This window comes from Meriones unguiculatus, chromosome 2 (genome assembly GCF_030254825.1).
Source record: "Meriones unguiculatus strain TT.TT164.6M chromosome 2, Bangor_MerUng_6.1, whole genome shotgun sequence".
NCBI lineage: Eukaryota > Metazoa > Chordata > Mammalia > Rodentia > Muridae > Meriones > Meriones unguiculatus.
In genome coordinates this window covers 156,844,640-156,916,728 of record NC_083350.1, presented here as the reverse complement: position 1 = coordinate 156,916,728, position 72,089 = coordinate 156,844,640, and the positions used below count along the sequence as shown (strand labels likewise).

The window sequence follows — 72,089 nt, the reverse complement described above, 5'->3', positions numbered from 1 at the left end:
TGAGCAAATGTCCTTATATGGTAGAGCATCTTTCTGATATAGACGTAGGAGTGATATAGCTGGTCTTGAGGTAGAGCTATTCCTAATATTCTGAAAAGATCCAGATTGATTTCCAATGTGTTTATACAAGTTTGTGCTCCCACAGCTCATGCTGTTACTTCAGGTTTAAGACTTAGCCAGTCTGATGGTGTAAGATGGAATCTCAGAGTTGTTTTGATTTGCACTTCCCTGAAGACTAAGGACATTGACGATTTCTTCAAGTGCACCATTTGATATTCTGTTGAGAATTCTATTTACCTCTGTACCCCATTTTTAAAGGATTATTTGGTTTGTTGGTGTTTAATTTCTTGATTTCTTTATCTGTTTTAGCTATTAGCCCTTTGTCAGATGTAGGGTTGGTCAAGATCTTTCCCCAGTCTGTCGGCTGTCCTTTTGTTCTGTTGTTGGTGTCCTTTGCTTTATAGAAGCTTTTAAGTTTCATGATATCTCATTTACTACTTGTTGATGTTAGAGCCTGAGCTGTTGGTGTTCTGATCAGGAAGTTGTCTCCTGTACCAGTGAGTTCAAGGCTCTTCCACACTTTTTCTGCTAGTAGATTTAGTGTGTCTGGTTTTTTTTTGGTGTTTTTTTTTTTTTTTTATGTTGAGGTCTCTCGTCCACTTGGACTTTAGTCTAGTGCAGGGTGATAAATATAGATTTATTTGCACTGTTCTACATTTAGACATTCTACATTTAGACAACCAGCTGAAGATGCTATCTTTTTTCCATTACATGGGTTAGGCTTTCTTGTCAAAACTCAAGTGTCCATATGTATGTGGGTATTTCTGGGTCGTCAGTTGGAAGTTGATCTGAGGCTTATATTTTGGTGCTAAGTACTGGCCCTCAAGATTTGATTACTGCCTGGATACATCTATCCTTATTGTGTAAACCTACCTTACAGGCTTATTAAATGACCTATACCTGAGCAGGGTAGAATGGGTTAGGTGTGGCTAAGGTACACAGGCTTTTGAGGACAAGAGTATCAGGGAAACAGAGGGATGGCAAGAGAGGAGGCAGTGAGATTCCAGAATGGGTTAGCATGAAGAAAGAACCAGAAAGGTGTGGAAAGGCCCAGATGAAGAATACAAGCAAGTATTTGTGAGATTAAGGGTGGGAGGTAGCCCAGACAGAAACAATTAGAGTGGCACTGGATGGGGTCTGGGAGATGGATGGCAAGGTTACTGAGACATTGTAGGTAGAATATCTGCCAAGCCCAAGGTAAATAAGGCAATTTTAAAATCTAATAGGTCTTATTTGATTGTGAAAGTGGGTTAAATAATACCACCACAATAATTATTAGGCTAATAATAAACATTATATAGATCAACACCCACCATTAAATTTACAACAACAGTTATCAATTTAATTAAATTTATCCACCAGTCTGTTTCTGTGCCAGTACCATGCAGTTTTTCTTACTGTTGCTCTATAGTACAGCTTAAGATCAGGGATGGAGATACCTCCAGAAAATCTTTTATTGTACAGGATTGTTTTAGCTGTTCTGTTGTTTTGCTTTGTTTTTGTTTTTCTACATGAAGTTGAGACTTGTTCTTTCAAGGTATGTAAAGAATTTGGTTGGCATTTTGATGAGAATTGCATTGAATCGGTAGATTGCTTTTGACATTTTCAGTATGTTAATTCTACTGATTCATGAGCATGGGAGATCTTTACATCTTCTGATATCTTTTAAATTTTTTTTTTCTTCAGAGACTTGAAGTTTTTTTCTCATACAAGTCTTTCACTTGCTTGGTTAGAGTTACACCAAGATACCTTATGGTTTTGTGGCTATTGTAAAGGGTCTTATTTCCTTAATTTCTTTCTCAGCCTGTTTGTCTTTTGTATACAGGTGGTTATTGATCATTTTGAGTTAATTTTGTATCCAGCCACTTTGCTAAAGGTGTTTATCAGCTGTAGGAGTTCCCTGGTATAATTTTGGGAGTCACTTATGTATACTATCTATCATTCACTTAGGTACACTATCATATCACATGATACTTTGACTTCTTACTTTCCAATGTGAATTCCCTTGGTCTCCTTTAGTTGTGTTATTGCTCTTGCAAGGATTTCAAGAACTATATTGAAGAACTATGGAGAGAGTGGGCTGCCTTTTCTTGTCCCTTATTTCAGTGGGATTGGTTTAAATTTCTATTTGTTTAGTTTGGTGTTGGCTATAGGCTTGTTGTATATTGCCCTTACTATGTTTAACTATGTGCATACTATCCCTCACCTTTCCAAGACTTCTAACATGAATGGGTGTTGTATTTTGTCAAATGCTTTTTTGGCACCTGAGGAGATGATCATGTAATCTTTTTCTTTCAGTTTGTTTATGTGGTGGATTGCATTGATGTTTTTCCATATATTGAACCACCCCTGGATGCTTGGGATGAAGCCTACCTGATCATGGGAGATGACATTTTCAATGTGTTCTTGGATTCTGTTTGTAAGTATTTTATTGAGTATTTTTGCATAAATGTTCATAGGGAGATTATTCTGAAATTTTCTTTCTTTGTTGGGTCTTTGTGAGATTTAGGTATCAAAGTGTCTGCGGCCTCATCGAATGATTTTGGTAATGTTCCTTCTGTTTCTATTTTGTGGAATAGTTTGAAGTAGCTCTTCTTTGAAGGTCTGGTAGATTTCTGCTCAGAAACCATCTAGCTCTGGGCCTTTTTTTTTTAATTTGGTAGACTTTTGTTAAAAAGTTCTATTTCCTTTGGAGATATAGGACTATTTAATTTGTTTACCTGATCTTTGTTCAAATTTGGTAAGTTAAATCTATCAAGAAAATAGTCCATTTCATTTAGATTTTCAAATTTTTTGCTTTACAAAAATTTATTTATTATTGGTGCTCATATGTGTGTAGTTGTCAGATGCAGTAAAATTGTGAAAGCCAAAGGTCAGCATGCTGAAGTCTGTCCTTTCCTCCCTAACATGTGGACACTAGGGATCAAACTCCAATCCTCAGGCTTGGTAATGAGCGCTGTTACCACTCAGTATCTTGCTGACCCAATTTTCATTACAGATTTTTTACAACTCTTTCATGTTATATTTATTAGAATAAAGAAACAATATAAATCAGAGTAAAAAAGAACAACAAAACCCTTAGTTACAAATATTCCCTTCATCCTTAAATAAGTTGTCTATGTGACTCTTACTAAGCTTAGTATCTTAAAGGATGTTGTGGGACCCCTGTCATTTTCTCTCATTTTTGCCTTATAAACAAACAATTCTATTAATACTTTGTTCAATTATAAAACTGTCTGTCTCATTCTACCATTTTTTTTTTCATCTTATAAGAGTCTCCCAAATATGCTCTCTTGCATGAAGGTTTTGTTTATTATTCAGTGCCCTGTTTTACTGATGCCTGAAGAGTTCAAATAAGTGGTTAAGAGGAATGGGTCTTTAGCTTAATAGGTTTCACTGAAGTAAACTCCACTTGCCTTTTGCTTTTTGTTTTAGTAGAAACATTTGCTGTGCAAGAGATTTTTTTATTGTATGATTATAATAATTCCGGCCGGTAAATTGTTAAGCATTTAAATTTTTCATGTTAATTTAAGTAAAACAGCTTGATGTTTTATTCAGATCAAGACGTATAAAGGGATGGTTGTCAAATTTAACATGAAAGATGCATGTTGGCCCTCACAGCTAACTGTTTATGCAGATGTCAAAGGCAATGTGCACGCATTCTCAATGCTGGAATACAAGCATACAGAAGCCTGTGTAAGTGTGCTAATCAATACTGAGGATTTCCTTACTCGTTGTTGTAGGCCACGGTCAGTTGGCTGTGTTGTTTTGTAGTGAATCAGAATATATGTTAGGAGTGTGTACAAACAGAGCTTCCCAACTTGTGAGACAGTGGGCGGGAGGGGGGAGAGCCAACAATATTTTTTTAAACTCCACATAGTAGTTTGTTTATGGAGCACATTATTCCTTGGCTTTCCCAGATCCATAGACAACTAACAATGTATATTTTAGTCTAAGGTAGCTTAAATTTTATTCATATCATTTGTAGAGAAAATCAGGTTGGGAAGGACACCATTTATTTGTATTAACCTCAGGGTTCACTTTTGCCAAGGTAGTGAAAATATATCCATTTAACACAAAATAATTCTAATTCTCTAGGTTGGAGTGGTACATATTGAAGAGATGCGTATATCATTTTAAAGCCTAGAAAGTGTTACGGAGGAAAAAGAGAGATGTTATACAACAGTAGGGATGAATTGGAGACTGAGCCTTGTCAGAGCCACATGATGAAGCAGCTTAATCCACAGTGACCTGAATTCCAAAGAAACGGATGAGCTTGTCTTGCTCATGTGTCAAAGGTCAGGAGAAGAAGCTTAAATAAGGTGACAGTGGTCGACAATTATCAGAAGATAGAGGTTTGGCTTCCTAATAACATTGCATTCCAATTACAAAGGAAAGTAGTGAAATTGGTCATTTTTAGTGGTGCAGTGTTCGTTTTCTTCTCGGACTCCTACTAGCTATTTGAATACAAAAGAAAAATGTACTCACACTGCATAATATCATACAAATGAAAAAAATTGAGATAAGGTAATGATGGTGAAAGGCAAGATGGCTGACCTGTGTTCATTTCTCCACCCAGCTTCTACCCTCAGAATTGCTGGGGCCAGTGGGGACCACACTGATGTCCAGGGGCTATGCAGAATTGGCCCGACTCCTCACTGGCTGTAATGCACCGAAGAGCTGGCCATGACCACATCTCTCAACTCTGGTAGCACTCAAGAGAGTGGGCCCTTAGCCTTTCCCAGACAGCACAACAGAACAAGGGTGTGGGCGAGCTGGCCCCAGAGGTGTGAGTGTGGGAGAGCTGACCCTGTCTCTTGCAAGAGCAGCATTGGTTGGTCTAACCAGAGCAGTGCTGAAGAGATCACCCTAATGGTGTGGATGTGGAAGAGCCGGCAGGCTTATCTGCTCACAGACCACCCAGGCCCAGATCCAGGGCTCCATGGTAGTCCACTCCAAAATCTGTATCATCTGTGAATGGTTGGGACATGTGAAAGCTCCAGGTCTGCTGTTCCAAAGCTGTAGGATCTCCAAGAAACAGGCCAAAAACAATGTAATTCGAGGAGTCCCAAGGAGGACCCAATACTGATGGTGTCACTGAAGCAAGACCAATGACTCATTGCAATGAATATTTGCAAGTGAAGATATGTGGACAGAAGGATATATTGTGAATCACACTGATATACTGCAGCTTCCACAATGAGATATTGTCTATGTTTTGTTTTCTTTTTGTTGTTGTTGTTTGTTTGCTTAGGTTTTTTTGGGGGAGGGTTTAGGGTTACAAGGGCAAAGAACAGATATGAGTGGACAGTGAGATGGGCAGGACTGGGGTGCATGAAACTCAGAAAAAAAAAATAAAAAGTTAAAAAAACAAACAAACAGTTGCTGTTCCTATAGAGGACCTGAGTTTATTTCCATGCACCCAGGTTGGACTTACAACCTCCTCTAACACCGACTCCAGAGTCCAGATTGCCTGATACATTTTTCCAGATTCTGTGGGCACCTGCCCTCATGTGCACACACCCACACACAGACACACTCACACACTTACATACACACCATTATAAAAATGAAAATGTCTTTTTGAAAAAAAAAAGGATAACAGTGAATAGAGTGGATTATATTTGCAGTTAGAAAAAATAGTAAAGTAATATGGACTAAGAGTTGTAAACAGTGAGAGAGGAAATGGTCAATAAAGAGAATAATCAAAGACTGACACAGGGAAATGGAGGCAAAACTGTAGCCCTCAGGTGCCCTAATATGCTCAGAGAAAAAAAAATTCTCTTACAATTCAAAATAAATGACTATCACAGTTTACTTATTTATTCCTTAATTCATAAATATCTGAATTTTATTTTCCAAGTACCATTTCTTTGACTATGATTCTGTATTCATTGGTTCAATTCCTCATGCATCACCTTTTGTTGCCACATGACAAAAGAAAGACCATAATTACAAAGACAAACTATAGTGGAGAGATAGTTGCCAAGTGAAAATATATACAGTTAACCCAGCTAAATGTAGCTACCTGTGAAATACAGTCAAGAAGGACTAGGAGGAGCAGATTTTAGGTAGCATGTTAACTAGTAAATTACTCTCTCATTGGACAATAGCTATGACAAGATTCCAACATTTAGACGGACCCAATCAGGCGAGATTGACAGAGTGTTCAATGGAACAACAAACAAAAACAGCCTCATGGCATGGCTTTCTTCATTTGTTTAATATGCCTGGTGATAATATCAGTACAAAGCACAAGGACTCAATAACAGAAATATACGTGGGATATATACAGCTGCAAAAGCACAGGGATATGGCAGGCCATGGAACTTCCCTAATTAGAGTGGTTAAATTGGGAGTTAGCATTGTATCCCTTTTATGAGTACTAGTTTGATTTCAGACATTGTTCCTCCCTATGAAACCCGTCTCCCACACGCAAGCTTTATGACCTTAATTTGCTCATTAAGTCTGTAGAATCTCAGGTTCTTAAGAGTAGGATGGGTCCTGGGGGTCACCCGGCCTCCCAGTTAGGGGAGAGGAGGGAAGAGACAATATGGAGAAGCTGAAGGAGATAATCAGCAGAAAGTCATTATCTCAGCTTCACAGAGGAGGAAACAGATGCAATTCCATGTAATTACTAACTATTGGAGTCAGAGTTTAGAACAAGGCAGTCTGAAGCCAGGACCTCCGGTTGGTTTCTCATTATGTAGTCATCTCTTATTGTCTATGTGCTTTAATGCTAACTTTGATTTACTGTGTAGGTGATTACCCATCTACACAGAAAATAAAAGGCTTTCTATGTTTATCATCAATGCTTTCAATTATTATGTAATTTTCAACTTAGAGATGTGCAAGAGTGGAACTATCAAAACCTTGCTGGAGGCCAGGGATGCAGCTAGCCGCCCCCCCCCCCCCCCCCCCGCCGCGTGATATTCAGGTAATGCTCTCAAATTCACAACAAAGAACTACCTAGCTCAATCTGTCATTACTGCTAGGGCTGAGAAACTGTGAGTTAAGAGACAAATATCAACTAACAAGGAAGAGCCAGCATACAAAGTAAAAACTACAAACTAGAAGCATACCTAAAGGGGCAAGATAAAAAGACTCAAAAATATATAGAAAGTATTTACTAAAGTACAATATAAAAGAGTTTCCATTTCCCCTGAAAGCTATAATCTGCAAGATTGGCATGGAGGGAATGGCCTGGATAAATTACTGCTTTTCATTGTAACTCACTCACTCTTGGAATGCAATATTAGTTTTCAGAAAAGTAATACAGAGAAAAGAAATGAGATTTAACCTATATATTTTGCAAACCCACAGTTCTTAACTATAATTTTTGCAGTGTGTGACAAGGAGATGGAGAATCTGTTAGCTCTTCATCAGAATGATCACTAGCCATTTAGAAGGCCCCATTAAATCCTACTGATAAGCATGCTTTTGATTAAGCGCTTGAAAGGCTCAGTATTCTAAAATCGTCTTTCTGTCCTGTAGTGGCTCTTTGTCAGAGTTTGATAGCTGCAAGTTCTTCTCTGTCCATTCTAGAAACACATCTTTTTGTTGGAAACTATGAGTCTAATTTTGCTTTCTAGTGCTGTGATTAACAGCATTACCAAAAGCAAGTTGGGGAAAAAGTGTCGATGTCATCTTATAGATTGCTGTGCATCATCAAAGGAAGAGAACATAGAACTCAAGGCAAGAACATGGAACAGAAGCTGAAGCAGAGACCCTGGTAGAATGCTGCTTACTGGCATGCTTCTTCTGACTTACTTACCTAGATTTATATCATCTAGTTTTAGCTTTCTGATCTAGCTCAGGCCTGTCTGCTTAGGGACTGTGCTTCCTCCATGGGCCTGGGTCTTTCCACATCAATTATCTATCAAGACAGTTCTCCTCCAGTCATGGTCACAGGCCAATCTGATGGAAGCAATTCCTTAATTGAGGTTCCCTCTTCCCTGACGGTAGTTTGTTACCAGTTGACAATAAAAACTACCCAGTACCTACCCATTTCAGAAACTGCGTACTTGTGAGATGACTATGAGATGGGTAGCAAGAGCTGGTTGTCTCCAATGAGACTGAGTAATAGTGTCACCACTCATTTTAGATTTAAACTAATGTAAAGAGAAAATATTTTCCAATGCATGGAATAAAATGAAATATCATTAAATCATTCTTACTTTGGTTTATCTCTACTACCAAAAATTATAGGTTCTTAAATGATTTGAAGTTAAGTGGCTATGAAAGTCATGCCACAGCAGGTAAAAATGGGAGCTCTAACATAGGCCTGTCCTTTATAGATGCTCTGTACAGTGTAAAGAACTCACTTTCCTTTTAACATGAGATACAGATCTGCCTAAGTCATGGCGACCAGTGAGATGGCTTGTGAAAAGTTTAGACCTCATTTACAAGTGAGATAAATTGCACTGTGGAGTGAGCAGAAAACAGAGATGGCCAAAAGGGCTCAGTAAACTGATTCCTGGTCAAGAATAAAAACCTGAGTTCTGATCTCCAGCATTCATGGAAAAATCCTGGCGAAGGGAAATGCACCCCTAGTCCAATACTGGGAAGGCAGAGATGGAGGAGCCTGGAACTTAATGGACATGCATTCTAAGTGAATCAGTGAGTTCCAGGTTCAGTGAGAGACCTTGTCTTGAAAATTAACTTAGTGGAAAGTGAATACACTTGATAGATGTCTATCTTTGAATTATGCAAGAACACATCCACACCCACACCCACATCCACACACACACAGACACACACAGAGGTGGCCAAAAGGGCTCATTTAGTAAAATTATTCCTGGTCAAGGATAAAAACCTGAGTTCTGATCCCCAGCATTCATGATACACATATACACACACGCAAACACACACACACACACACACACACACACACAGAGAGAAAGAGAGAGAGAGAGAGAGAGAGAGAGAGAGAGAGAGAGAGAGAGAGAGAGAGAGAGAAGTGCTGTCTCTGGGAGCCAAGGCTAAGCAGCACATATCCCAGAAAGCTTACTGCTTTCTTGTTGGTTCTTGAATCCGTGAACAATCTTATGCTGTTCTAAATAGTTGGGTTGGGTGCACTGGATGTTATTAATTAATGTGAGAGTGCTCAAAGCTCTCTTATTCTTTAATTTCGGAAAGAAATATGGGTATCTTGTGAACATTTTAAATTACATATAGATGTCTAGAATTGTATACTCCTTAGGCCCATGAAAGGGCACTGCCTCTTTGATCTTAGTTTTGCCAGTGGTAATGGGAGAATAAGATTTTCTCTCAACCTCAAAGGCAAACAGAGCATCTTGCAGAAAGATCAATAGGAGGTCAGTAGAAAAGGCGAGTGGCTGATTGAATTCCGAAGGGGGAGAGTGGTTCTGACTGTACAGAGAGCTGTGTGTAGAGGGCCTTTTACTCGGAGCCACACAGTGAGCAAGAAGGCTGCACATTTGATTTCAGTGGCTACTCAATACTTTGGCTCTGAGAGAGTTGTGCAAAGGGCCCTGACAATAGCACAGTAATGGAAGCAGCACAGATATAATGGAAGTTATTTTTCTTTTGGTTCCCTCTAAAATGGAGGGAAAATAGGAATGAGCCGTCACTTTGTGATGAATACAGAATATCAGAAAAATCACTTCCCATCTGCTAGCTAAATAGACAAATAAGCATAAATCTTTCTGACTACAGAAACAAGAAAATGTAGCACAAATATAAAACAGTTCTTTTATTGTCTCCTATGAGAAACTAAGAGGAAATGCTTATTTAATTTTTAATATGTTGACTTCTTTGGTAGGAAATTTAATGCCAGGTTAACATTTTTAAGAGGAAAGCATTATTCATAAATGGTAATTTAAATGTTTTCCTAATTGGGGCAAATGCTTCATGTTTGGCAGCGGTTTCCTTGCTTTGCTCTGGTTGCCATGGTCAATATTACTATGTATTTTTTGACAAAGTCCTTCAAGACCATTTTACATTGTTGGGATGTTTGGACTTTAATTGACAGAATTTTTAGCCTCTTAAGTGTACCATTCTATACAGATCTGCATACAGTTATATTCAGTTTGCATTTTACTGGTTTCTAGAATCTTGGGGGTGGTTAATACTTCTCATCATTATCTCTCAAAACTGTTTGGAAAAAAATTAAAGAAATTTGAATTGAATCACTTGAGAAAATGATTATATGTATTTAGACTTCTTATTGGACTAAGGTGAAGAAAACACACTTGTACATACAGAGACACACAGACTTGAACACACACATGGAAACATGCTGTCACTCATATATAAATTTAGATAATGACTATAATTGAGGTCGGATTATACAACAAAACTTTTCATACTGTATGTATATACTATCAAAATTTTCCTACAACTGAATATATGTGGCCTTCTTTCAAGAACAATTTTATCGTGCTTTACATAAGCATTGGCTAACTATTTTTTTTTTTAATTTACATCAAGTTGCTATGATGAAAATTCAATGTATGTAAAGCGTAAAGAGTAAGTGCTTTTCCTGGTTTAATAGTGTTAAGAAAAGGACACACATTTTTTATTAAGGTCTGCAAATGATAAAATTGATACATTTTTCAATATGTTAGTTTGGTTGCACATGAAAATAATAAGGATAATGATACGATGTCAGAATAATGTTATATATTACGGCAAACTAATAACCTCCAGGGTGCTCAACTTCCATGAAATTCATTTCTTATCTCATCCATTATGGAGGACCTGTGAAAAATAGTTTACTCTTCCCCTTGTGAGCTATTTGTCGATGCAGCAAGCATCATGAAAGCAGAGAGATTAGATACTGTCATTTTCAAAGGGTAAAATCTTTGAACGCTCCTTCCTAATTTTCAAAATGTCTGAGCAATAAAATGTTGTTTATGCAAATATTGTAAAAGGAGCAAAGCCCAGTCATTTTCCCTCATAGCTTTCAAAATACATATATTCTTTTCTGTTAACATGCCAGTTAGCCTGGGGGTTTTTCCTACATATGCACATTGCAGATTTATGCTCAAAGACTGACTACTCAAAAGCTCTTTCCTGAAGGGTGTTAGCACTTCCATACAAGGGAGCACAGGAGAACTTCAATCCCATGCTGCCTAACCAGCACTGACTTGTTTTCTATTCATCATAAGAGATGTGCTTTGGGAAGCATTCTGATTTTCATTGATTTCCTGCTGCTTACAAATGGTGTGCTTTCATGGCTCAGGACCTTCGTTAAACCCGTAAAAGTATGCACAGAACCTCTGGGTATGCACAAACACCTGTCAACAGTTTAAACCGTACAAGCTTTCCCAGCCTAACAGTTTGAGGAAAACTACACAATTTTATTAAATATGCAAATGACACAATTGATATACCCTTTTCTATCAGTATTTTGCATAGTTTCAACAGTTCGCATTGGATTGATTCCAAGTTTTTAGCACAATATTAAATGGTCCTTAGCTTTTCCATGTTCACTCTTGGACCTGAAATGCCAGTTTTGCTACCTAAAGGAAGTATGGGCCCAGAATTCACATTCCAATTGAACATCCTTAGTTTTCATGTGATCTTGTGTTTCATTTCCAAGTATGCAAGTTTCACATAATTCTTAATATCCAACAAGTTTTCCTAGTTCTTTCTTTTTTTAATTTTGTCTGCTTTTATTCTATCATCTTGCCTTTTGATTTTTCTGTTTTGGATGATGCCAAAGTGCACATCGTGGTAGAGTACATTATTATTATTATTATTATTATTATTATTATTATTATTAGCCTTTCCTACTTTGTGTGGAACAATACAGCAACTTACTTCATCAAAACCCAATGGATTCAAGTGTTAAGCACAGCATTTGGATTTGCAGGTTATTTTTTTGTTTGTTTGTTTTGTTTTGTTTTGTTTTAAATCTCAATACATGTTAAAAAAAGCAAGGAGAAAACACAGAGGTCCTATTCATTCATTCGAGACATGTTGGTCACGGCATAGCCACAGTATTTCCATTGAAGATCTGTCTTCCTTTCATTACGTGGGTTTGTCTTTCTCCACCACCTTTGTGCTTCTGAGATCTTCTCTCCAGATTTCTTGAAGATGCCTCTGAAGAAGCTCCACACTCCTAGGTCAGCAACTGCCTTCCCTTCTCTAGTTCCTTCAGTGGCCCCCTCTTTCAACAACAACTCTACAGAACTAGCCAAGTTTCCCACCCCACCACTCCCTGTGGGCTACTTCCTCCACCCCATGCCCATACACACCTCTTTTCTACTTTCTAGCTACTAGCGGCTGTTTTCCCAACTACTAGTGTTTTGTTTTAGACTTATCCAACCTCATAGAGAAATTGTTTCAAATATTTATAAAGAAGCATACATGAACTTTATATAACTCATAGTTTTCTTCTTTTCTCCCTTGCTTCTTTATCATGTTTCAGATCACTTGAGCTTAAAATCTTAATTCTTCGTGTCTTTTGTATATGTGCATTGGCATAATGTTTTGTATTTTTTCATTGATTATCTTCCAACTCTGATAAGCCCTTTGTGTTTTGGTTGTCTCCTTTGATTATATTATAAATCACTATATTATTGTTATCTTCACATATCTATGATTTCTTTCTTTTCTCCCTTCACTCTTACTCTCTCTCTCTTGCACCCTCCCACATTTCTCCTCCATTCTTTTCCCCATTTCTTCATCGAACCCCCAACCCCCTACCCCCTGCCTCTTGTTTCCTGGCAGTTTTCTTGAGTGGCTCCAGCTGGACTGGAATTCCATCTGACCTTCTAATTTGAAAAGGTCTCATTTGAAAGTTAAGGTTCCCCAGTGGGGCAAAAGATTAAGAAAATTCAGAAAATCCCGAAAATCAAAATCTTTGAAAAGAATCTTCTTGGCAATCCCTGACAAACAACTTCAAATAACAGCAATATCTAACATTAAGTTTGCTGGTTATACGATCTAGGTTAAGTATTATAAGAAGGGGAAAAAATTGTAGTGAGGGGATTAAGAAAAATAAAATGCTACCTTATATATTTAAAACATAAGATAAATAAATTAGTCTTTCCTTTCACTATTTAACAAAATATATGCAGTATCCAGTGGAGGCTTGGCATGGAATAGTTGTTAGAAATAAAATAGTAAGTGGTACTCATATATAAAAAACACTGTACTGATGTTACAAGAATAACTGAAGTCGTTGTAGTAATTCTTTAATGGACAGAACTTTTAATTCAAAGAATTGAGATTTTCAGACAAAGTAGTAAATTTTGTTTACGAATAAGAAGATATGATAGGAACTGTCATAATAACAGCAGTCAAGCTAACATCAGTTTAAAACACCTGCAGGCCGACTCTAAGCAGAACTTCTGTATCGTCAGAAGACAATCCTTGTGTTGCAACAGGAGATACAGGAAAAACAGTGGCCCCGTGGTGCTCTCTGGAGAACGACATGGCTTGACAGGTCCATGAATCCCCAAGTATTTAAGTGAGTTCTCATTGGAAGGTGCTAGCTTTATTGTAAGTTTGCAGCTGTCTAAGGACTTGTCTTGCACTTGTCTTTGAAGGTTCTGGTCTTTGAACAGTGTCTGAGTCACTAAACAAAGTTCAGAAACAGTATGGGAGAGATTCTTCTAGAAATGTTTCTCCCCTCCACGTGTTGCTGGACTCTTTCAATATTACCCTTGCTAACAATTTTAAAAGCTAGCATTGAGATTGTTCATGCTATCTTACTGGTGGTTTCGCTTGCTAATAATAGCTGATGAGGTAGCACACACTTAATTCTACAAATTCATTATCTTATAGAACAATTACCCAATGTAGCATTCTATGACTTAGTAAGTCCAACATTTGGAGTTAGGATTCTGGGGATTTTTGTTTGTTTGTTTGTTTGTTTTGTTTTGTTTCTTATTTTTCTGTTTCTATTTCGAAAAAACTATTTTAGAGAATCAGTGAAATCATTAATTCAGCCATGTTTAAGCCTAGTATGTGCCAAATGGGAATGTAGAATAAACCCCAGTAAAATTTAGCTACAGAATCTTAAGATGTTTATCTCTGCAAGATGCCTCCCCCATCCCAACACACTCACACACTCACACACACACACACACACACACACACACAATCACTTCCTACAAATGCATATTCATACATACGTACATACAGAGGTATAAATGTATTAACCAAGGTATTTTCCAAGTATATGTATATATTATAATATATATATAATATAATATATATTATACATATACTTATATGTGTGCATATATATTTATGTATATATATTTATACATATATATAATATATGTATATTATATATATTTTATGAAACAGTTACCTTGGATGACTCAATGCAAATCTAAAGGAGGAGCTTAATTGATAATAAACTTGCTTCATCTGTCATTCTTCATGTCACTCTGCTGAATTTCATACTCTGGGATATATCTCCCAAATTAATTACATAATATCAAACATTTGTGACTTCCTGACTGAAACCCAAACAAGCCAGTAGCAGCCTGAAAACTTCTCGTTAGACTATACATCAAGAAAATGTTGTAAATCTCTTGTAGCTCTGAGGTTGCATGCCAGATTCAGGAAAGGCCACTTGCCAGAAAGTCACAATGCTTGGAACAATTTCTAAATTACTGGCACTAGATATTGCTGTATTGATTTATTGACTAAAACAATAGCAATGCAAGCTTAAGTAGCAACTGAAATAAGTCTTTGATAGATTAGTAATTGTATAGGTAGATTTATATATATATATATATATATATATATATATATATATATATATCCTTTAGTTCTTTAATCAAATTTGGTCGTAATACCATTATCACATTTTAGCAAACTTTAATATTATAAAAGATTCTTGATATTTATTTATTTATTTTACTTACTTACTTATACTAGTAGCTCAAGCTGCCTTCAACTCACTATGTAGCTTAGGATGACCTTGAATGCCTGATGCCCTGCTTCTGCTTTACCAGTCCTAGGTTCAGGAATGTGACATTATTTGGCTAGGTTGTGTCTTTCATACCTCCCCCTTTCTCTTTTATATTCCACCTTTAAGTTCATGTAGCTTGGACTGTGATTGAAAAGAAAATAAGTGTCACATTTTGTGATTCATTAACATGTCTTTGTATGTGGAGTTTCATGAATCAAATCCCAAATTGCTGGAGTTTGTTGTTGAAGATCTAGATTATATTTTTCTGTAGAACAGCATTTTGCGGGTTGCCTCCAGGGGGTGGGGAGTTGGGGGGATGTTCTTCAGCACTGTTTTCTTCTCTTTGATTTCCAAGAGTTTGGGAACTAGCTGCAAAATACTGGTCAAATTCACACTAGATGTTTCTGCGGTTTCTCCTGGTTAAATGGTGACTTGGGTTTCCATCTCGATTCCCATATGTCTGGGTGCCTTCCAGTGATACTGTCAGTCACAGATCAGGACGATCCAGGTCTTTCCTCTCAGTATGCATTCAAAAACACTCACCTTCGTCCATCGTGCTCAGGATTCATTTCTTTTATTGCGATTAGGATAGTTGTAATAAAGCAGACAGACCTCTTTATTTTGGTTCTGGTTAACTACAAGTAGATGTTGTGACAAAAAGAAGTATAATTCTGGATTCTTTCTTTTCAGTTATATGGAATTAGTTCCCTTGCACCTGTGAGAAAGCTGCTGTGGGATTGGTGTTGGCTTTTCATCAGCATCAGCTTGTTTGGCACAGTTTGATACTTATCCTCTGTGATGTCAAATGATTCCACATTTGGCCCAGGAGAACGTTTTTCAAGTCTGATTCTGAGTCAAGACCTTATTTTCCTGGTCTTTGCTGACAGTTTTTTCTTTTTTTTCCTCTCTTTCTTTCTGTTACAGTTATGACAATTTGATCCAGGCTCCTCTGACACATTTCCTTCCTCAGACCAGAAGCAACCCTTTCTCCAGTGTGTATTCAGTTCCCTCTGTGGAAACCATATTCCGAGACCACAGTTACAACTCTAAAGAAGCACATTTCTAACAGATTACTCATTAGTTATGTTCAGTGTTAAGAAACAGAATCATCAGTGTAATTATTTTTTGTTGCTGCATCGTTTCCTACAGGGTCTCAGGTCACCAAAGCTGTCTCGAACTGAGTTTATAGGAAGGTGAGCCAACAGCTCCTGGTGTTTCTGCCTCACTCTCTCAAAGTGTTTGGGTTATAGACACTGTCCACCATGGCTGGAGGAATGCGTCTGATTTTGAAAAATACAATGCAAGTTTGTTTTGTTTGTTTTTGTTTCATGTTTCCTTTCTTAGGTGTGGCATGTGCCTTTGTTTCACAACCAGACAGAATATTTTGAAGATCAAAATTCAGTATATAAGTAGCATATGTTCAAAGACCCAGCATTCATTTGTCTCACTTTTCTTCCCATGCTTTATTTTCTAGAGATTGCCTTTAAAAGGTTTTGTGGCTTTTATATCCAATATTTTTGTAGAAAATGGTATACTTGCCCCACAAGCCAGGAGTCAACATTTGTCAGGTAATCTACAACATATTAACAGGCTATCACTGCCTAGGATGGATGCTGATTCTGCTTGATTTTCAGATGATTCCAACAGTCTCTTACAGGATATGACATGTTTCCCCTATGAATTTATTTTTATGTTTTTGTGATTCTAAATTTTGATGGGATAAATACTTCTGTGCATAGAATTTTTTGGATTGTGTTCACTTAATGTCATGATTTCAAGGAAGAAAACAGACTGTCGGACAGAAAATGAGGTGATTTAAAAATAATTTATAATGATTAGCCAATTGGTTGGCCAAATGATTATAAAATGTACTGGTGGAAGAAAACAAGACCAGGGGGTAGTAACATTCCTTCATAATTGACATGACTGAAGGGGAAATCTCCCATCAGTGGCAAAGATGTATGCACAGACCACTGTCAAGCTGGCATCCCTCTGAGCCCTTGTCTCCTAGCCTTTAGCCTCAGATCCTGGTACCAGTCCTTTGTATTCACTGTGCTTATTGCTTTTTGTCCCTTTTTCATTAAGACTACATTTTATTCTTTTGCTTGCCAGTTGCCATCCATAGTATACCATTTAAGAAAAGAAAATGAACATTTTAAATTTTCAGTACTTGAGCTATACCCAAACAGTGAGGCACATCCATTTCACATTACTCACATAGCTTGGCACACACCAGAGGCAATAAATAGTCTTCCAGGCACTCCTCCACAGTGATGGGAAGAAAACGTCGTTAGCTCTTTCAACTCTGCTTCTCTGCTTACTGTCCTTCCTACTACATGCAACATTCTTAGACACTCCATCTACTTTGCAGATTAGCCTGACCCATTCATTCACTTCAGAGATCTACTGACAGGACCCACAAACACATTGGGTAGAACCATTGCTTCCCAATTGTCCCAGTCTTCATGGTTTTCACTTCACCAAACTAGAGCATTTGTGCTCGAGTTCATCTTACTGTCCTTCTGTTTACAACTGTCTCTGCGCTGACTGTTCATTTTCCGCAGAAAATGAAGATAACTTCTTAGCAGGAATCAAGGATGTGATTTCTTTGTTCTCAGAATGACTTAGTAGAAAGACAGACAACCCTATAGGAATCCATAAGCTTTTGTGCACCTGTGTGCTCCTGCCCCCTGCACCAATAAAACATTTTTTTATTTCTAAACGATCACCGAGGTAGGATGTGTTTCCAAATTAGTCTTCTTTTTAATGGAATAGTTAAGAGTTAGTATTTAATATTGATGATTTGAAGACACTTTCTCTGCATACTGTTATTTATGTTGTTCATTTGTGTATTCTTTATATATTTTTATGATTTATATATACATGCATATTGGGTTTGACCATTTTGTGTGTGTGATTAATCTTGATTATCAGCACACTAGTATTTAAAATCATGCAGAGAACCCACCGCTGGACCTGTCTCTGAGCACTAGAGTGGTCTGTTTTCTGACTGTGGATGCTTCCTACCTCTTCTGCCATCACTGTACTCATGGAGTGTACCAAATAGTCATCAACAAACCAAACAGTCTTTCCTGAGAGATTATTTACATTTTTATATATCTTGCAACAGGAATTAGAAAATTAACTATGATTTGTATCTGAGTCCTATGGAGATCAGTGAGTGTAAGGTAGGAAAAGACGGACCAGAATGTTCAATTCCACATTGCCCCTGTCACCTGTCATTCCATGGAGACTCATGATGCCTTCCTGACTTTCCAAGGACATTCAAGTCCCTTCCTTCTCTGCATTTCTCACTGTGACAATAACTTACATGTGAGTCTTCCATCTCTGTACTTGAGTCAGGAAATAAATATAAATAACAACTTCACTATTGAATTAGACATCATTCTACTATTATAAATATAATGTGCACATCAGAGTCCTTCATGGTCCAATTTCCTTAACTTTAGAAAAATGTTTAAGTGAATATTGATCATCTAACCCAGGGTACTCTTTCTTGTTTATCTTCTGTAGGTGTACAGATTTTAGTATGTTTTTCCTATCTTATAGGTCTAGAATCCACTTATAAGTGAATATATACCATTTCTGTCTTTCTGCTTCTGGGATACCTCACTCAGGCTGATCTTTTCTAGATCCCACCATTTGCCTGAAAAGTTCATGATTTCCTTGTTTTTAATTGCTGAGTAGTATTCCATTGTGTAAAAGTACCACGATTTCTATATCCTTTCCTCCATTGAGGGATATCTGGGTTGTTTCCAGATTCTGGCTATTATGAATAAAGCTGCTATGAACATAGTTGAGCAAATGTCCTTGATGGACATTGGAAATACAAGAAAACAAGTAACAAGACAGAAGCCTACCACAGAGGGCCCCTGAAAGACTCTATCTAGCAATGTATCAAAACAGATGCTGAGACGCATAACCAAACCTTTGGCAGAGTGAAGAAATTCATAAGAAAGAAGGGAGGTGGTTATTATGACCCGGAGAGGACAGGAACTCCACAAGGACCAAATATATGTGGGCTCAGAGGTTTTTTTCTGAGACTGTTTCTCCAACCAAGGACCATGAATGGATATAACCTAGAACCCCTGCCCAGATGTAGACCTCGAAGCTCAGTATCCAAGTGGGTTCCCTAGTTAGGAGAACAGGGACTGTCTCCAACATGAACTCAGTGGCTGGCTCTTTGACCTCCCCCCAACCCCGAGGGAGGAGCACCCTTGCTTGGCCACAGAGCAAGGCATTGTATCTAGTCTTGAAGAGACTTGATAAGTTAGGATCAGATGGAAGGGGAGGAGGACCTCCCCCATCAGTGGACTTAGAGACAGGCAGGAAGGAGATGAGGGAGGGAGGGTGGGATTGGGAGGGAATCAAGGAGGGCGCTACAGCCTGGATGCAAAGTAAATAAACTGTAATTAATATAAAAATAATAAAAATTTAATTAAAAAAGAAAAGTGTTTAGTCTTTATCAGAGATGATATTAACATGATGGGACTTTTCAAACTCTCCATTATGCAGTGTAGACCTGGGAAATTAGATTCTCTGGCAGGTGGGATCCAGACATCAGTGTTGTGTTAAGTTCTCATGTAATCTTAACATGAAACCAAGGCATAGAACCTTTAGAGAACATAGCATTCCTTTAAGGATCATACATGTACAATTCTTAATCTCTAAAAGCAAGCTTTTGTGTGGTGAGCAGAAAATATTTTTGGAATCATTGCTATCATCTCTGCCAATCATTCACTCCTGACAAAAAGTCATTTGCCAGCCTATCGTGTATGGCTGCAGACTGCTAAGGTAAAACGATAGCTTGAAGAATACACTATAACTCTGTGTTCACTTGAAATGGTGATGAAGGCAAAGAAGAGTTCAGCGCTAATATGTAAATGGCCTGTTCAAGCCACACAGTAAAAATCCTTAAGAACAATATTCAGCTTACCCAAGGAAAGTGGCATTCATAACAGTTACTGTGCAAAACCATTTGGACTCCAGCATTCTATTTTATAGTAGTTCACTTTTATCCACATACCAACATTTTTTTTTTAATGGTGATTGCTCATATACCACGTAATACACGGTTGACTTGTTTTATATTTTTTCAGTAGCTTTGTTCCATGGTTTAAGGGGACTTAAATAAGGGCAAACAGTAAAACAATATCTTAATAACGGGATGATATTAAACGATGCTCAAGGCAAAGTGTGGCTGTGACATTTAACATTGATTAGCAACACAGATATAATGTAGATATTTCATCTAAAAATTAAATTCAGTGAAACAATTCTCTTTTTGACACATAAAAATTTTACATGAGTAAATGATAAGATTTTACCATTTGTTTTCCATAAGGAAAAGTAACTTTTTGTTAACAGAATAGGAAACATTGGCTTATATTTGTATGTGTGGTAAGAGTTAGAAAATTTAGGTTACTTTTAATTATCACTGGGAAAGTATCAAAATTTATATATTGTTTTTGCTTGTTATGAAGTGATAGCAGCTGCTTCATTATGCATTGTAAGTGCAGTGGGTTTAACTTATGTCCCTGAGAGCATATGCTCTTTAGAAACGTTTTAGGAAACATTTGGATGTTGTCATCCTTATGTCTCTGGGGAGAAAATGTGCTCTATTATTTTAAATATATTTTAACATGTGACTTTATTATTTTATTTTCTCTGCAAATTTGTATTAGTATTTGGCCTACATGTAGAACCAAATAACAGAAGCATGTGTGCAAACTACAAATCACACTGTTGCAAATTAGAAGTTAATGACAAACTTATTTGTATCCTGTTCTTATTAAAATAAAAAAATTCACACTATTAATTTTTGTGATATTTAAAATGTAGCTTATGTGGCTGACATATTTTTTTATTTCTATGAATCTCACTTTTTTGGTAATACAGTAGCCAATTGAAATGTTTGTACAAGTTCTTGCCCCAAACCTAGGCAAGTATAATACATGGGTTTGGTCAATGGCTGTGACAATGCTACTCCATAAAGGAAGAGACTATCTAAATGCAAATGCTAGAACATTGTCTAGGTAAATGAGAACAAAACCTAATATAGATTTTCCATATTAGAAGACCAAAAAAGCTGGCGTAACACTCCAAATCACCAATCCAGCAGCACTTATCAGCAAAGATCACAGGTACTCTTCTGTGGAGCAGGTACAAAGATTGAGGGTGTTAGGAAAGATTCCCAAACCGAGTCACCATCATTGACTTTCCACTGTGGATGCAAAGACAAGAGCCAAAAGGAGTTTGGAATAAAAGACAATGACTTAGAGTTAGAAAATAAAATACTTGAATTGCACAGGAAATTGGACCAGTATGCCAGGTTGACATGCCAAGGAAGAAGCAAGTCCAGTAAAAGCTAAATAAAGGGTCAGGATGACCATCAATTATTTCTGAGCTCAAGTGTTCACCTCTCCTCCCTGACTCAGGCTAAGATTCAGATATACTGGAGCATAGCCTAGCACTCCAAAGGAGGAAGGGGAGGGTTCAGCTGAACAGAGAGGAAAAGAAGAGAAATACCAAGGTTATGAACTAGACAGCATGCATTTCGGTACCTGGGCTCAAGGAGCAAATGACACTGATTTTATTCTCACAGATGCAACTTTTACAATAATTTATAGCTATACCTCTGCAGAGTAGGAAGAAGCCAGCACTGGGGCTCTCAGTTTCGTGGAGTCTTTGGGAATCTTGTAAATAACCAGAGATGTTCTTCCCAGACCGCTAGAATAAGGGAGAAAAAATCAGACATGTTGTTCTAACCTGTCAAGAACTTCTATGAGCAGAGTGTTTAGATAAAGTGTTATCAGTGAGATCAAGACAAAAAAATATATTTTACACATCTTCAGTTACTTACTTTATAAACTTTGTTTTTGTCTCAGTAGCTTTGGAACCATGCGTTTTCCATAAATTCAGGTTTTCATAACTTACCTTTCACACCTGAACTGTAACAAATTATGAACATTTGAGTAACTAAAATAAAGATTTTACCTTTTCTGTCTATATGCTGGCAAGCTTGAGTTATATTCTGACATTTATGTTTTTTTTTTCTCCTGTTTTATTTGAGAAAAACCTGTATTCTGAAGGGCACTATACAATGGGGTATAAAAATGAAATGTAAAAAACAAGTTATAAAATCTTTTAAAATGCTTTTATTCCTGAGCCAATGAAATGGCTTAATGGATAAGGGTGCTTTTTGCCAAGTCTGAGGTCTTGAATTCAAATCCCAGGACCCACATGGTGGAAGAAGAGAACAGATTTCTGCATGTTCTGCTGAACTCCTTAAATATCTTGGGGCACATGTGATAAATAAAAGTCACATGAATAAAAGTCTGTCAGTATACATGCAGTGTGTTTGCTCCATGCATCTTAAATGTAGTGTGGGTGCTGTGTGTATTAATGAGCATGGATGAAATTGCCTCCTCGTGTGTTTGAGACTCCAAAGAAAAGCACAAGAATAGTGTAAAGCTCAGTGAACATAAATATCCCAGTAAAAAGCATTACAAATGTTTTTTTTCTTAATTGTGCTCATTGATGTAAAATTTTGCACAGGGTAGACAAGTCTGCAAATTTCCTCTTCCAAACCTAAATTTTTATATGCGTATATACGAAATCTTTTCAGTTTACTTGTGGGACAATGCTGCCTCAAGCCTTCAACAACCTATTTTTTTTCTTTTGTCACTGTGAACAAAAACGTTTTATTTCACAAGAGCATTGTTTTATGCACATCTTCCTCAAAATTAAATTTTATCTTTAAGAGAGGGTTCAGCTTTCATACCAGTTTATAAAAACCAAGGAGATTTCATTGAAAACTTTTTGAGGTCTACATGTCAGTAAACAGCATGTTAGAAAATACAATTCTCCAGTCCAGATCTTGTGTTAAGCCATATTACTCCTTCATCTTCTATTTCCAGAGATTTCTGGATTGGGATCCCTTTCTTGGAAAACCACCCTTCCACTTGAAGGTCTGAGGACTTTCCTTCCAGATAAAGGTCCAGGGAGCATTGTCAAGGAAGCAGCACAATGCAGCCCTTGGCTGTGGCGGCCTGGCCAGGGCTTTCGGAGTTAATTGTGTGAATGGTAAAGAGACAGAGATGCAACAGATGCTCAAAATCCCACCAACAAATTCCTCCAACAACAAATTCCTTCAGGGGCATCTTGGCAACCCTGAAGATGAGGATGGACCCACCCATAGTCTCAACCTACCTGCTAGACCTATGGTTTTATAAAAGGCCTATTAGAGTAACAGAGTTGTTTGTTGTTTTCTGCAAAGACTTTACAGCATTGGGATTCCCCCCCACACTGTACTAGAGGAACAGAAGAGCAGATCCTTCATGAGAAAACATTAGCACCGCAGCAGTCGGAGGGAGAGATTGTTGTTCACTCTACTGCATGTGTACTATACTGGATAGGAATCACTACATGTACTTGAAACTCTTCACTGAGGTTGCTCATGTCACACAGGCTTACGAGACCATAAGGTTTTGATTATGATTTTGAGGAAGTATTTTCGTCCTTACAGAAAGATTATAACAGCAAATTTAGGAGTTTCATCCAAAAATAATTTTGCAGTCCAGTTACTTATCCCACCATTCAGGAAGCTGAAGTGGGAGGTTATGTAAGCTCCCAGCCAGTGAGATTGTCTGAAATGTAAATAAATTAAAAAAACACATTTAGAACTTAAGGTTATTATAAGTTTTTGTTAAAAAAAAGAAAGAAAGAAAGAGAGAGAAAGAAAGAAAGAAAGAAAGAAAGAAAGAAAGAAAGAAAGAAAGAAAGAAAGAAAGAAAGAAAGAAAAGTAAAAGTATTTGATTCTCTGGAACATCTCAGCCAAATATCTTCTCTCCAGACTTGTGGTAGTCTCATCTGAGTTGTTGCTCAGAAAATAGTAATGCTGTGTTAAATATGTCAGACTAGAAAGGCCCGAGTGCTATGTTAAAGGAAATGAGTTGATCATAATGGACCATAGCAGATCTGAAGCAATGGTGGGCACCAAGAGATCTGTGGCAGTGCATTGGGCGTTCCAGACATCTCCAGGAAGATAACAGTGGGTGCCAAACTCTAGGAAACTGATTATATGTTGTCTGTTTTCATTACCAAGGATGCGTACAGATGCTGCTCAGAAATGTTGTAGGGAATATCAGACCCAATTGTAGTGTTAGAAAACGGGGCTCATGTAAATGGTCGCTGCATTGTGGTGATTTGTCCTACTGGCAAAGTCCCAGAAGGGATCCTCCCTATCTCTATTAAGGTTAAACAAAAGCTGTTATGGTTAGAGGATTCCACCAGAGATGGCCACTAAGACAGTTTATAGGCAATCGAAAGTCTTTATCCCATCTACCTGAGACTACTCAGGTATTGGGAGACCCATGTCCAAGGATCCATAGCACGGATTTGTGAAGGGAAATACATGTCTTGGCATCTTGTTTGGCAACTGGGGAGACGGGTGGGGAAAGCTTCCTGAAAGCAAGCCGTTTAAGAGAAGGTAAAATAAAGTTAGTTTGGGTGTGGTCTGCAAGCACGCAGTTTAGCACACAAGCTAGCTAGGTAGGTTGACATGTGATACAGAGAAAATTTGGGTAATTTCCCATGGGGCTTTTCATCCAGGAGATCAAATTCTAGTCAAGCCTAAAATGGCCTCAACAAGAATTCAAGGTGGAGGAACCTCTGTACTGACTTGCTCTGTCACATTATGGTCTCACTTTTGTTCACCCATTTTGATTCACATAGATAGAAAATCAATTAGTTATGTTGCAATTTATGAGCTCATCATGGAATTCCTTTTATCATTACCTGTTAGTTTTACAGACTTTAGATAAACACAAGCTTTACGAGTGTATATCATCCTTACCTATTTATATGTTGGCTGTGTAGGCACTGTGGCACAGAATTATTCTGTGTATAAAGAGCTAAGAGTCTATGGTAAATAAAAACTGTATCCGTTTTCAAAACAATGCAATATGTGCTTCTGCCTTGCTGAGAAGTCAGATATGGAAGCATGTGGGAACAATATGCAAATCCAAGCAGGCGCTTTACCCTGGGATCTCTTCCTGCATAGTAATCAAAGCCCAATTCTAGCAGAGACCTTCTGAATTTAAAACATGATTGTACAACAAAACAGAAAGAACCACAGAAAACAGTATAGGCTCATTGTAAGTACATTCACTGTTGCTGAAAATCAGATTTCTATAAATTTAAACCTACATAGAAAATTTCTTGAATGAATTTTATTAGTGTGTTTTATGAACTGCTCGGGGACAAAAAAAAATCATTTTGAGATTTGTTCTTATATTCTTTTTTCTGTTCTAAAAGAATATATTAAAACAGAAATGGTAGCCATTGGTTTAAGAGAAATCAGTATTGAGAGTTATAAGGTTTGCAAATATTATTTTACCATTTCATTTCTAAACACACATTAGAATCCCGGAAATTCTATGTTCAATATGTTTTCTCCAATTTTAAGATTTAACATGTTTCTTCCAATTTTCAGAAGGTTATTTTGTAATCATGTTTTGGGTGCTGAGTCCAAAGCTTCTGTCTGATCATTACAGAGCACATTTGCTTGCCTTAATTAAACCACAGCCTTCTCAACAATGTTTGCTGTCGTTCATCTAGTAGAGTTTCTAGACAAGTCTGTCAAAGCACGATGTCCCTTTAGAAAGGAAAGAACTTGGGATACTCAGGAGTTCTATTCATGTCTTCCTCCCGCGTCTAGATGTACTGCTTTATTCAAATATAAAGAGAAGAACTTATGACTCTAAAGAGCATTGATGGAATGCTGAGGCAACATCAAAGAGCTGGGAGGTGGAAAGTCCTTCTCTTTGATCTCTTGTCCCTATCAAGGCATGGGATTTTGCCACCCCTGTGTCAATCCTTTGATAGCCTCTGCTTTGGAATGCTTCTGATTAGAACATAAACAAGTACTCTTTTCTCAGTCTCCCAGGGACTTTTCTCATGGATCCAATAAGTTAAAGCCAACTCAGAGGTAATTCTTTCTGGATGAGTCAGGGAGATGTTGTGTATGAAGTCATCATACCCAAGACAACTGAGATATTTAAAGCTGGTTAAAAACCACAAATGTCATTTCTGATTCTTTATATTACCTTCACCTGTGCCAAAGAATAGCATCAATCAATTCTGCAGCATCAGAATCTATCATGTTCCAAAGTACTGTCCTAAGCACAGTGTGTCAATGAATTTCTGGTTGCTGTTTTCCTGTACATGCTTCATTTTTTTTCCTTGTGGTTGCAAATAGGGATTGCTTGGGAAAATATGCACTTCTAAATTTAAGGACCTGAATACAGATTCCCAGGACCACAGACAAAGTCAAAGCTTAATCATAGTGCTTGGTAGGCAGAGAAAATTAGCTTTCTGATTGGTTGTCTAGTTTAGCCTATCAGTGAGGACCAAGTTCAGTAACAGACTATGCCTTAAAAATAAGTTAGAAAAATGCTGAGGAATACACATGAGGTCAACTGCTAGTCTCTATATGCAGCTGCACAAACATATTTGTGCACCTATATCCACAATTCTATACATATGAATATACACTTGCATCACACACTTAAAAATAAAAAGAAGAAACTATTACCTCAGTGTGTTAATATTCTTTTCTCCATAGCTGCACAGTTTTGAAAAAGGAGGAGATTTTAAAGGTTAGAGTAGATGGTTTCTCATTATTTGATAAACAAGTCATTGCACACATACAGATTTTGGAGGCAGATTGGACATAGGAATGCAATATTTATTAAATTATAGCAGTGTGAAAATTAACTTAAATACTATGAGTTTTGGTTCATTTACACACAAATACTTCTAAGAGTAACATGCTCAGCATAAGCTGGTCATTATTCAACAGTACTCAGTGTGCTCTCTTTTAACTTGCTAACTGAACTTCTGTGTTTCAGTTCTTTGTACTGTGAGAGAAGGCATTCCTACATGGCAGGGCAAAACGCATTTGCTACCAGTCACAACTCCGTGCTCTTTGCTAGAGGTTGCTTATTGAACAGAAATGTGACACAGTTCTATCCAGGGAGTTTTAACCGGTAACCAGTTGGAAGCTTCTAAAAAATACTCTACTTGATGAAAGATCTACTATTCCTTGTGTTACTCTATATGAAATCTGAACAAAGTAATGTTTCTTATAACTAGAGAGCTGACCTCATGTCATGGAGAAACAGATACTAGGATAAACCAGCGAGTAGTCAGCAGCAGCAGGAAAATGGGAGACACCCCATTCATGATGGCATGACTGATGCTGTTAATCCAGGACTGAAAGTGTTTTAGCTTTTATTTTTATATCAGTGATATCAAATAAAAAGTCCAGTATTAAATCTTTGCCCACATTCTATTATTTATATCTTACTTGTTGTTAATAATTATAAACATTTCATTTCAAAAGTTATAGACAGAAATAAATGATACATATGATATATATGTTTATATATATAATCTTCACTTGAACATAATGTTTTACAGAAATTGTCAACTTATCATTTTATTACATATATAAGAGCTATATTTCATTGTTAGATAAGATATTGCTATTTTTAGGTGATTTTTAAAATAATCTGTTAAATAAACCATTTTATTTCTATATATTTTTTATTTTTTATGTTAATCACAGGTTATTTACTTTGTATCCCAGCCATATCCCCCTCCCTCATGCCCACCTTCCCTCCCTCATCTCCTCCCTGCCCTTTTCCAAGTCCACTGATAGGGGAGGTCTTCCTCCCCTTCCATCTGACCCTAGCTTATCAAGTATCTTCAGGACTGGCTGCCATGTCCTCCTCTGTGGTCTAGAATGGCTGCTCCTCCCTTGGGGGGAGGAGGTCAAAGAGCCTGCCATTAAGTTCATGTCAGAAAATACTTCCTGTTCCCCTTACAAGGGCACCCACTTGGATACAGAGTTACCATGGGCTACATCCCAGCAGAGGTTCGAGGTTATATCCATTCATGGTCCTTTGTTGGAGAAACAGTCTCAGAAAAGACTCCTGTGCCCAGATGTATTTGGTCCTTGTGGAGGTCCTGTCCTCTCCAGGTCATATTAGCTCCCCCTTCTTTCATATGACTCCCTGCACTCTGCCCAAGGTTTGGTTGAGTCTCAGCATCTGCTTTGATACACTACTAGGTAGAGTCTTTCAGAGGCCCTCTATGGTAGGCTCCTGTACTGTTGCGATAAACCATTTTCTTACATTTTAAAATACACATATTTGTTAGAATGTTTTATATCATTTGAACAGCATTTTTTAAGATGCTTTATGACTTATCTGAGAATCTGCTTGAGATTAAACTACTCTGGATAGGCAATATCTGGTATAATTGGCTCATTTATCATAATTAAATTAATATACCCAAATATGAATGAAAATGCACTCAGTGACAATAAAAGAGTTATAATGCTCACATAAATGGCAGCCCATTGTGTGCCCTACTGGAAAAAGTCATTATTTTATTGAAGCTTTAGATTCTCTTCTCAGTTCTGTTCCTTTTGAAGTACTACATACATATAGACGCATAAACACATACATGCGCAAATGTCATTTAACAGTGTGGCTATGTTCTGTCACGTGTGATTGTGTGTTTACACAATGTCAGATCACTGTAATGTGCTAAGCTATAGTCTTAGGACACCACCACTATAAATCATGACCTCTGTTAATCAAAGAGGCCTCCCTGAGTTCACGGATATAATTCCAATACATATGACATTTGTATGTATACACCATTGCTCTCCCTTGTGAGTGTCAAAAGGCTAAGCATCTGTATTAATTCCAGAAATTAGTTTCATAGCTAGGGATCTCCTCCATTTACAGTCCGTTAATCATTGGTTGCCTTGATTTAATGAAATCTTAATTGTTCCTAATGGAAGCTGTTTTTGAAAAGATGTCGTCAAGTTTATCTTTCTCATAAAAGATTAAGTTCTTATAATTTAATAATTCTGTTTTTAACTATACTGCAAATTTCTAGAATAAATGTCCGTAAAAGAAACCTACATAGTGATTGATAACCAGCAAGTGACTAATTTTGCACAAATACCAAGAAAACAAGCAACTGGCTCCTGGTGTTGCCAACGATATAAGTATATTTAATAATAGTGATTTTTTTCATTGAATAATTAATACTGATATTCAATAATACATATTAAGTTCACCATTATATTAAAAATCTCTGTGCTAGATGCTTTATTCTAATTTAATGCACCCTGAAAAAACGTCTTGATTTTTATTATTTAAGAGAATGTGCAAAGTTCTCCTTTATAATCTTTGAACTTTTATCTTGAGAATAGTCGGTAGTCTATGAGGAATAGAATGCCCAAAGATGAAATGCTCAAATGCATAGGCAAATAAAACATTCATGAAGGTGCATCCAGGAAGAGTTTTCCTAAACTGGATTTCAGCAGAGAAGCACGGACAGTACACTTTCTGCCATTCTCCCACTTCTTCACTCCACTTGCTCCTGAGCAAGACGTGCTTGGGTATGAAAAGAAACAATGGAAAATTTACTATCTCACCCAATGAAAGAATGGTCAAGGATGAAGATGTGTTGACAATGAATAAAAATAACAGCATAAGAAAGTGTGTAACCTCCACATACCTTTCAGATACAATGTATAGTCTGAAAATCCTAAATATGTTTGTGTGTGTGTATATGTGTACATACATACCTATATACAAATAGGCGATGACACTGGAAATATTTTGCTCTCAGAAATTACTATCTAAAAATAGCTAGATCTCTTTTTTTCAAAAACAGTTTCCTGTAAATAAAAATTATATACACTAAAGTGGATAAACAGGGCGATATCTGGTATAAGACATTGAATTCAAAGGGAAGCATAATTTCCCTCCTCACTATGAAACTAATCAGAGAGAACTTTCTTATATCAATTCTACTTAATGTACTTGAATTAATGATGTCTAATCCCAGGTCCATCTTACAGTAATTGTCTCCATGGGACAATTTTCTCTACACTCCCGAGAGGAGTGGTCTCACAGCCATAGACTTAATTACCATCATGGTAGAATGCTTACCAGTGCTGAAAACAGATGATTCACAGTGATGCGTCTCTGACTTCCATGTGCATAGGAACCAGTCAAAACTCTTACTAAGAGGACAGTATGTTTAAGTGGGGTTAGTTGTTGTCTGGGATCCTGCATTTTCTGCAAAGTAATATAGGCAGCTCTGGATGCTGCTCTGGAGATCATCATCACTGACTGCCCAGCTTTGATTTTAAGATGGAGACTCGCTTAATTCAAGGTCTTCTCAGCTGAAACTATAGCAATTATTTAGGCTGAGGTTATTGCTTCAGGTAATGCCTGTGAAAGTATGGGTTTAGGAAGCCAGGTATGGTGGTGTGCACCTTTAATTCCAGCACTGGGAAGCAGAAGCAGGTGGCTTTTTTGACTTTGAGGCCATCACAAACTATATAGCAAGAGCCAGGGCTACATAGAGAAACAATGTTTCAAAAGCAGAAAACAAAAAAAACAGGAGCAGATTTATGGTTATTAATCCTAATATCAACCTTGCTAAATCTTGTTGACCTGTGGCTAGACTTAGTCTCACGTTCTAAGATTCTAGCATGGGCTCATCTTCTATTGTCCCTATCTCTTGGTGTACCTGTGTTAGTCTCCTCATTTTGATCTCCAATTCATAACCTGCATGTTTTGGAAAACCAGAGTCATAAAATGAATAGTAGCTCACCTAGATGTCTCTCATTTGGACAGAGAATATCATCTTTTGCCAAACTTTAAGCCACCTGCTGGAATTTGGCGTGGTCCTCTTGGCAGGACATCCCAAATACTGATTGCCCATGAAGACGCAATTAACCTAGCACCTGTCCCTCCAGTCAGTAGATTCCAGCTCTTTCAGGATCTTGGCTCCTGCTGCCTCCTAAACAGCCTTGTCTCCAGGTGTGTAGCTGTTCTGTGGCCCTTAGCCCATTTTGTTTTGATCAGAGTTTACTCCATAAGTCAAAATTCTAGATAGACTCTCATTTTTATCTCTTAACTTGGTTTGATGTATGACAATGGGAAGAGAATACTGTTTACTCAGTTTTTACTATTATATTCTTGACTGGATTAGTATAAGGACTCCAGGGAGAGCAATATAGAGAGATGTTATATGGTTGGCAAAAGAAATGTTAATACATTTTAAAATAAAACTTATATTTGACAAATTTCTATTTTTCCTTGCCACTGACAAGGCAACATATCAAATTACGATTTTATATACATACACTTTAGGTCAAGGGAGAAGAGGCACATACCAGGTTTATATCTGATATAATATTGATAACAATCCAATACTATTAATTTTAGTTTTAGTTGTATTTGTATGCATGATCAACCTGGCATACTTGTTAGATAGTATGACATTTCCTGCAACGAAAATATAGCCTTTCAAGATCTTCATAGTTTCATATGTCTAGTATTGTCTACTATGCCTCATAGTTGGCTTTCTCAAAGCCAGATGGAGAGAGCTTCACCTTCCCAGCCTAAAACGCCTGAAAAGAACCAAGAGCTAGACATATACATTTCTTTTCCTTCAACAAATTTTATGCATAAATATTCAGAAAGTCTAAGAAAATGTCTTTTGTCATGTGATTTCTCTGCCCTGGCCTTTATACATTTACCAATCGAGATACATGCAAGATTTTTTTTTCTTGTAGAGATTTATTACCACAACTACCTCTAAAAGATCACATAGACTCACTAAAGTTAGGTAGGCTTCTCAAAATTCTATAGCTTTCAGTTGGCAGAACCTGTAATCATGCCTTGGCTGAGCTCTTCTATCAAGCTCTTTCTTTTAATCAACCTTGGAGTACTGACTGGTTTTCCTTAACTTCACTAGTCTTTGTCTGATAAAGTTTTTTTTTTCCCTTCCTAATTTCCCAAGATAGATTATAGAGTAATTATTGTGGCTTATTATGCCCATATGGTGTCAAGGAGGGCGATTTCATAACAAATATCAGGGGAAGGGAGATTAAAATGTTATCTTGAGAAGAGAAAAAAATATGTGGCTTTTTTTTTGTATTTTGGTGGTAAAAAAAGATGTGATATGGTGCGTTGCAAGTGAATATTTGTTACTCCAACATTCTAACTGCTTTTAAATTTTCATATGCTGTTAGAAAATAATAACTATGGTGTTTACAAAATTTACTTCTGCACTTCGTAAATCCAGCTTTACTTTTACATCCCAACACCAAAAGAGACCTTTTCATTTAATATGGAGGCATTTATGCTATAGAGGTGAGGCCTTGCTTCCCTCACTCTTTTGTAGGAAGGAAAATGTTAAATAAATATAAAAATGATCAGGCAGAGATAGCTGACTTTTTCTTTAAAAGGAATCAAAAGAGGTGACACAAGTACATGTTAACACAAGTAAAATGTTAACACAAGTTAACATGCATATACACAACACCACATGTACGTACACAGGTGTAGTCACACACATATGCACCTATGCACATGTTTTCACACTTGTGAGTACATAAAGAAGTGAGTTCTAGCAGCCCATGGTCAGGGACTGCTTAAAAGATGCTTGCCCACATCCTCCCTCAGGAGTATCCTGGGAGGCAGGGTTTTTGTTTGTTTGTTTGTTTGTGTGTTTGTATTTTCTTTGTAGTGATAAGAAATAATGAACTTTTGATTTGTTAGAATTAATGAAACATATAAAGGAAATATTTCTTCTTCTTTTTTTTTCCTTTCTGTTTTTAGACCAGGCCTCATTACATGGTTCTCACTGGAGCAATTTACAATGCAGATGAGGCTGGAATTGAACTCATAGAGTTTCACTTTCTTCCCAAGGGCCTAGAGTAAAGGGGTGTGCTACCATGTTCCACAGGCCCTTGATTCTATCCAAAATACCACAAAAGGGCACGGTGGGGGGGTGAGGTGGGGGATATGGAAGAATACGTGAACAAGTGATATGTAAACCATCCAGAAAGACATTAGCCTCTGAAAATGAAGTTATATTTGGTTTCCATACTGCTACAAACCAAAGGAGCGATACCACATGAGATGATTCCAAGATCATTACAGTCATAGTCACAGAAACACCGTCTTAATGGCTACATATCACCTGGCAATTTCTGCTCAATATCTTGGAGAATGACATTGAAGTCATTTACATGATATTTAAGTGCAAGCACACTGTGAGAAGGAGAGAGATTATCTAAAGCATGGTGTTGTAAGCAAATGGAAGGCGTATCTTACAAATTAAGGTGACCAAAACCAAGGCATGAGTTGTGGGGATATGCTTATCACATTCATAAAGAAAACTCTCCTCAAAGTAGTGGACACAGATTACTTTGGAATTCTTCCCCCAACTTTGAAGAGTCACTAATTCCTTTCTTTGCTCCTTTGGCTTTTACAGAGGGGTACTCTAAAGCCTGAACATAATTATTGGTTCAGATTGTTAGCTATTTGGGCCAGATGGCTGTGGGTTTCTAAAGTCCCAGTTGCTTGTGTTATTTTTCCTGAGTTTGTCTATAGGGTCTGAGGATCAGCAACTTGAAAGGGTTGCAAACTTGTAAAATGGCGTTATTCATGGGGGCTGAGTGTTCATCAGTGTGACCCAGCACAAAACATATTCATTACAGGCATTCTTATTCTGCACAATTTGCCACACAGCACTGGTTTCAGGAAGGGGGAACAGACAATGGCTTATAAAATGGCTTTTGAATGCCTAAAATGAAGGAGAGTACATTCTGGAACTCTTCTGATTTCTTCTCTGAGAAGCATGTTCTCGGCGACTTTAACCGAGTTCTGCTGAGAGAAGGCAAAGTGGAAAAATTGGAAAATGACTTTTTTTTTTAAATGTGTTTCTGGGGGGCAAAATAGAGTGGGAGAAAATAAATGGAAAATAAGTTACAGGGAGATTCTGTGAAGCAGGGAATATGGAAGTAGCTGAAGACAGCTGAGGAATAATGCAAAAGGTGGGGGAGGGTAAGCAAGAATGGAGCCACAGTGATAAACTTAAAAGGAGCCGCAGAGCAGAAGGAACATCATAAATAATCATATTTTCAAATAAGAATACCATATCAACTCTGTGACCTGGATACAGCACCAACCTCCTGAGATATTTCTAGCACTCTGATGCACACAAAAAATGCAATTTTCAGCTCAGGCATTTTATTTCTCAGTGTAAACAACCTTTGGGTTTTTAAAATACATATCTGGAAAGTGTTTTCATAAATAATGTATATATTATAAAAATTTGACTTGTAAACTATTGAGTTCTTGTCCCTTCAGTACTCATTGTGAAAACTCACTGTGGATAGATAGCACTCTTTTGGTAGAATTCGCTAGAAGAAAGATACCAATTTTACCCAAGTTATCAATTTTGCCCACGATGAACAAGATTTTTTTTTTTTTAAGTTCAAGACAAAGGGAAAAAAAGTATCTGGAACAATTTTGCTCAAACTAAAGAAAGGGCTGAAATAAGGTAGAATTCCTTTGTTAATTAGGTCCAAATTCTGAGGTGTTCCTTTAAATCTTGCTAATTAAGAGAAATCAGGAGTGCAAGATAGGCCCCTTTCTTATCTTCAAAGAGTAAAGATGAAAGAAAACAGAAAATGAAACCTCTCCACTTGGGCTATTCTTTAAAACAGAGCTCCAGGAAAATCGGCTTGTGTGCTCCTTGGAGGAGACCTGGAGGGGGGAGGGGAAGGTGCATAATTAGAAGCAAGTTTTCCCATTTTATTAAATTCCTCCACCGCCAAAATACACTGGAGGTATTTTAAGTGAAACCAGCACTTAAAGACCCCTAAAAAGCAAGATGATTACATGTTTGTGGCAGAAGAAAAGGCCAATTAGGAAAACAAGAACTATTTAATGTGCCATATAAAAACAAGCCTCCAGAAGTTGATTTAAAGTTTTTTTTTTTTCTTCTTCTTCTTCTTCTTTTCTTTCTCCCTCCTTCTCTCGCTGTCTTTTCCCCCTCTTTCCTGCTGTAATTTGTCTCCCCTTTGTCGGGGCACGCTTGGAGAAAGTGGATGGAGATGGAGGAGGGGCGGGGAGGGCTGAACCCCACCCCCGGCCGCGCTCCCGCGTCCCCAGCGGGTCGCCAACCCGCGCCCGCCACCCTCCCGCTCCCACCCTCCACGCGCGCCCTCCCTCGCTCCGGTGACTCCAGCAGCTTCGGATTTGGAAGCTCGCTGATTGGCTGGAAGCGATTCAACACTCGCCAGGCAAAGAGCTTTGTCTGAGTTGAACTGAAGTTGTAGAGATTTTCAGACTGGAGTCAGCAATCACGGGTGTTTAGTCTGCAGCCGAGCAGAGAAGGGGGAAAGAGATAGAAAGAAAGAAAAATAAATCGAGGATCGCCCGGGGGAAAAGACACACCGCAGACTGCTCCAGCACCCTGGGCTAGATGGGGACGGAGTCCACGCGGGGAGCGAGGCCGAGGTGACACCGCTCCCAGCCAGGAGGACCGGCGGCCACCCCCGCCAGGAGGGGACCTCGCGTTCCTGTCTGGAAGTCGCCACACGGTGTGTATGCACAACTGAAGTTTGCGAGCTGTTAATTGCTGTGTGATTAAGAGTCGCTTTCAAGTCGCCGAGACCCGATGTGGCTTAGGGCTCGGAGCGGCGGGGAGGGAGTTGAGGGGATTGCCGGGCTCTTGTAACTCGCCCCGGGAAGGGGATCTTGCCACTGACCGATGCACCAAATGAATACTAACATGCACTTTAGATTCGCGCTTGCACTTCTGATGGCGTTCTTCAGCCACGACGTCCTGGGTAAGAATCTGAAGTACAGGATTTATGAGGAGCAGAGGGTCGGATCGGTAATTGCTAGACTATCAGAAGACGTGGCTGATGTTTTATTAAAGCTGCCGAACCCTTCTGCCGTTCGTTTTCGAGCGATGCCACGGGGGAATTCTCCTCTCCTGGTCGTAAATGAGAATACCGGAGAAATCAGTATAGGGGCTAAAATCGACCGCGAGCAACTGTGCCAAAAAAACTTGAACTGTTCGATAGAGTTTGATGTGCTCACTCTGCCGACCGAGCACTTGCAGCTGTTCCACATCGAAGTGGACGTGCTGGACATTAATGACAATTCCCCTCAGTTCTCAAGACCCGTCATTCCCATTGAGATATCGGAGAGCGCCGCAGTGGGGACTCGCATCCCGCTGGACAGTGCGTTCGATCCAGATGTCGGTGAAAATTCCCTCCACACCTACTCGCTCTCTGCTAATGATTATTTCAGTATCGAAGTGCGGACCCGGACAGACGGGGCCAAGTATGCTGAACTCATAGTGGTGAAAGAGTTGGATCGCGAGCTGAAGGCGAGCTACGAGCTCCAGCTCACGGCCTCCGACATGGGAGTGCCTCAGAGGTCTGGTTCCTCCATCCTGAAAATAAGCATCTCGGATTCCAACGACAACAGCCCTGCCTTTGAGCAGCCCTCTTACACAATACAACTCTTAGAAAACTCGCCCGTTGGAACCTTGCTCCTTGATCTAAATGCCACAGATCCAGATGAGGGCGCTAATGGGAAAATTGTGTACTCTTTCAGCAGTCATGTGTCTCCCAAAATTATAGAGACTTTTAAGATCGACTCAGAAAGAGGACACTTGACTCTGTTCAAGCCAGTGGATTATGAAATCACCAAGTCCTATGAGATAGACGTTCAAGCCCAGGATTCGGGTCCCAATTCCATTCCTGCTCATTGTAAAATCATAATTAAGGTTGTGGATGTCAACGACAATAAGCCTGAAATTAGCATAAACCTCATGTCCCCTGGAAAAGAAGAGATATCTTATGTTTTTGAAGGGGATCCCATTGATACATTTGTTGCCATCGTCAGGGTTCAAGACAAGGATTCTGGGCTGAACGGGGAAATAATCTGTAAGCTTCATGGGCATGGACATTTTAAACTTCAGAAGACATATGAAAACAACTATTTAATCTTGACCAATGCCACTCTGGATAGAGAGAAGAGATCTGAGTACAGTTTGACTGTGATTGCTGAGGACAAGGGAACACCCAGCCTCTCTTCAGTGAGGCATTTTACTGTTCAGATCAATGACATAAACGACAACCCACCTCGCTTCCAGAGGAGCCGATATGAATTTGTCATCTCAGAGAATAACTCGCCAGGGGCGTACATCACCACAGTTACCGCCGTGGACCCAGATCTTGGTGAAAATGGACATGTGACATACACCATTTTGGAGAGTTTTGTCTTGGGAAGTTCCATTACCACGTATGTAACCATTGACCCATCTAACGGCGCCATCTATGCCCTCAGGATCTTTGACCACGAAGAAGTGAGTCAGATCACTTTTGTGGTGGAGGCCAGGGATGGAGGGAGTCAGAAGCAACTTGTAAGCAACACCACAGTTGTGCTGACCATCATTGATGAGAATGACAATATCCCTGTGGTTATCGGGCCTGCGATGCACAATAACACTGCAGAAATCTCCATCCCCAAAGGAGCTGAAAGTGGCTTTCATGTCACAAGAATAAGGGCAATTGACAGAGACTCTGGTGCAAATGCTGAACTCAGTTGCTCCATAGTAGCTGGTAATGAGGAGAACATCTTCATCATAGATCCAAGGTCATGTGACATCCATACCAATGTCAGCATGGAATCCATTCCCTCTACCGAATGGGCACTATCAGTTATCATCCAGGACAAGGGCAGTCCTCCTCTGTATACTAAAGTCCTTCTGAGATGCATGGTCTTTGACTATGCAGAATCTGTGACAAGCACAGCCATGACCTCTGTCAGCCATGCGTCCTTGGATGTGTCTATGATCATAATCATTTCCTTGGGAGCGATTTGTGCAGTGTTGCTGGTTATTATGGTACTCTTTGCAACGAGATGTAACCGAGAAAAGAAAGATACCAGGTCCTACAACTGCCGGGTGGCAGAATCCACTTACCAGCATCACCCAAAAAGGCCATCCAGGCAGATTCACAAAGGAGACATTACCCTGGTGCCCACCATCAATGGCACTCTGCCCATCCGATCTCACCACAGATCCTCTCCATCTTCCTCTCCTACCTTGGAGAGGGGGCAAATGGGCAGCCGCCAGAGTCACAACAGCCACCAGTCCCTCAACAGTTTGGTGACCATCTCATCAAACCACGTGCCAGAGAATTTCTCATTAGAACTCACCCACGCCACTCCTGCTGTTGAGGTAAGATCACAAACTACAGCGCCTGGTACAGCCAGCTGTTAGTGCTCATAGACTGGGCAGTGATCACACCTTTAGGGTTGTCATTGATAGGTGACTATCCAGCTCCACACCAGTCACAATGAATACCTATTCTATGTTATGTCAGTGAGTAAATATGAAGTTCACATGGGATTGTCTAGTCAGAGTCCTTGCACGTCTCAGAGCAAGATGCTGGGAAGGAAAATAACTAAAGGGACCCACTTATTCTCATTGTTAAAATCTCTCCTGAAAAATCAACATCCTGGGCCTTCAGAATCTCATTCCAGTGCATGCTGTCTCTGTAAAACTTTGTGCAGTATTCTGGCATTGTTGTAACTAGTTGGGCTAACACAATTTTACTGGATTTTCTGATTTTAATATATTTTTACTTCTGTCCATTTTATCTAAACTGTAAAGACGGCTATTTTAAATGAAGTCTTTCAAGAATGAACAATTCAGTGTTCTGAGATGAGCCAGCTCTTCCTGCAATTTATTTTAACTGCGTTTGGAGGCTGGCTATGCTTTCTGCACCGCCTAGCATATGTAAATCACTGACATACAGAAATTGTGTGTTTAGCATGTAATAACAGGCCGCTCCTTTTCCTTCCTTCATGCACATGAATGCTTGAGGGGCTTTTCTTTTCTGTTCGGAAATCAGTTCTGTCTCTTTGGTTTCCAGCAGGTCTCTCAGCTTCTCTCCATGCTTCATCAGGGGCAATACCAGCCAAGGCCAAGTTTTCGAGGAAACAAATATTCCAGGAGCTATAGGTATGAATTGTCCTTGTGTGAGCTATTGTGTCTCAGGTAACTTAAAACGCCAAATAATAAAATTGTGTGTTTCCTTCACTGCTAGATATGCCCTTCAAGACATGGATAAATTTAGCTTGAAAGACAGTGGCCGTGGAGACAGCGAAGCAGGGGACAGTGACTATGATTTGGGGAGAGATTCTCCAATAGACAGGCTGCTGGGGGAAGGATTCAGCGATCTCTTTCTCACAGATGGAAGAATTCCAGCAGGTAAGAGGGAAATGACAGCTAAATCTTTATTTCCACAGCTGCCACACTACCCAGATGATGGGCAGCTTCTCTCACCCTGCTCCCTCTGCTGTCTTCATCCTTTGCACTGAAAACTGGTGTAGTCTGTACACTATTAGCAGCAAACAAGTGTGAGGCATTTTTAAATCTCCTTCCCCAAATCCACAATCGGCAATTGGTAGAGAGGAGACAAGTGTGAAGGCTGAATAGGGGAAGGGAGGGAGGGGGCAGGGAAGAGAACCAAGCCACTACCCTCCTTCTTCTGTCCGACCCAGCAGTGCCACAGGGCACTCCCGAGCAGCTCCAGAAAATTACTAGGTAGCTGTTTGTGTTCAGACAGCCTGTTTCGTGAGGAGCAGAGAACTGGACTATAATTTGGAGGATGCATTTCCTGTGATGGGGACCAACTCACAAAATCAGAGACTAAAATACCCTGGGAAAGGGTATACTTTAAGCACTAAAAATAGGCCAAGGAATGTACCTTTGTAGGTGGTGAGTGGAGCATATTTCATGCCACCTTTCATTTTGAGTCTGTACAGCAACGAAGGAGGAAAACAAACCCAGAGGGGGATTCATAAAGCACAGAGCCAGGTGGGGGAAATTCTATTAAGTTTTGAACCAATTTTTGTCTTAGTGACTCTTGCCTCTAATTGTGCCTAGGAACTCTGATCCAACTGAGCAAGTATTGAGAACATCTGTAGCAGCCCTGTTCCTAAGGGCTGTAGTAAGAAATCAGCCCTTAGGAATGCAGGAGTGTTTCCCTGACTGTCCGTCTATCTAAATTCATTGACTGTCAAGCAAATGACTGTCACGTTTGAGGTTTTGCCACTTTAGCTATAGTGGTGGCTGTTGACATTATATGCATTTTAGTGACTAACTTCTTAACATTTTAAGAACATTGATATCAGGTTCATTGGAGTTAGTTGTGGTGGTAGCAGTGACATTCATGTTCAAATATGTTCTCAGATTTGAAAACCGGAAGCTTATCAAGGTAACAGCAATGTGCCCCAGGCAGACAGGCAGGCAGGCTGTGTCTGGTGAAGATCAGATGGTGGTATCAGACCCAATTTCCACACCCTTAACCACTAATCTACAACTTATATAAAGTAACAAGAGCTTTGTTTGTAAAATAAATTGCCTGGCTTGTTTGTTATAAACCCCTCCCCCCACAAAGCTCATGTGCATATGTGTTTGCCCTTGTGTGCCCAGGTAGGGGCAGGAGGTGGTGGATGTCTTTCTCTGCTCTCTTTGCCTTGTTGCCTTGAAAGGAGACCTTTTCTTCAGAAGCTCATAGATACAGCTAGCTGGTTAGGTAGCAAGCTTCCAGTATGACTTTCTCTGCCCCCCTAATGACAGGGTTATAAGCACCAGCAGCCATATCTGGCTTGTACATGGGTGCTGGAGAGTAAAACTCAGATCCTCATGCCCTCAGCCACTGAGCCATCTCCCTAAACCCATATTTGCTTTTATATCCATTCATAGACATAGTAGCCACTCTGAAACCATTAAGTGTTGCTCGTTCAGTTGTGACGTACTTTATCTCTGACTAGATAAATGTATAGGAAGGCTGTCTACTTGTATTGAGGCCTACAGTGTGCATGTTTGCACAGTCACCCTGGAATCTATTTTTTTCAATTCATAGATTCTTTAGGCCAATCTGAAGACAAATTTCTGAAATACCTAAGGAAACATATATGCCCCAAGACACCATGCTCAAAAACAATTAGTTTTGTTATTCTGGCTTATATAATGAAGCTGGTTGAATTTCTAAGATTCTGTGCTATGATGCTGATAGGGCCCTACACGAGAATTGCAGAATTTTCCAGGTTAGGTTATTTTATAAACAGAAGCACATGGGCATAACATCAGTATTACAACAGATCTTTCAAAACACATTAGGTTGGTTGATTGGAATTTTAATTTATCATGGAAATAAAGTGGAGAATAAAAAATAGACTGTTCTAGAAAAATAACCTTGCCATTTGTGGATCTAAACAACATTTGAGGTCTTTTTAAACTTCAAAGTCATATAATTTGAATAGTTAACTTTTAATGTTTTGTTCATGGATTCATTTGTGCATTCATTCATTCATTTATTCACTCATTTACTACTTACAATCGTGGGAACTGAACCCAGAGCACACCAAAAATCAAAACCTTGCTTTGTGTTTTTTCAGTGATACTCATCTCTCTCTCTCTCTCTCTCTCTGTCTTTTAAAGCAGTTATTTTTCCCTCCCCTGTATTTGCAAAGTTACCATCTTCCCATGTGTTCATGTCAGTAGAATTATTTAGTGCTTGAACCAAATAATGATTTATAATAGCATTAATAAACATTAGAGTATAAAGAGATTGAGTTAACTGTATGAAGGCAAAGATAAACCCTAGAAAATAGTGAATCTTGCCTATAAAGTGCCTTTATTTCCATCAATTTTATATGGTTATTCAAAATTATAGGGTGTGTGTATGTGTGTGTGTGTGTGTGTGTGGTGCAGTGTGTGCGGGCACATGTATGTTTCCAACCAATTAGGTTATAAGAGGCAATTCCTGCCTCAATTACTTCCTTCCTCTATGTGGGGCTAGGCCATTCTCAAGCAGAGCCCTTAAATGAGCAGTGATTGGTGATGATGCCATTATGTCCATGTTTTGCTGGCATAGATTGCAATGAATACTGAGTGTCTGCAGAGATCTTTTAATCATGAGCATCGCTGGGGTGACACTGTGTCGATATCCTAGATTCCTATTCATTCTGGCAACTTCTGCAGGCTCATTAGGGTGTAAAACTTGTGCTTCGCAGAAGTATCTACCCAGGAAATACTATGAGTAGAGAAAAATGTTGGTCCACATCTGAATTTTATTAACAAAGATCAGCACAATTTTCTAAAGTATGTATATTTTTAGTCCTAAGTGTCTTGTTCCAACTCTTTTCTGCATTGATTTGTGAACAAATATAGATTGTGTTGCACTGTATGGCTTGCCAAAAGGGCCATTTCTGGTCATTCATTCTTCTAATACCCACACAAATGTAGGGCTTTTTTTTTTTTTTTAAATCGAGCAGCTAAACAAACTTGCATTTTTATCTGTTGACTCACGTTTGTCAGCGCTTTCCTTTTTTTCTCTTTCAACTTTGAACTCCTACACTAAGCATGCATATTCAAAGCCTCCATGTTTCCAGGGTATGATGCTGCACATAGATTGTGTGTAAAGGTTACCCTGCCTACTCTTACCTACCCTTCCTGATTGGGTCTGTTCCACTTGTCATCATTTTTCATCTGTGAGTACTTCAAATACTTACTTTTCATTCTACTCTATGTTGTCCTGGTAGGTTTCTTAGCTGGCTGCTGGCCTTGCTCACTTGGGTGGTGTACACTGTGGTCACCATAGTTTCTGGATGATAAGTAATTATCCCTTTCTGTACTGTACCAATGGGCAGGCTCATACTTCTTGTCTCTTGGCTCTTTCTACATTCATAGCTTTACTTCCTGTTGTTTTCACAACCTTTCCAGAACATTTTAACTTACCTTTTTTTTTTTAACTCAAAGTCAATCCCTGACTCTCGTTGCTCAGCAACACCGACCACTTGTATTATCTTTGTATTCAAAGTAAAATAAAATGCATTCTCAGCCTGTTCTCAATTTTGCCAGATTTGAATCCTTTGCAATACACAAAGAGGCTTCTCTTCCTTCAAAACACCAATGCTTTGTGCACACTGACCTTCCTATACGAAAAAAAAAAGCCTTTTCTTCACTTTGTGTACCTAATACCGCTCACCTGTTTCTTTCACACCTCTGTATTTTGAGGTATCAGCATTAGCATCCACTTTATTTTCCTTTTCTTAGCATTTCCTGAACATCACCTGCTACTTTACCTAGGTGTCTCTGATAGCATTTGTTATGTTTGGCTTAGAAGTCAATTTTCGGGGCTGGAGAGATGGCTCAGTGGTTAAGAGCACTGTCTGCTCTTCCAAATGGACCCAGGTTCAATTCCCAGCACCCACATGGCAGTTCACAACCGTCTGTAATGCCAGTTCCAAGATCTGACACTTTCACACTAAAGCGCATAAAATAAAAATTAAAAAAAAAAAAGAAAGAAAGAAAGAAAGAAGTCAATTTTCACTTAGGCACTGCCATGGCCTGTATTTGATGGGATCGTCAAGGCCATGGAGTGACTAGTTGGCTAGCCTTCTTACAGCAGTTGGTCTCACTTTTGTTTCTTTGTTAGCTTTTCATATTCCCCCTTTCTACTAAGAATGGTGGTCCAGAGAGAGCTAACATAGAGGTCATTGATAGAGAGGAGTGACTTCCACACAGTTAGACAAAATTATTTTTCCCTTTCTACTTACTTTTCATCCAGAAATTACGGTGACCACAGCATGTGGAGAAGCCACAGAGCACATAGTAGGTGATTTGATTCCCCTAGCAAGCAGTGTGGCATGCAATAATGTTAATAGAGACAAAGCTGGAACTCTGTTCCCAGCAACTGCATCTATGAAATCCGTGCTGAACATATCCCTATGTCTAGCATCAGTCCTGGTTTCTTCAGATGCAAGAGTTTCTTTGCATTTTCTGAAATCACGTCCTTTGTCTTACAATGAAATGCTATTGAAAAGACCAAGTGTTCTTTAAAATAAGTCATTATTCTATGGAATACATGTCATATCTTTGCAAAGCTCAGCTTTTATGAATTTTAGCAACTCTATATACCGAATTTAGAGATTTCCCCCTCTTTATTTTTCTGCTTTTCTCGTTTGTAGTGTTGTCTATGAATGTGACCACTCACATTTCACCAGGGAACCGGAATATATGGGAGAATGAAAGAGTGCACTTTTCGTATTCTCCAGTTTTTAAAGACTTTCCCATTTATTGAATATTAATGGATTTTAAACCCTAGATGTAGACATTATAACAGGACAACTCAGGATACTTAAAGTACTAATTAGGAACACCTTGCATTGCTAGTTTAATAGGCCAGTAAATAATGTATAAAACTCGTAAGAAAGACTGATAAGCACAATAACTGGAGTGCTGATGTTTTCAGAGCCTCCAATTCAATAAAAAGCATGTACAGAGGCCTTATTATCAAGAAAGTTGGTGAAAAATACAACAGTTGCCTGGTGTTGTTAAAAACTAAAGAGCTCACCCTCAGCTCAGTTGCCTGCTGTTGTCATTATACAGTTTATTTTCATCTTCTGTTTGATCACTCAAGTCTTAACGTTTTTTTTGGCTTTGTTTAGGTATAAATATGAATCTGATTTCCTATATTCACAGTACACTACTCAAAATGATTATTCCTTTCCCTTAAATAAATGGAGGAATATAACAGCAAGCATGATATCTGGTCCATATGGCCAACATTCAAGTGAAAAGTGAAGCCATAATCTATCTAAGGTGTCTGATAAGAGCTTAGCAGCGTGACAATAGAATAAAAGCTCTTTTTAACCTAAGAATACTACACTTTCTGTTGCTTTGGAGGATGCCATGTCTAATAACGGACCCCTCCCTGCTTTGTTTGCTCTCAGCAATGAGGCTCTGCACAGAGGAGTGCAGGGTCCTGGGCCACTCTGACCAGTGCTGGATGCCGCCCCTGCCCTCCCCGTCTTCTGACTACAGAAGCAACATGTTCATCCCGGGAGAAGAGTTCCCAGCTCAGCCTCAGCAGCAGCACTCACACCAGGGCCTTGATGATGACAGCCAGCCTGCAGAATCTGGGGAGAAAAAAAAGAGCTTTTCTACCTTTGGGAAGGACTCCCCCAGCGATGAGGACTCGGGGGACTCCAGCACATCGTCTCTGCTATCAGAAATGAGCAGTGTGTTCCAGCGCCTCCTCCCTGCATCCCTAGACACCTATTCTGAATGCAGCGAAGCGGACCGGTCCAACTCCCTGGAACGTCGAAAGGGTCCCGCGCAGGCCAAAACTGGGGGATACCCACAAGGGGTGGCGGCTTGGGCAGCCAGCACACATTTTCAGAATCCCACCAGCAGCACTGGAACCCCTCTGGGGACTCACTCCAGTGTGCAGCCTTCTTCCAAGTGGCTGCCAGCCATGGAGGAGATCCCTGAAAACTACGAGGAGGATGATTTTGACAATGTGCTCAACCATCTTGGCGATGGAAAACACGAACTCATGGATGCCAGCGAGCTGGTGGCTGAGATCAACAAACTGCTTCAAGATGTCCGCCAGAGTTAGGAGATTTTAGCTGAGCCTTTGGGTTTCCATGTGTGTGGAATTAGGGGACAGGGAAAAACCCCTCAAAAAACTGGCGTCGCCAAATAGTTGCATTTATCATAAATGTGTCTGTGTATATTGAATATTAAATACTGTATTTTCGTATGTATACGATGCAAGTGTGATTATTTTAATCTGTATTTTAAAAATACATTTGTACCTTATATTTATGTGTAATTTAACAGACAAATTTTATTTTTTTACTCCCATAACAAACATGTCTTTCCTAGTCATGCAGAAACTAGTCACTGTTTGAATCTATATCCTTTTCAACCAAAGGTACTGCTTAGATTAGTTAAGTTGGGGCAGAATTATACCGTATGAACAAACCCACTAATGTGTTATGTAACTCCTAGTTTTATTGAGCAATACAACCTCGAGCATCCTTAGAAACATTAAACAATTGTATGATTACTATTTTTAACTGCTTTCTGTTCGCTATGACAGATCACTTCTTACAGCAAAGTGGAGGAACAAAGTAAACCTGTTTTAGACCTAGAAGTATGGTGGTTATGAGAAGACAATGAATGACCTGTGAGTTCTTCATAGCAATGATGTGTTAGACCATGCCACCTGGCAGAGGCTCCTGGAAATACAGGGCACCATCCTGGCTTGATCCGGAGAATATTTTTCTAATACCAAAATGTTTACTTATAATTAAGCTAAACAGTGAACCTGATTTGATCCTGGCTGTATGAAATATGATCTAATGAAGTGGAATCTGTTCTCTAAATGAATAATAGCATTATGTACTCTACCAGCATGGAGTGTTCATAGGCAAAGACAGATAAGTCAGTACTTCACTCCCCTAGGGTAGTAAACATAATTGATTGATCTGAAACTCCTATGTGACTCTCCCCTTTTGCTCATAATACTTGAACATTTGCATTGACTGCATTGTCTTTTTGGGGGGCTATAATTATTCACTTTTAGCTTTTGTCTCTTGTGCATGCTTTCACAGTTTTGCTTGTATTTTTAGCCTATGAACATTTATAAAGTCACAGTTTTTGTTACTGCAATTTTATTCGATTTATCGTGTGACAAATGAAAACTTTATTTATTGTGCTGTTATCTTCTGTGTGGAATGCCTTGGTACGCGAGATCCTTATTATGACTATTATCATTTATGTCTAAGCTTCTATGAATGTTATTTCTATTAATACACTATCTTGATTGTAATCTCCGGAAAATTTTACTGTCAGTGAAAATAAAAGGAAAATTAAAGCAAAGCTAAGAAGCTGTCTGCAAGTCACCCTGCTCTGATGTGTTTAGATGCTTTCCATGCTGAAAACTCTCCCTGAGGGGAGATTCGGGGTTGGGCATCAAATGACAGATAGGGAACAGCCAAATGGCATGACAACAACAAAAACACACTGGAATGGGAATGAGTCAGAGACCTGTTATGGGAATGAAAATAATTGCCTAGATTTCTTCTGTATTATACCACCTAAATGTATTTGGTCGTATATTAACAGCTTAAATATTGCTCAAGTTACAAAAAACTTACTCAGAATATGTCATGCTAAGTTGATTTGATAAGGAAGAAAAGATGTTAGCCATACAAGCTTTCCAAGATGCTAAAATATTAAACTGATAAGAACAGATAGTACACCTAATAGTAGCCCAAAGATTGCTTGAATGGGCTGGACCTACCCATATGTAGCCAATGTGCAGCTTGCTCATCACGTGGGTCCCTTAACAATGGGAGTAGGGGCTGTCTCTGTTGTCTGCCTCTGGATCCCTTTCTTCTAGCTGGGCTGCCGTGTCTGGCATCAGTGGGAGAAGCTGCACTTGGTTGTGCTGTGACTTGAGGTGCCAGGGTGGGTTGGTACCCCTTAGAGACTTCCCCTTCTCTGAGAAGGAGAGAGGGGGAAGGAAGGAGGGGAAAGGGTGGCAAGAGGTAGGACTGGGAGGAGAAGAGGGATGGTGCTGGGATTAGGCTGTAAAGTGATTAAATAAAATTTTTCAAAAAAGAAAAAAGAGTTTAATAACACACACACACACACACACACACACACACACACACACACACACACACTTGGCTTACCAGCAGTGGACTTGCATGATTTCTAACTGAGATGACTCTAAAATGGCTAAAACTAAGATACTTAAATTCTCAAATGAGAACCACATTAAAAAGAGTGTAGCATCTCTTCCAAAAGGCACATTTGCCTTAATACAACCCTAGGGATTGTGTGTGTGTGTGTGTGTGTGTGTGTGTGTGTGTGTTTGTGTGTTTGTGTGTTTGTGTGTGTGTGTCTGGTGGTTTTGCTTTGTTTTAATAGATCATATGCACTAATGCTATGTTCATATAAACACATTTTCCTTCCACCTTTAGTTCCATTCAGTCCATATTGTCATAAAGGAAAAAGAGTTTCATAACCTCACTGCCCTTAATTCATATCACCAGCAGTAACTGAAGAGGCAAAGCTACAAATAGGGGTTTTTGAATAGCGTAAAACAAATAAACCACAACATTCCTACACAAGGCATTCCATGTCTCCAAACCCTGAGTTCTCCTGACTTCTCCAGTTATTCTTGCTTCTCACGCCCACACTCAGGTTATGGAAGAATTAGTGAATGATGTCAGTCTCTCATCTTGCTTTCCCCAGTAATATTTTCATAAATACCAAGATGTTTGCTGAATTTACAGCGCTCTAGCATCTCATCCATTTTTATCTCCTCTCGTTAGTAATACTCCACCTTGGCCTCAGACAAACAAAAAAGCAATTAAGGATGACCTTCTCATTTATTATTCCTCATTTCCTTTGGTCCCAAAGGACACCTTTCAATATTACTCAAAAATAATCATCTGCCATGGAAATTATCTTCCTAAGAAAATAACTCAGAACCTAACATGTTGCTTCACAAATCATCACTTTAACCTGAGCCTGTGTAATACTGAGCTAACTTTTCATGACTTAACTATTTATAGATCACTCATGTTGTGACTTATTCCTCACTTATTTATTTCTGAGTATTTATCAGACCATGGTTTAAACCTTTCTTAATCATTTAAATTCATTCTCCTGTCCTCTATGAACCCCAATTGGCACTTATTAATATGTATTTATTAAAATTCTTGTCTTACTGGAGTTACTGGGAGAGTCACATATAGTAAAATCAGTTTGGGTTTCTTGTTTCGTTCTTTTCCTAGTAATATCAGAGCATTTCAAAGCTGAATTAAAATTAATGTCACATTGAAATTCAAAGAATAGTGAATGTTGTGAGGGGCAAGTAATTTCATACAGAATGAGCTACATGAGTGAAAAGCGTGTCTCAAATTTGGCATGCTCTCACACAGCTGAAGCAGGTGCTTCCCCAGTATGCAATACATTTGTATACTTTCTTTTCAGTCCTAATATTCCTGTTCCAATTCAGTGTATCTCAATAACACAGCATCATAGTATCAAAGATGAAAGAGACTCTGCATGAGTGATGAACATTGTGTGTAAAAACTAAAAGCAAACTACAAAAGGTTCAAAGACATAAGCTTCACATAATTGAAGCTTTAAAACATTCTAAAAGTGCACACATTTAAAAAGAGGTAGCAAATTTGAATTATTTTCTATATGTGAGTGTATGTACATGTGTGTATATGTGGGTATGTGAAGTATATATATATATATGTGTGTGTGTGTGTGTGTGTTTGTCTATTGTGTACATATTTTCACATGTGTGTGGGAACATATTCCTAAGTGTATGTGGAGATCTAAGGTTGATGTTCAGAATTATCCTCCATGGCTCTTTCCCCTTATTCAATAAGGCAGGGTCTTTCTGTCTAACTCAGAGATCTTTGACATGGCTGATCTTGCTAGCCATTATGATCTGAGACTCCCCCGTCTCTATCCAGCATGCAGGATTGGAAGGAGTTCTCCATGCCCACCTGTTACATGGATACAGCAGCTCTAACTCCAGTCTCTTTCCTTGTCTAACCAGACAAGTGGCTTTGAGATCCAAGCTGTTTCTCTAATTTATATTTTAAATTGCATGTTAAATTCATAGAACAAACTTACTTAGGTTCACATGGTGTCTTACACTGTGAAAGCATAAGCTATCATACCAATTATAAACACTTGGGGTAGGATAAGTTTTCTCCAGTTGTGATGAACAGAACTACTTCTTTATGTTTGTACATGTTGAAGTTTGCATTTGATTTATTAAGTTCTTTGGATCACCAAAGAGTTGTGTGATCCAGTTCAATGTTTAGAGTCATTTCCAAAACTATTGCATTTCTCATAGAGCGTGCTGTAATTAAAACATCTTTATTGCCTGAATTATATTTTCATTTGCCATTTATATCCTTAATGTCATAGCTCAATACATATGTTCTGAAACTATTAATAAGGGACTGTTAGCATAGAGTATAGACCCAACTAGAGTAGATGTGAAAATGGTAGTAAATAATCTTCATTAATTTATTGTATTTTATTATATTATAAGTTACACAGTTGAGGATCTGGCAGAACATTCTTTGGGGAGCTGACATCATCAAAATTGTTATCTGTACTTTTTGACTTTAAAAATTGTAGGAGCACAACTTCCTCTGGCACTCTAAAATAATAGTTTTCTATTTTCCTTTATGGCTTCTGAAAGACTCTCTTAATTCTTGTTTGCCTGCTCAGATTTTATCTTTTCAATTTATTTCTGTAATGGTACTCCTCCTTAGTAACATAACCTACTGTCCACATTTATAGCTCCCGCCTCCAAATTTTCAAAGCAATATAGTTTTTTTTCACATAACCACCTAGATTTTATCATTTTTCTACTTTTTCCTTGTTATAGATATGCTCAGCATCATATTTCTTATATACAAAGCTAATTATTTTCACTCTTAGTAAGCCTCCCTCATCTGATTCATTAGTTTAGTGAAAAGTTCACAAAAATCAAGAACAAATGAGATTTTATAGTTATTCTAAGTTTTAAAGTGCATTTTGTGAGGTCTAAAAATATTTGTATAGAAAGATGAATATTAAAAGTGGAAGTTATATTTCTCCAAAATATTAAACCGTTTTTTAGGTATTTAGGGTTAACTCAGAAAGGTGACCTTAGACTTTTAAAATAATTTAAGTGCAGAAGAAAGCATAATATAAGAAAAGGCCTTTACTATGTCATTCTTTCTGTGCATTTGTGTGTGTTTATGTGTCTGTGTACTTATGCATGTGTGTGTGGTGAGAGAGAGAGAGACAGAGAGAGAGAGAGAGAGATCCCCTTTGTTCAAACAGTCATGTTCTTCACAAAAACTTTGGAACAGAACTTTGGAGAAAGTTACCTCATTCCCAGAGCCTCTTAGTCCTGAAATGCAGGCATCTGAGGGAGAGGTGCCAGGTAACGGAACCTCTAGGGACCTGGAACCTCTAGGGAGCGAATCTCCTGTTCTTCATCCTTGGCTGGCTAGTTGGACAGCCATTCTCTAAAAGTAGGGCTGGTGGAAAACATAGCCCACATTACATTTTAAAGTGCTTTTATCTAAATAAAAGCAAGCTTTCTAAAAGCCTCAGGACCATTCTTGTTTTATTAAAAGGTACATTCTTCCACTTAAAATAGATACCCATATCATATTCTACACAGAAACAATGCTTTCCTCTGGAAGCAGGCCATTGTGTTAAGTTAGGGTCTACCTTACCCACACAACTTCATATGAAATGAGTTAGATACTTTTAGCTTTGTCAACCTGTCTCAAGCTAGATGCATCTGGGAAGAGGGAATTCCGAATGAGAAAATGCCACCATCAGATTATCCTGTAGCCAAGTCTGTGGGAATTTTCTTTATTAATGATTGATGGTGTAGAGCTCATCCCTCTCTGAGCAGTGACACTCCTGGCCCTCAGCAGTAGCTGTAGTCAGGTCAGCCTTCCAGTAAGTGGAAGTCCAGGTTGTCAAGCCCATGCATACCTTCCAACTCTGACACCATGGCCACTTGTTCAGATAGATACTGGGCAACAATGGGGATGAGTAGAGAAAGAGGCTGTCCACAGAATGGGTTATCCTGTCTACTTGATTATTAAACTCTTCCTCCTGTGAAAATACCTCTTGATGAGCATGTACACGGGCACATGTCTCTTCACATCCTTTTCCCATTTGGCGAAATCCACATGCTTCTTCCCTAGGGGTCTTTATCACTTATTTTCTAATCATGTTCTTTCTAAGTTCCTGACCCATTCAGCTATAGCCCATGGATTGGTGAACAATCACACATATGGCCATTTATCCTTCTAAACAAAATGTATAGCCATGGGTACTGAAGTAAGTTCTGTCTATTGTAAAGATTTCCCTTTGCCAGTGCCTTCCAGAGTTGTTCCCAAAAGGGTTTGTAATGCTGCATACAGCTGTCAGTGTCTAGGAAGTGCCTCTATAACATGAAGAACCATCAGTAGACCAGGTCCTAATCTAACCCATGAGGCTATAGCTCCGTGCTTGGCAGCATTCAACATTGTAATAGGAGTAGAAACCATAGACATTTGGACAACTTCTTCGTGTAATTTGCTTCCACCTTTTGGACCTGTTTAGACATATATACCACTTCCCATTGATGATAGATTGCTGCTGCGTGTATCCTACTTTATGACTTGGTGGATCAGATAACACCCAGCTCATGATTGGCAGCTGAGATCAGATGGTAACTTGGTGGCCCAATGTCAAATGTTTGGTTTCCACCAAGGTCCAATAACAAGTGAAGAGATGTCTTTCAAAGGAGAACAGTTATCTGTAGATAATGATAAAGCTTTGCTCCAAAATTCCATAGGTCTCTTCTGTGATTCTTCCATAGACACCTGCCAAAGGCTTCATAGTATCTTTATCTGCTACACCTCAAGTACCCTCAGGTTTGATGGATCATATCATGCAAATGGTAGAGAAACCTGTACACTAACCTGGACCTGTTGAAGCTCCTGTTCCAGGTCCCTCACAGAACTAACAGCTTTCTGAGTCACTTGGTATATGGGCCAAACCTACATGAGAAATGTGCTGTCTTCAGAATCCAAATAGGCCCACTAAACATTGTGTTTCTTTCTTGGTAGTGAGGGAGGCCAGGTGCAGTGACTTATTTTTCACCACATCTGGCACAGCAGCTGCAATTATAGTCACAACTTTACTGAATTTTCTATAGTCAACTATCTTTCTCCACAATCCATATATCTTCTGCACTGGCCAAACAGAGTTAATGGGAGATGTAGTGTGAACCCCTGGAACTTTTAAGTTCTTGATAGTGGTACTAATTTCTGCACTACCTCCAGGAATGAAATACTGTTTTTGATTCACTATTTACCTTGGCACAGGAAACTCTGAAGGCTTCAATTTAGTCTTTCCAACCATAAGAGCCCTTAATCCACAGGTCAGGGAACCAATGTGAGAATCCTGCCAACTTCTAAGTTTGTCTATCCTAATTATACATTCTGTGACTGGGGAAATAACAACAGGATGAATTTAGGAAGCTACTGGTCCTACTGTGAGTCAGATGTTAGTGAAAATTCTATTAATCACCTGGCCTCCAGATGCCTCTACTCTAACTGGAGGGATGCAAAGCTTCTTGGGATTTCCCAGAATCAGGGTCAACTCGGATCAGACCCAGGAAAAGCTGAATGTTCCCTTTTTCCCAAGCACAGTTACCCTTGTAAGAAACTGTAGGTTCCTCTGAGGAATGAATGGACAAAGGCTAACAGTAAAATTTTTGGTATTCTTTCAATGTCCTTTCTCATGGAACTTGGCCATTCTTTCACTGAAGGGGATCTGGGTCTGCAAACTTGTTCTAGTTTGGAGACTGATTTATAGGCTGGTATTCCCTTTATCGAAAATCCAATGTTGCCTTTCTTTCATTGGTTTGAGAATTTTTCTACTTATATACAGATGAAATAAAAATTCAAAAGGCTTCTTATCTATTTCCAGGCATTAGCCAGAACCCAAAGTCCATATGAATAGCGTGCTACCTTACAATTCACTTTGCCTGTGCTGACCATTACAAGTCAGGCCATTATAGACATTGCTTTGTCTATACTGTCCATTATGATAACTGCAATCACCTTGTTTTTGGCAACTCAGAGCTTCCACATGGCCCCTGCTAAATCCAGGGCCAGTTAAATCCTTTGCATTTAATTTATTCAACTGAGCAGCAGCATCTCCAACCCTAAGGTCTGACACAAGCTAAAAGGGTGACAATAAAGCTCTTCAGATGTACTGGTATTCCTCTCACCATTTTGTGTCTTATAGGATTAGTAAAAGGTGTGTCTTCTGGGCCTTTCCATTGTAGAGGATTAGGATTTACACAGCATACCTACTCTACCATTGTAATTTACCTGAGCCTTAAAATCCCTACATCAACACCTAGATAAGGGATATCAGGCATCTCCAACTCCTTTCCAGTAGGTCATCTCCTGAAATGCTTCAGGCAATCATTTAAACAAACTTCACACCTCTTTTAATGGTGCAAGCTTCTATATTAAACCTAGAATCTCCACTCAGAGGGCCCATATTAGTAAACTCAGCCTGCTCTGGTTTTATGTTCCCTTTGCCATTATCCTACACCTTTAAAATCTATTCCCATACAAATCTCCGGATTTCTGCTTGAAATAATTGGCAAACTCATTAAGCTTTTTAGTAATGTAGCATACCTCCTCATGGACTACACTTCTCTATTTTCTGCTTAGCTTTATGTCTAGTTATAGTTCCAGAGGCAAGTATTGGTAAGTCCTAAGGAACATCAGTATTGTCTTGCCTGGCAATTCCTTCAACGATGGTTTAGCAGACTACGAAGAATTGAAGAATTAATTTTCTCAGTCCAAGGTGGAAAGGGAATATTTCAAGGGGTGGGGGAGTGAGTATATCTTCTGTTGAGAGGGGAGAGACTACCTCCTCAGGTGAAATAAATGCTTGAGAACCTGAGGGTTCAAAGTTATCAGCTTCAGTGGAGTCTTCCCACACATCCTCATTCCAAGTTTCAGGACCCCATTCTTTACCGATTAATGCCCCACTGACACCTCTGAGGCTGGTCCTTGAAATTTCACTATAACTCAGTGAACCTTATGATGAGGGCTTCCATTTGGTTTTCTTCCAATTGAGCTCTACAGCTGCTAGAGAGAAGCTTCTCTTCCAGGACACACTGAAAAAGCTTTAGACTATTTTCACACCTGGGGACCGTCAATCATATCACTGAGTTCATTGTTGTCCTTTACTGTATTCTGAGATGTTAGACTGGTTAATTTCATCACAGACTATATTTTTCTCCTTTGTTACTTTATCAAGAGATGCTTGGAGCAACTGACCAGCACAATCATTTTTCCACAAGAAGTCAAAAGTTTTAAATTCAGAGTCACCAAATGCTTTAATCATCACAACTGGTGAATCAGAATAATCAAATGCATTTATCTCTTTAATTTTTTTTAAAAATATATTTTATACCAATAGGCCTATATAGGGGGCTTTCGGTACTCTCCGAGCTCCCAGGAGAGGTGTCAATAACTGTAGGTGTTGGCAAATTCAAGACACTACTTCATATATTTAAAAGATTTATTACACTTTTGTTTCTTTGGTACCACTTCTGTTACAAAAATCAGTATTATTCAGGTTCTCTATAGAAATGGAACTTATAGAATGAATCTCTCTCTCTCTACACACACACACACACACACACACACACACACACACACACGCACACGTACATATATGAAAGAGATTTATTAGAACGATGTACTTGTTAAATAGTCCAGCTAGCCCAACGATGACTGTCTATGAATTGAAAGTCCAAGATTCTAGCAGTTGTTTAGTCCACGAGACTAGATGTTTCAGTTGGTTTTCCATGTGCACTGGAATCCTGAATAAGTAGGCTCTAATGCCATTGAGGAAATGAATTTGCTAGTGAAATGAAAGTAAGCAAGCAAAGAACAAAAAATTCCTTCTTCCAAGTTATTATCTAGGCTTCCAGCACAAGATTAGAGGTGGTCTTCCCAACTCAAAAGAACTGGATTATCTGGATTAAACGTGTCTTCTAACCTCAAATTAAGAAAAAATAGATTTCGTTTTGAAGTTTTAGTTAATTACAGATACAGTCAAGTTGACAATTAAGGAAAACTTTCACAATGGGCAATTGTTATAGTATGGAAGCTGAACCTATGAAAATTTAACAATATGGTTGCCTAAAACAGGTATAAAATAATGATAGCACCAATTAGCTTAGAAGTATAGATGATAGAATTTTTACAAGGTTAACTCCTACAAGAATAGCTGTAGGCAATGGTTGTAAAGAGATGGGGAACCAGTCTTTTTTATGGATGAGCCCCTTGTTAGGTGAGCTAATCTAACTTTAAACATAAACACATATGATAAATAGAAAACATTCTCAGAATGTCCTCTTTATACAAACACACACACATGTTACACTTATAGCAATAGGCCATAAATTTGAAAAGGCGTAGGAGGGATATTAAAGGAGTTGGGTGGAGAAGAAAAATGATGTAAATATAGTACTCATATATGAAACTATCAGAAAATAAATTAAATAATAAAAATGTAAAAAAAAAATAAGGTGAAATATACCTTTTTCTCCCCAAGTTGCTTTGGCCCTTGTGCTAATCACAGCAAGAGAAAGGAAACTAGGGCACATATGATGACATATATTAGAAGGTACAAATGAGAATGTTTTAGGAAGCCTTATCACAGGAAGGTTTATTAATGTCTTCCTGGCCTTTGAGGGATACCTCCTGCACAGTGGTGCTTTGCAATCATGGTTATTGTCAAATTTCTCCCTAGGGAATTCTGCTGGTTGCAGAGAGGCAGGTTGGCAATTGTAAACATGTGCCCACCTGTCAGTGAGCAAAGAGTGGCCATGGGAATGGGCTCAAAGGACTAGCCAAAATAAGGATGCAACAAGTCCACTTCATGTTGCTATTGTTACCTAGCTTCATCCTTAGGTGGCTAGACAACCTCATTGGAACCATGGGATCCTGGTATATTGAACTCATAGCCCTGCCCTTGTCATACAACAGGTTGAGTTTGAGATACAATAACAAACACAGTAAACAGATAAACAGAAGACAAACCAAGCCCATCTGTATCAGATTCACAGTAGGAGAAGGCACAGGTGCCAGACCACAGGGAAGTTTATCCTCTGATATCATGAGGTTCAGGAAGACATAAGATCCCAAAGCTCAACTATACTAAGGAATAAATCCTAGGGGTCCAGAAAAGGACTTGGCCAATAGGTACTCTTTGAAGAGTTTTAGTACATGATCTTAGCACTTCTATTGCTGTAATAAAACACCATTACTAAAGACATCTTGAGGAGGAAAGGGTTTATTTTGCTTATACTTCCATAATAAAGTTCACCACTGAAGAGAGCCAGGAAAGGATCTCCAACAGGGCAGGGGCCTGGAGGCAAACTCTGATGCAGAGGCCAAGGAGGAGTGCTGCATACTGGCTTGCTCTTCATGGCTTGCTCAGCCTGCTTTCTTATGGAAGCTAGAGTAATCAGCCTGAGGGTGTCACCATTTGTAACGAATTAGGCCCTCTCCCATCAATTACTAGTTAAAGAAATTCCCCATAGTCTGGCCTTTAGCCCAGTCTTATGGAGGCATTTTCTCAATTGACGGTCCTTCCTCTTAGATGACGACAGCACATGTCAAGTTGACATAAATCTAGGCCCCCTATACGCATGTAGCTGATGGGCTTCTGCATCTACATGTTGCTCCCCTAGCAATTGGAGAAGGGGCTATCTTTGACATGGACTCTGTTGCCTGCTTTTGGATCATTTGTCCCTTGGTGGGCTGCCTTCTCTGGCCTCAGTGGAAGAGGCTACACTTGATGTGCAGGGTTGGGGTTGGGAAGGGTTCTCCCTTTATTTGAGGAGAAGGGGAGGGGAGAAAGGAGGAACAAGGTGGGAGGATGGGATCAGAGGAGAGGAGGGAGGGGGTTGTGATCAGGATGTAAACTGAATAAATAAATTAATGAATTAATTAAAAAAAACTACCCAGCACTTACACTTGAAATAAACAAGTGGACATTCTTGAGATCATAGTGGTATCTAAGGAAGGCTAGAGAAACGGACGCACTGTTACTGTTACATGCTTTTGCAAGCATGCTTAAATGAAAATCCTGGTGGGACCAAGGTTGGATTAAATGGCAACAGGATTTGGAAATCAAGATAAAACTAGGTTGGAGGAATTATACCTGTCTAGTTGTGTTTTTTGTTTGTTTGTTTGTTTGTTTATACTTTTCTAAGAACCGTTGAAGTTCTCTGAAGGAAATTGCATTCTGTTGAAGGGAAGCAGACAACATTCGTTTACTCCATAGATCTAGAGGGACAGTCGCATTTTGTTCTGGTTTTCTTCAGTAGCTGTGATAAACGCTGTTGAAAAAGTCACTTTGGGAAGAAAGTGCTGTTTGATTTATACCTTTCTGTCCATCATCCAGAGAAGCCAAGGCATCAATTCAAGACAGAAATCTGAAGGGAGAAGCTGAAGCAGAGACCATGAGGTGGGAGTGGAAGTAGGGTCACTGCATATTGGCTTGTTCCCTATGGCCTGCTTAGCTTGCTTTCTTATAGAACCCAGGCTCCCCGGCCCAGGGGTGGTACCACTCACAGTGGGTTGGGCCTTCCCACATCCATCATTAATCCAGAAAAATACCCAAAGAACATGTTCAGCTCCTCAGTGGAGACTTTCTTTGCCCAGACAACTCTAATTTGTGTCCAATTCAGAAAAATTAACCGGAATGCCATTTGTCTTACTATACCTGTTTTATTTGTGAGTGTGGGCAGGAATAAGCTCTTCCCCATGAAGATCAGCGGTGGATGCTGAGTCAGTCACGTGGCATGCCCACACTATGGGATCTCAAGTAGCAGAGAGATGTTAGTAAGAGAAACAGCAATACTTTCCTTGCAGGACCATTATATGGAGAAAGAGAAAGAAAACAGGGTTTCTACATTAGAAGAACGTGCAGACATTTGTAACAAAAGTATTGTTTCTTCATGTCCTGAGTGCCTGTTTGTGTGTGTGTGTGTGTGTGTGTGTGTGTGCAGAACTTGAAAATTTACAAATTTCTTTCCTTTCAGACCTTACCAAATAGTTTAAAACCCAAACAATTTATTAACACATGATAAACCATGGACCCTATTATTTTAATTGATGACAACTAATAGCTACCAAATTAAACTCAAAATGAGTAACATGAAATACTAAAGTGAGTCACTTCTTCCACGAGATCATTGGTTGTCCTACATATTCTAGAGGTGGTGCCATTGTCCACCCATTATTCCAGAAGGATCCCACTTCCAGCCTGACAGCAGGGAAATGATAGTGGATGGGGATCAATAAGCAATCATTAGGTTTCAGACCTGAAAATATCGTATGCCACTTTCCCTGGCATATCTCATTGACTAGACAGTCACATGACCACACAAGGACATGATGACATGATAGGTACAAAATTTTTTTGAGCTATACCAACCACACAATAAGATCTCTCCGAGGTCTAGCACCTCTGAGTTGTCACTGTAAGCCACACACGTTATTTCTACAGCATTTTTCTTTTTTTTAAATGGATTTATTCATTCCTATTTTATGTGTATGTTATGTTGGCTGCGTCTATGTTTGTACACCACGTGGGTACAGTGCCCAGGGAGGCCAGAAGAGGCATTGGAACTCCTGGAACTGAAGTTACAGGTAGTTGTTAGCCCTCGTGTGGCTGCAAGGAATTGAACTTTGGTCCTTTGAAAGAGTGGCAAGTTCCCTTAATTTCTAAACCGTCTCTTCAGATCCAGCCGTATTTTTAAATCCACTTCTCTTAAGCCTCACTCTGGAGAGTGTCAGTTCATGTTCTGCTCCTTGTGTGTAAAGATTAGTTCACTTGGGACCTGTCAGTTGTACACATCTGTGGCTGAGTAAGGGAATTAGATAGAACATAACGGGATGCAAAACCTACACAGACCCTACATGGTAGGTTCTAATTGCTGTTAGGTGTTTGGGGAGGGGAGGGAGTTTAGAGCAGCAGGCAAAAAGTCTGGATAGTCCCAGAACCAAGGGTTTTCAACATGAAAATGAACATTCTTTCCCAAGTCTTGATAGCGTAGAAGTGCTGCTCCCTGACTTTTGATGCTACAGAGACTGAAACCTAGGATTGCCTGTAAATTGAGGGTAATTTTTCAGGTCGTGGAATGTTCTATATTGATGAGAACAGCACATCATGTTTATCAAAACTTGTGGAAATACAGATTGAACTTCTGCACATTTTATTTAATAAATACTATACTTCACTAAGATTGAAAATTTGACCTTAAAATAGAGGAAAAATTTGCAAAACTATAGAATATGGGGACTTCTCAAGGAATCCTCTTGATTTAGTTCTACTTTCAATGAAAACCTTTTTCAGGAGAAATCCCTTTCAAGATCTTTTGAAGGCTGTATTGGCAGCCAGGCAGTTCTGTGACTTCACTTCTTGTTTTTCTCCTATAGTTTCAGGTTTTCCCAGGAAGAGAACACCTAATTAGACTGAATGGCTATGGTTCCATAGTATCAGTGACAAGAGGGACAACCAAACTTCTTTTCATTCCTCCTATATTTAGAAAAAACTCTTCTGATTTCCATTTTGTTTTGCTAGGAACCCATGTTGTTCACTATCACAGAGAAGATACCTGTGTGCTTTTCTAGGATAGCTGATATACATGAAGGTAGAGAGACCAAACAGCTGACTAATTTTAACACACAGAGGTACACACACACACACACACACACACACAGTCATACATACATACACTTAAACATACACACACACTCACACTGACACACAAACTCATACATGCACACATTCACACACAGAGAGACACACAAACACCCAGACAGACACACAGACATAGACACACACACACTCACACACTGTGTACGACAGACAGAGTTGTTTCTAAGTATAATGAAAGTACATTTGGGCAGCTTCCTGTTAACTACAATAGAAGCTCAAGAGTTATCCAGAGCAATCACTTGAAGATTCTGAACAGTGACAAGATTTATGCTGTGAAATCATATGGGAAGGGCAAGGAAAGCTGTTAGAATGTGCAGCAGTCGCTAACTTGTCAGTTCAGACACCCTGCATCAGCCATCTAACCAACCCTATAGAATGCTAGGGAAATAGATATGAAATGGAGCTGCCACTCAAAAATATTTGTTGAAAATTTGTGCTCCAAAGGCATGGGACATTACCAAAAGTTTGTGACACAATGTGTTAGCTGTTTGCTGTAACAACAAATAAACAAATGGCAACAAGCTCAAAAAAGAGAGTAGGTCTCCCATCTGTATCCCTGTGCTTATTGTAATGCATTCAGTGTAATAAAAGCAAAGCTTGCCACACTTGAAATTATTGGTTCATATAAAGAATGAACTCATCACGCTGAGGAGGCAGAGGAGTCCCAGATTTCTGTAGAAGGAATCTGTTCCTTGCCTCCCTTTCTCCCTCCCTCTCTTCCCCCCTTTTTTCTCCCCCCTCCCTCCCACTCTCCTACCCTTCCCCTCCTTTCCTCCATTCCTTCCTCCCTCCCTCTCTCCCATGCTTCCTCCCTCCCCCTTCCCTCCCTCCCTCTCTTCTCTATCTCATCCTCCTTCCTGATCTCACTGCTTCTTTCCCTTTCTCCTTTCCTCCCTTTCTATTCCTTTTCTTCCTAAATTCCATCAGTGTTTTTTTGGGACAGGGATTTGCTCTGGACACCCAGGCTCAAAGTTGTGGTGAGCCTCTGAATCTTCAAAATTAGTATTTGTTCCAAATTGATTTTCAAAGTGGTTGTACAAGTTTACATTCCCACCAGCAATTGAGGAAGGTTCCTCTTTCTCCACATCCTCTCCAGCATGTGTTGTCACTTGAGTTTTCGATCTTAGCCATTCTGATGAGTGTAAGGAGAAATCTCAGGGTCATTTTGATTTGCATTTTCCTGATGACTAAGGATGTTGAGCATTTCTTAACTGTTTCTCTGCCAGTCAATATTCCTCTATTGAGAATTCTATTTAGCTCTCTACCCCATTTTTTTTTTTAAATTGTGTTACTTGATTTGTTGCTGCTTATCTTCTTAGGTTCTGAAAGACTTCACCCAGTAGGGTATCAAGGCATATGCTGAGATGCATAGCCAAACTTTGGGCAGAGTACAGGGAATCTTATGAAAGAAAGGGGAAATAGAAAGACCTGGAGGAAACAGGAGCTCCACAAAGGGAGCAAGAGAATCAAAAAATCTGGGCACAGGGGTGTTTTCTGAGACAGATACTCTAAAAAAGGACCATGCATAGAGATAACTTAGAACTCCTGCACAGAAGTAGCCCAAGGTAGCTCAGTATCCAAGAGGGTCCCCCAATAATAGGACCAGGGACCAACTCAGACATGAAGTCATGGGATGCTCTTGGATCACCTCCACCTGAGAGGGGAGCAGACTTGCCAGGCCACAGAGAAAGACAAAAAAGCCAGTCCTGATGAGACCTGATGGAGGTCAGATGGAAGGGGAGGAAGTCCTCCCCTATCATTGGACTGGGGGAAGGGTATAGGAGAAGAAGAGGAAGGGAGGGTGAAATTGGGAGGGTATGGGGGAGGAGGCTACAGCTGGGATACAAAGTGAATAAACTGTAATTAATAAAATAAAAAAGTGAAAAACAAAAACAAAAGCAAAAAGCACTAGTATTTGCAAACAGATTCTTTAATGGGAAGGGATGCTTTCTCTCTTAACAAGAAAACTCTCTATTGACATGAAGCCTCTGAATTTCAATGAAAATAATAAAATTCAAACCGCTAGCTAATTGCTCATATTTTAGTAGTGATTTAGTATAGTATGTGGCTCAGAATAATTCATTTCATTTCTTGATGAGCACATTTTCTTCAAGAAATGACAATATTCATTCTAAATGTCTTTTAGTTTTCTATTCTGTTACCATTCCTGCAGAAGTTAATCACTCCTTAGGATGTCAAACTCTGAATAGCATTTCTTTTGCTCAGAAGAAAATATGATTTAATCACATCTCCCCTTGACTCTTCACACTGTCTTCATTTTATTTGGTTCCAATTCGGGCCAAAGCTATTGCTTAGGAACAGTTTCTTCAATTTTTATTTCCTGTGTTCTGGTATGTGGTTCCTACCTGTGCTTTTCATTTGAATCTTTTGCCTGAAACGTCTTGAAATAAATTACATAACATTGAGGAGACAGTTTCAGATTCTGTAATAGTCACACTGATAATAATATAACATCAGTGTTTATTGTGCTCAGCAGTACATAGACTGGCTTTCTCTTCAGGATCATGCTGTTTTAATTATTGTTAAGTTTAAAATAATAGGGTTAGGGGACCATAATTCTCTGTATATTTTTAGGATGTTTGTGGCAATGTTATTTTGATTTTATCTTTACATTTCCAAAAATATACCACTGGCATTTTTTTTTTTTTACTGAGATCAAATTAGTTTTACAGATTAAAATAAGGGGAAAAAAGGCCATTTTTATGATACTGCATTTTCTATTCCAAGATCCTAATATTCCTTGTATTGACAGAGGTTTTTGTCATTACCAGTGGTATATACACTTTATTTATGAAAGACTTTATGTTCCTTATTTTTGTATTTTATCTTTTCAAGTTTTATTTGTCTGTATGTGTGTTTGGACATGCAGCTGCAAGATCCTCTGTTCCTGTGGAAGGAATCTCATGTCAGCTGTCCTATATCAGGTGACCTCCTCTATTGTTCTCTGACTCATTTCTATGTGGAGTTTGATGGTTTTTATCTAGACAGGCAGGCTGGCAGAGCGCCCCACAGGGCTGCAGTCAGAGGGTAGTGTAGTCCCCCTTGGCTTTTTACTTGGGTGCTGAGACCAGTCTCATGTCCTCCTGCTTCTGCAGTGAGTGCCTTCCCTGCTCTACATGTTTTTATTCTGCACACACTTATTATTCCTATCAAAGATTCCTTTAATTCCTGTTTGTTCATTTAATTTTGTTTTATGTCACCTCAAAATGCCTTTATTTCATTATGTAAAAAGGTGTTTTTTGGTGATATATTTGAAATAGTTTCCAGAGGAAAATGATTCTATTATTATTATTAAATACATTGAAATTCTCTTTTCAATTTTTTATATCTAAATCCATTCTCCAATATTGTCTGCTGTCTCTAGTACAGTTCGTAATTAGAACATTAATTGTGGAGTGTTACATTATATATATATATATATATTATGTTTAATTACATATATACATGAAATTAGCATTTCATGTCATTTTGGCAAATGCGTAAATATAGGTTTTTGAAATCATTCTTATTTAGGTTTTAGAAATAAAAAAAAAGACATTGGATTGTAATAAGTACATGTCATACCTGAGAGTCATAGGATCCTCTTTCCTGACTTGCTAGGTGTATTATTTTCTATTTTTAGCTAAGTTAATATTTCAAGGAAGAAAAACAATGTTCTATAAATGCATCATACATGACTCAGTTTTTAATTTTCATTTTTATATTAATTACAGTTTATTCACTTTATAGCTCACCTGTAGCCCCCTCTCTCATTTCCTCTCAATCCCCCTCCCTCCCTCATCTCCTCCCATGCCCCTCTCCAAGTCCATTGATAGGGAAGGTCCTCCTCCCCATCCATCTGACCTTAGTCTATTAGGTCTTATCAGGACTCGCTCTATTGTCTTTCTCTCTGGCCTAGCAAGGCTGCTCCTCCCCTGGGGGAGTGGTCAAAGAGCCATCCACTGAGATCATGTCAGAGACAGCCCCTGCTCCCCTTTCTAGGGAACCCACTCAGATATTGAACTGCCATGGGCTATATCTGTGCAGGGGTTCTAGGTTATCTCCATGCATGGTCCTTGGTTAGGGTATCAGTCTCAAAAAAGACTCATTTTATATTAAATAAAAATTCAAATTTTGCTAGTTATTTTTGGAAATGGATTTTTGTTAAGTAAGATGTTTTGTGGTTATGTTTGTGTATGTATCTATGTGTCCATATATGTGTGTATGTCACTGTATAAGTGCATATGTGTATGCATTTATTTATTGTATATGTGTGTACATGTATTTTTGTGTGTGTGTTTCTTTATGTGTGTATGTCTGCGAGGGTGTGTATTTTGTTTGCTTTTCTTTGTGTGTAGCATATTTGTAATGCATATATGTTTGTGTGTGTGTGCATATGTGTTTGTTTGTATTTGTGTGTATGTACGTATCTGTATGTACCTGTGTATCTGTGTATGTGTCTGTGTGTTTGTGTGTGAATTCAATAAGATTTGGCATTAAAATGATATGTACATTTTAAAGTAGTTAGGAAATCTCCTTGTTTCCCTTCTTTTTCTACACATGCACACACTGAACGATTGAAATTTAATTGCAGCTATCTGTTATTTGACATTTTGAAAGAATTTCCCTGGGTAACCATATGGCAATAGCTATTAGCAAATTATCTTCTTAATGGTGAATTGCCTGTGCAGTTTTCCAATTCTTCATCTGAGGTCAGTTCACGTATGTCTCTAACTGAATTTAAAGATTCAGGCTGATGCTTTTTCACATCTACTAACAATCACTAAGACAACATCTGTCTACAGATGTCATCCATAAGTTTAGGTAGAATTTCTTTTTACTGACATTATAGCTTTGTTTACATTATTAACATATCTCCAGGAATAGTTACCTATATAATCAATTATTGGTTCTACTGGTTGTTCATTTGTGATGATTGTTTTTTGTTTAAAAACTACACTCATTTAATATGTTATTTTGAACATGTCTGCACATGGGTTTGTTTGTGGCGGAGACCCACGCACCGCCATGTACACTGGCATATCCAAGGAACTAAAATCGAGTCTACAGGGTCTTGATGGTTCAATGTGGTTTATGGATTTGAAAAGATTAAGAAATGCCTAGGAGATTAGTAAGGCCTAGCCACTGAGTGTCTGTAAGTCATCTCCACAGTTAGATACTGAGGCCTGGCCCTAAGGATACTCCGCTTATACAGTCATATTCTGCAAGTTTGTTTTTTACACTAGTTCATGTAACTTACGTTACTCCTCACCATTAACTCTTGCCACACTTGAGTAAATTCAGAGTGTGTTTAGATTAAAAGCTGCTATTTAGAGAGCTTTTAAACACCAATCTTCTTTCACTGATGCGCTGACAGATTGAAAACCTAGATTAATTTCCTTCCAATTAAGAATAGCGTCAATCTTTTGTCTTAATTTTAAAATGATTCAACAAGTAAAAATCTACCGCATTTTATCTCAGGGTGACTGTTCATTTTATTTTTTAACCTGAGTGTGTCCAAATTAACATTGTTTATAGGTGTGCCTATATCGATTTACTGTAGGGAATCAGCATTTTAATCAGCATATGCATTCAGGCCCATTGTCTCTTCTGGAGGTAGGTCTCAGTCAGTCTATTGAGGATCCCTAAAGAAATGCAAAAGGAGAAACCAGCTCCTTTTGCTTATGGTCTGTCTACCTGGTCTTTGTTTTTCTCCTCCTGGACTGATATGTGTATCTATCAGCTCTCTCAGGTTTTGGTACTTGAAATTTGGCTTGAAATATATACATATACACAGAGTCATACAACAACCCCCAGTGTGTTGTATACACAGTCCTTTACTTCTCAAATCCTCATAACCTGATGGCTTGCTGCCCTCAGAGAGAAGGATCCAAAAGGAATTGAAAGATGAAGGACAATTTTCAACCAAGTTTTTCAAGTAATACTCCATGCTTCAAAGTTATCCATCCACTAGAAGGAAAACACTAAGTATACAACACTAAAAACGAGAGGAATTAGACTTACCTATTGAAGAAAGGATGAAAAGATTTGTTTTATGTCCACTCTGCCCCACTAGGCAAAGCAACTAAGGACACTTGTTTAGATACTTTTTAACTTTTATTTATTTATTATTTATTACAATTTATTCACTTTGTATCCTCGTTGTAGCCCCTCTCCCTAACTCTTCTCCCCATATGTCCCTCCCTTAGTTCAGATAGGGGAGGTCCTTCTCCCCCTCTATCTGACCCTATCCTATCAGGTCTCATCTGGACTGGCTGCATCTTCTTCCTCTGTGGCCTGACAAGGTGGCATTCCCCAAAGGGAGGTGATCAGAGCTGGCCACTGAGTTCATGTCAGAGACAGACCCTGATCCTCTTTCTAGGGAAACACTTGGAGAGGGAGCTGCCTATGGGCTACATCTGTGCAGGGGTTCTAGAACCTCTCCACACATGGTCCTTGGTTGTAGTATTAGTCTCTACAGGCCCTGCTGGGCCCAGGTTTTTTGACTCTGATGGTCTCCTTGTGGAGTCTTGTCCCCTCCAGGACTTTCTACCTCCTTTTTCTTCTTTACGTTTTCTGGCATTCTAACCAAAGTTTGGCTATGAGTCTAAGTACCTCCTTCAATACCTTGGTGGGTAGAGTCTTTCAGAGATCCTCTGTGGAAGGCTCCTGTCCTGTTCCTTGTCTTCTCCTACTTCCCATGTCTATCCTATTTGCACTTCTGAATGAGAATTAAGCATCTTCCCTGGGTTCCTCCTGGTTTAGCTTCTTTAGGACTACAGATTTTAGTATGTTTATTCTATATTATATGTCTAATATTGACTTATAACTGAGACCTTGGGATTTCACTCCAAAATCTCAAGTGACAACATATGCTGGAGAGGATGTGGAGAAAGGGGAACCCTCCTCCATTACCAGTGGGAATGTAAACTTGTGTAAACACTTTGGAAATCAATCTGGCACTTTCTCAGACAATTGGGAATAGTGCTTCCTCAAAATCCAGTTATACTACTCCTAGGCATATAACCGAAATATGCTCAACTATAAAACAAGGAGATTTGCTCAACTATGTTTGTAGCAGTGTTATTCATAATTGCTAGAACGTGGAAACAACCCAGATGGCCCCCCAATCTTCTGTAGATTATGTAGCTGTGTTCTCTCCACAAGCACCTTCACTCCAGTACTTGTTTTTCTATTAATGGATGGGATGTTGCCTTCCCACACAGAAGCCTTGCTGAATCCAGCTTCCAAAGCCTCTGGCATTCACTGTCTTCTGTTACCACAACTCCTATTTTATCTCAGTCTTGCAAGTATGGACAGTGTGAGCCATGAAGGAATAAATTTGTAAAAAGGCCTCAGGATTCATGGAAGACAAGAGTCACAGGCACAAGCCACATAGGCAGAATAGAATCTATTGGTTTAAGTGTATGGTAGAGTCCACAGGGACATTCTTGGTACTTTTGTATACAGATTTATTGTGTCTCTTCTTCTGGAAAGATATGAACAAATATCTTTTTATTCAAGTTAGATCATCTGATGGGAACAAAGAAATCATTCAATGCATTTAGCTTAGGGAACCAGAGAATTTACTTGGGTTATTTACAGGGGAAAAGGCCAGTTTAGATAAGCTTCTTGGCTATTTGAACGATGCTAATCACTTTTTACATAATCTAACTATATAAACTGGTATGATCGAATTAAAACCAGCTACAAAGTGTCACTGCTTTCTACTATAAAAGATGTGAGTTTAATCATGATTTTTCTTTTTATTTGCATTAAAGTTAAAGCCTATGAGTACCTTCTACCACTCTACCTCATTTTCTTCATCTTCACTGTTTCTTTTTCCGTGCTTTTTGAATCTTGGGATTCCTAGATGGATATTTTGGAACAGAGCTAAACTGTACACTTTTTTCCTTGCACCCAAGTAGCTGCATGAGACAATAAACCAGCACCTCTACATCATCATCCTTTTTCATTTTTCTGCCAAATCAGAAGCCAATAAACAAGAGAGCATGTTCATGTATTCTCCGGTGGTTTATCACAGTGTGTGTACTGTCCTTTCCCATATATGCTATATTCAGGGACTGTGATATTTTCTAGTTCACCAGTTTTCTGAGATCATTCATTTCCCCCAAAGGATACTCCACTCTCTGATAGTTTGTCCTCAGTGACATGTGTTATCATGCATGGCAGGAGTGTGCACCCAGCACCACAGAAAGGAGACATGTCATCTCATCCCACACAGGGGAAGGCAGCCATATCAGGATGACCCCTATGGATGTTCCACCCGAAGATGAGGCAGGCTTGCTTGCAGTTGTTACCACCCATCGCAGTGGCCATGGAACCATTAATCTCCACTTCACCTTTGGTTCTCTTCACCCTGTTAAATTTTTCCCTGTGTTTGTGACTATTCCTAGAGAGACATGGACAATGTCTGTTCAACTTAGGCCAACTGCAACAGAGAAAGAAGCATTTTTCTTTAGTCTTGCTTGGTGAACCAATTAGCTTATTTGCGTTACTTAACAGAACATGGGTAAGAATTCACTTACTGGACCTTTCCCCTTGGAAGATGTTTTATTTTATATCCTAGATCCTTGAAATATAGTGAAAACATCACTATTACTTTTTCTTTCATTTACTGTTCAAATAGCACAAGACAGACTTGTATTTATATTCCAAACTAGGTCAGAATCACCAATTCCTTCAGTTTTGGACAGCTAAGTGCCTACCTTCAAGCCATGAACCCCACATTACCTTCTGAACATGCCTTTCTTTTCTAAATCTGTTTATTTTCTTCCAGAATAAGTATTGAGGCAGAAATGTGTACTCAGTAAATGGGATTATGCTCATTTTCTCCAGTTGGAAGAAAGGGTCATATTTGTGATTCTACTGGTAAGGCTAATGTGCCTACAGCTGCTTTAGGAATTTACCTAGTGCTGTTTTGTTTTGTGTTTACTTTTGTTTTGCCATCTTTTCCTCCTCCTCCTCTTCCTCTTTCTCCTTCTGCTTCTTCTTCTTGTTTCAGTAGAACTGTGAAAATGGCAAGAGGTTATTTCAAGACAGATTTGCAGAAAACAATTTAAATTAGCATAAAGTTAACATTTCCTGAATGGTTATTTTAGAAACTAGACTATTAACCTTTAGGAAAAAAAAAGTAGAATGGGAAATTGTTCTCATATTATTGTTTACTTCAGATAGGACTTAGAAAATGTATCTCTTGGGCAAACTTAAAGCAGAAACTTAGGAAACTTCCTAATAACACCCCTTAAAACAGAGCTTTCTATGTTTGTTATAGGGTAAAACAATTCAGTAGAGCACATTAAAAAGTTAAAAAATAAAACAGCATGAGGAATAAACATGTACCTTCAAAGCAGAACTCCTAGAAATTGAAGAGTCTGATAAAAGGGATTAAATGTAAAGAAAAGGCATAAATGCCTAGCTTACAAGGTGACAATTTTACAGGAAAATATTTAAAACTTCTTTATCTTGTGAAAATAAATAAAAAACACCAGCAGTACTATAGATTACAGAATGTCTTTCAAATAATGAGCCATGTAAGCTGCTTTTGAAATAAAATCAAGCCCGTATACATCAGCAAGGAGGCTGCTGCATCTGTATATCACTGTTAATGAATGCATTGACCTGGGAGAGATTGCTGGTGGAGTAGGTGGCTGTGGATTCACTTTGGTGTCTGGAGTATGGACAGAGCATCAAGGATCCACTTGCCCATGTAAGAATTGGTCTTCTGAGGGATACTTAGAAACAACAGGAAGATAGTCTATTGAAACCAGGTGAAGAGGACTGAGGGAATGAAACAGGTCTCCAAAAATATCAGAAAGAATATCCCATACCTTAGGGCCCAAGCTCTCACCTGCAGCTCCTTATGGTGATAAGAGGCACTTCTATTTTATATAGCATGAAGGTGAATGAGCCCAAAGTCCAGGAAACTGGTCTCTGTTGCAGATTCTCAATTCCCCTTCCACTCTCACAACGTGTAAGCTAGGGCATGATCAGTAACAGAATAATAACAATAACATAATAGCAAATATTGTGGTTTTTAATTTCCCCCAATAGTATGGTTTCAGAATTGGTATCTATGTTCATTGATCAATTTGTCTTCTTTATTTGACAGTCACCTTCAGAAAGTAAAGTGATAGAGTTTAGTGCTCAGTTGCTCAGAAAACTTAGCTACTCTGCATAACTCATAAACCACAGAAAAGCATGGCTACATTTTATTAGGATATTGAATAATTGATTGCTTATAGTCAGATTTTTGTAATTAGATTTTGGACCCTTAGAGCAAGTAATGGCTTTGATCATTGTGTAAATTTAGGGGCTTCTTTATTGCTGCATCATATAAACTGCTATGACAGAGTGAAAGGCAGCTCACGGTTACTGGTGCTTTGAGTTATAGATGATGCTGTGTGAGCCAGCCTTGAGTGCGGTGAGTCTCTCAGTTGGTTCTAGCCATCAGCTCACACAGACCAGGGCTGCCACTTCCTTCTGGGAGCATGTTAATTGAGACTCCAACTTCTGTCTCACTGACATATTTTCTATTGGCTCTTGCTGTGGCATTGATGAATTATGTTACTGTATGGAGAAACTGAGACAGCAAGGGGTTGGGAGGAATGTCTGGAATCAGGTAGGACAATCTTGATATCCTCAGTCAAAAAAATCCCATGAGACCTCAGGCATACAAAAAGAACTACAGGCAACTAAGGAAAGCTAGGAAAAGGAGTGGTGGCTTTCTCCAAAGAAGTGCACACTAGCTGGTTGTCTACAAGCAAATAGTCAGCTCTGAAAATATACATACAAGTGACATTATATGAACTCCACATGGTACGTTTAGGAATTTATATGCATGTATATATACATATATGCACATATTGACAATTAATAAAAAAGTGCCCATGAATTTGTAGGAGTTCAGGGAGGGGTATATCAAAAGTTTAAAGGGAAGAATGGTAATGACGAAATTTTAAAATAAAAGTAAAATCTCCAAAATACACAAAAAACAATTTCAATTGTGAAAAATAAAATAAAAAGAACATAACACATGAATATATTCATGAATATACACCCACTGAAGCTAGGAAATACACCCTGGTACACCCTTCCATCTTTGGTCCTCACAAGAGGCCCAGTCCTGGCTGGAATTGTTCAGATTTTTGAGAGAAATGGAGGCAGATGACAGAAACAAGTAGTTTTATCTTTTCTGATTCCTTACTCCTAGATAATTAAGATGCAATTAAGAAACCTTCATCATCCCTGGGGAAGCACGTGGGGAGTTCAGTCCTGTCTCTCCTTTTACCCTCTTGATTTAGCAACCTTTCAGGAACAGCCTTTTTGACTGCACTACAGAAAAGAACTTCAGAATGAGAAAGCAAATCACAGGTAACAAGCTTATTAAGTACAGATAAGGAATAATATACACTTTCAATTTAAGTATGTGCAGACAGGAAGGAGGGAGGAAAGGGAAGGGAAGATGGAGGGAGGAAGAAGTTATCACAGTCTTGCTCTGCTTCAGGACAATTGACATAAGAAAGAAACTCTGACTAGAATAGTTTGCTTTGGTGCAGCCTGAACGGTGGCTCTAGATTTAGGTCTACACTTAATAGCAAAGTAGATGGCATACCCGGCCACTGAAGGAAATTTTCTCCTTTAATCTAAGAGGCTGGTACAGAAAGCATGACAAGCAAGCAGTTCTTGAATGAAACTTGATGACTCAAAAATATTAACTGATTAGAGCACTAAGATAATTTTCTTAATACTATCATGTAAGTCTCAGGAAAGCTTATAAAAGGCTAGGGTTTATTTATCAATAGGGCTTCACAGATATCTTTCTTTGATTCCAATTCCAGCTTCTTTCATCTTTGCCTGTGTAATTCAGACAAATTATGCTTAGAGTCTGTTTCATGATCTGTAAAACTTACAAAATGATATCTACTCCGAGGAGCC

The 72,089-nt window shown here is 38.8% G+C and overlaps 1 protein-coding gene and 1 pseudogene across 3 annotated transcripts; one reads left to right on the top strand and one right to left on the bottom strand.

Annotated features, from left to right (window-relative positions):
• Positions 1-35,128: 35,128 nt before the first annotated feature.
• On the top strand, positions 35,129-46,671 carry Pcdh18 (protocadherin 18). 3 transcript variants are annotated; one of them, XM_060378285.1, is made up of 5 exons: positions 35,136-35,478; positions 35,681-38,135; positions 38,833-38,921; positions 39,007-39,170; positions 44,705-46,670. In XM_060378285.1, exons 2-5 carry the CDS (start codon positions 35,700-35,702, stop codon positions 45,370-45,372), a joined length of 3,357 nt encoding a protein of 1,118 aa, XP_060234268.1. In that variant the 5' UTR covers positions 35,136-35,478; positions 35,681-35,699; the 3' UTR covers positions 45,373-46,670. The 3 variants fall into 3 exon arrangements, with proteins under 3 accessions (XP_021516636.1, XP_021516635.1, XP_060234268.1); XM_021660961.2 differs by having other exon boundaries at positions 35,129-38,135; positions 38,836-38,921; positions 44,705-46,671; XM_021660960.2 differs by having other exon boundaries at positions 35,129-38,135; positions 44,705-46,671.
• Positions 46,672-51,182: 4,511 nt separating this feature from the next.
• Positions 51,183-56,518, bottom strand: LOC132652535 (uncharacterized; annotated as a pseudogene).
• Positions 56,519-72,089: the final 15,571 nt, after the last annotated feature.

Coding starts and splice junctions, on each gene's coding strand:
- Pcdh18 (XM_021660960.2), top strand. CDS start 35,649: ATGCACCAAATGAATACTAACATGCACTTTAGATTCGCGCTTGCACTT. Junction 38,136..38,832: donor ACGCCACTCCTGCTGTTGAG/GTAAGATCACAA, acceptor TTTGGTTTCCAG/CAGGTCTCTCAGCTTCTCTC. Junction 39,171..44,704: donor AGATGGAAGAATTCCAGCAG/GTAAGAGGGAAA, acceptor GTTTGCTCTCAG/CAATGAGGCTCTGCACAGAG.